Consider the following 52,324-nt stretch of genomic DNA (forward strand, 5'->3'; position numbering starts at 1 on the left):
GAATTCCCCTCAGCAGGTGGCGGGGCGACCAAAGGCAATTTGGTGGGAAAGCAGACCAGTCGACAGACTCGGTCTTGTTCCTCGGTCATGCACTTACCTGGAGATGATGGTGTTGGCGCCGTACTGGTGGTAGTGGGTGGGGCTGCAGAAGAAGAGGAAAGGAGAGAGCCATTCATTGTCTACACCACAGAAAAGGTGACTTAGAATACTGCCGAACCCGAGGTGGAGAACAGCTTCCTTCAAGGCCCGGTGCACACGTTCCCAGGAGGATGAATTTCCTGCTTTCGTTGGGCCGAAGGATTTTGGGAAAGTAGGCGGCCCACCAGCTTTGGGGTCCAGCCATCCTCCGCAGGTGTTTCTTTAGAGAGCGGAGCCCAAAGGAGAACTTACCAGTGCTAATTTTGGCAGAGGTGGAGAAAGGCGTGGTGGTTGTTGTCGTGGTGGTTTCCGTAGTGGTGGTTGTGGGGATGGTGGTGGTTAGAGTGCTGGTGCTCACGGGGGTGGTGGTGGTAGGCGTGGGGGAGGTGGGTTTGGTGGTGGAGACCGGTGTGGTTGTGGTCGAGGGGGTGGAAGTGGGAGGGGTGTGGGAAGTTGTGGGGACGCTAACGGTCGTGGTTGGCGTGGGTGTGCTGGGTGTAGTGGTCACGGTGGATAAGGTGGTGGGGACGCTTGTCGTTGTGGTTGGGGGCAGTGGGGTGGGGCTGGAGGGTGGAGAGGTGGTAGTGGCAGGGATGCGGTGCTTAGTGGTGGGGGTCGTCCTGGGCGTGCTAGTGGTGGATGGCACTGTGGAGACAGTGGTGCTTGAGGTGGTGGTCAGCGAAGTGGTGGGCGATGTTCTCGGTGTGCTGCTGAGGACGGTTGTGACTGGAAAGGAAGAGAATTCCCCTCAGCAGGTGGCGGGGCGACCAAAGGCAATTTGGTGGGAAAGCAGACCAGTCGACAGACTCGGTCTTGTTCCTCGGTCATGCACTTACCTGGAGATGATGGTGTTGGCGCCGTACTGGTGGTAGTGGGTGGGGCTGCAGAAGAAGAGCAAAGGAGAGAGCAATTCATTGGCTACACCACAGAAAAGGTGACTTAGAATACTGCCGAACCCGAGGTGGAGAACAGCTTCCTTCAAGGCCCGGTGCACACGTTCCCAGGAGGATGAATTTCCTGCTTTCTTTGGGCCGAAGGATTTTGGGAAAGTAGGCGGCCCACCAGCTTTGGGGTCCAGCCATCCTCTGCAGGTTTTTCTTTAGAGAGCGGAGCCCAAAGGAGAACTTACCAGTGCTAATTTTGGCAGAGGTGGAGAAAGGCGTGGTGGTTGTTGTCGTGGTGGTTTCCGTAGTGGTGGTTGTGGGGATGGTGGTGGTTAGAGTGCTGGTGCTCACGGGGGTGGTGGTGGTAGGCGTGGGGGAGGTGGGTTTGGTGGTGGAGACCGGTGTGGTTGTGGTCGAGGGGGTGGAAGTGGGAGGGGTGTGGGAAGTTGTGGGGACGCTAACGGTCGTGGTTGGCGTGGGTGTGCTGGGTGTAGTGGTCACGGTGGATAAGGTGGTGGGGACGCTTGTCGTTGTGGTTGGGGACAGTGGGGTGGGGCTGGAGGGTGGAGAGGTGGTAGTGGCAGGGATGCGGTGCTTAGTGGTGGGGGTCGTCCTGGGCGTGCTAGTGGTGGATGGCACTGTGGAGACAGTGGTGCTTGAGGTGGTGGTCAGCGAAGTGGTGGGCGATGTTCTCGGTGTGCTGCTGGGGACGGTTGTGACTGGAAAGGAAGAGAATTCCCCTCAGCAGGTGGCGGGGCGACCAAAGGCAATTTGGTGGGAAAGCAGACCAGTCGACAGACTCGGTCTTGTTCCTCGGTCATGCACTTACCTGGAGATGATGGTGTTGGCGCCGTACTGGTGGTAGTGGGTGGGGCTGCAGAAGAAGAGGAAAGGAGAGAGCCATTCATTGTCTACACCACAGAAAAGGTGACTTAGAATACTGCCGAACCCGAGGTGGAGAACAGCTTCCTTCAAGGCCCGGTGCACACGTTCCCAGGAGGATGAATTTCCTGCTTTCGTTGGGCCGAAGGATTTTGGGAAAGTAGGCGGCCTACCAGCTTTGGGGTCCAGCCATCCTCCGTAGGTTTTTCTTTAGAGAGTGGAGCCCAAAAGAGAACTTACCAGTGCTAATTATGGCAGAGGTGGAGAAAGGCGTGGTGGTTGCTGTCGTGTTGGTTTCCGTAGTGGTGGTTGTGGGAATGGTGGTGGTTAAATTGCTGGTGCTTATGGGGGTTGTGGTGGTAGGCATTGGGGAGGTGGGTTTGGTGGTGGAGACCGGTGTGGTTGTGGTCGAGGGGGTGGAAGTGGGAGGGGTGTGGGAAGTTGTGGGGACGCTAACAGTCGTGATTGGCGTCAGTGTGCTGGGTGTCGTGGTCATGGTGAATAAGGTGGTGGGGACGCTTGTCGTTGTGGTTGGGGGCAGTAGCATGGGGCTGGAGCGTGGAGAGGTGGAAGTGTCAGGGATGCGGTGCTTAGTGGCATGGGTCATCGTGGGCGTGCTAGTGGTGGATGGCACTGTGGAGACAGTGGTGCTTGAGGTGGTAGTCCGCAATGTAGTGGGCGATGTTCTCGGTGTGCTGTTGTGGAGAATTTTGACTGGAAAGAATTCTCCTCGGCAGGTGGGGTCACGAGGCAAAGGATTTCGAGGGAAAGCAGACTAGTTTATAGACTGAGTCAGTACTGCTGGTTGTCTGTTTGGCTACAGAACACGAGGAAATATGAGAGTATTTTCATTTGTACCCTAAAGACATGATTGACTTACTTTCATGTGGGGAAGAATAATGCAAACTCGATTGTTCAGTTTATTTGTCTTTGTTCTAGTATTCTGAAGTCTATGCCTAGTCTTCTTTAGTAGGTAGAGTATATTACCATCTTACCTTACTAAGTAGTTTTTTTTTTCTAGATCCGTTCCTTGGAAGGACTTACCAGTGGTGATTTTGGAGGATATAGGGACAGGCATTATTGTTGTTGTAATCGTCGTTGTTTCTGTCGTGGACATTGTTGTTGTGTTGGTAGGAGGCTGGTATGTCGGCATCGTGATGGAGACTGGTGTGGTTTCGGGGAAGGGGATTGTCGTTGGAGGTGTCATTGTGGTTGTGAGAACACTAACAGTTCTTGTTGGCGTGGGTGTGCTCCATGTAGTGGATATGGTTGAGAGCGTGGTGGGGGCGCTTGTCTTTGTGGTTGGGTGTAGTCGAGTAGGGCTGGATGGTGGAGAACTGGAAGTGGCAGGGGTATGGGATTTGGTGGTGGCGGTTGTCCAAGGTGTTTTGGTGGTGGACGGCTGTGTAGAGACAGTGGTCCTTGAGGTGGTGGTCAGTGAAGTGGTGGGCGATGTTCTCGGTGTGGTGCTTGGGACAATTGTGACTGGAAATGAAAAGTATCACCATCAGTCGGTTGGTGCAGCTGATGAAGGCGATTCGGAGAGAAAGCAGATAATTTGATGAACTCGGTCTTGTAATTTCCTTGATGCACCTACCTGGAGAGGATGCTGTCGGCATTGTACTGCTGGTTGTGGATGTGGCTGCAGAAGAAGAGAGGAAAGGAGAGCCTAATTCAATTGATCCTCCAAGGAAATCAGTGACTTAAAGCTGTGTGGGTGTTCAGGATCTGAACATGAGATTTTACCCCCTTTGCAGAGATTCTCTTGGAATGAGTGCCCCAATGAGAGAATGTCAACATTCTCCCTCCATTGCTTCTCATATTGGTTGTCGGAATGCTCTGGAACTTTCCCCCTCTTTTACTCTCTCAAAACAGATTCATTTTAGAAAGGGAAAGGTCTGGAGGCAAGTTGTTCTCCTTATGCCACTGGGTTCTCCCTGAAATTTGGACTAAACTTCTGGCATTTGCTTTTTTTTAATGCTGCTGAATTTTGACTTTTGGTTTTGCCACCACCCTGGAATTAGTTGTATAGATGAATTGCTGATGGTTTCCAAATTATTCATAACTTTTCCATCCACACTATTGGAATAAGGCTTTATCTTCCTGTCGTTATTGTTGGGCTACATTCGCCTACTGATATTTTTCCTTCACTATATTGATTTGAGTCCTACTCTAGTAGACTATTGACAGAATAAGATTCATGTAAATGTCTACTCATCAACTGAATCAGTACACCTACACTTGTTGGGAGCAGCTATCAGGCAGACCTGTGGCTTGGATTAAGACTTTCCTCTCCCTAACATAATTATCCTGTGGGTAGATTTCTATTCAGGATCATATCTGTCCAGTGGAAAGGAGGGAGGCCATATTTGTTTGTTTTCTCTTTATCATGCAGCCCTTTATGCCCTCTTAAACTCTTCTCTGGAGTTTTCTTCTAAGGTATCTTACTTGAATATATTTGTGAAGGCTTTTGACGGCTGGGATCTAATGGTTGTTGTGGGTTTTTCAGGCTCTTTGGCCATGTTCTGAAGGTTCTTCTTCCTAACGTTTTTCCAGTCTCTGTGACTGGCATTTTCAGAGGACAGCAACCTGTGCTCTGGTGTAGTTGGCTTGGGAGTGCCAAGCACAGGTTGCTGTCCTCTGAAGATGCCGGCCACAGAGACTGGCGAAACGTTAGGAAGAACAACCTTCAGAACACAGCCAAAGAGCCCGAAAAACCCACAACAACCATATCTTAGTTGCATTGTACAAGGATGGGTGTAAATTACCTCCATCCTCTTTCTACAGTTGGATCTTCTAATGAATCAAAAGCCTGCAAGGCAGAGAAGTAGTCTTTCCATTTGTGGGAGGCAAAATGATGACTCAGCCCTGTGTGTTTAAGTGGGTTCCATACAGCTTTAAATACACATTTTAAAAACACTAGTCACCTGTTGGTGTGGCTGTAGGTGTTGCTGTAGGAGTGGGCGTGGGTGGGATATCTGAAAAGACAAAAACGTGAGCATGATGTGGGTTAAAAAAAGTTTTCTAAAACTGAAATGTTTCCAGGCTTTGGAAAAACCTGTATTCTTCATTTTGACTCTGTACATGCCTATGTACAGAGTCAAAATGAAAATGTAAAGCATAGCAAACATTTGTGTCCTGTTTGATCAGGTAGTGCATGAGAGTACCAGATTGTATGTTAAGAAAAAAAAATCATATTTCCTTCTCTTGCAGTGTTATTCCTTGAGGCAAAAGAAATGTGTTAGTGTACAATTGAGTTATGGGATATTCAAATAAAGTCAGGCTACCTAATAATAGAGCAGTTACAAAATAAAAGCAAGCTAATTGGCCAAATGCAGATTGAAGCCAGCTCCTTTTTTTGAATAAGTAAACAACTTTTTCCTCCTAAAGCTGTGTTGCTTCTAGATATTGAGTGAACATTTCGGAAGACCTTCAAGTTCAGATTTGCAGCAATCATAGCCATGTATATAGCTAAGGACTTGCAAATACTGTATTTGTTTTTTGTACACAGAAGTTGCATCCATATTGAAAAAAAATCACCAACTGTGAAGTAGCTCTAATTTGCTAACATTATTGTTATGGGAAGGAATGGTAATATCAAATATATGCTGCAAATCATATATATTTCTCACGTCTATAACAAAAATGGGATGTTGTTTATGAAAGCACAAATTAGAAAAAAAATTCTGTATATAATTCCAGAAGTTCTGGTTTGTTGGGAAATGCTCTGCATAAGTTTTAAGATGACTTTTCATCACACTCAACATGCTTTATAAAAATAACTAAATTCCCATTAACCAGTATTTGCAGCTACATTCTAAATCACACACATCTGAGTAAACAGAGTATTTCTTAAAATCAATGGATGAGCAAAGAGTTACTATCCAGTAGCTGCTTTTAAGTCCCAACCTTGCCTCTAATCTAATCCTCTGGAAATAAAATAAGGCTACATTCCTATACACCACTATGATTGACATATTCCCCTTGGAATTAGATAAAGATGTATATGATTGACCTGTACATGACTTTTCTGAATGTTGGAATTGTTGCAAGAAAGATATTTAAAAGTGGGCTGTCTACTTACAGCAAGGCATGCAGGTTTTCTTCTTATGGTCATAGTATTCGTCACTTGAGCAGTTGTAACAACCTACAAGCAAAGAGAGAAGAAATGTTCATTATACATGGAACAAATATTTTAAGTATAAAATATTTCATGTCCCAGAAAAAAAAATTCTCGTCATCTTTAAAAGGTTTTGGAAGAGCAAAGCTCTGAATTTAAGAATTCAGGGCTATTTTTTTTTGCAAGACATTGTATAAAAGGTGTACAAATAGTTTCAAAAGTATCTTGTCTACTTCCTTCTGGTTTTCTATCAATCTTCTATGGGAAATTCTTCTGATGATTTATGTGTTGCAAATGCAAGGTCTCCCAAAGTATAGTTATTTTCCCCTGTAGATTATCAAGGAATATTTGGGTGTCCACTGGCAGGGGCTCAAGATTAAAACTGAATAGAAAACTAAACTAAGTGCTTAATGTTCTTCAGTTTAGGACAGATCCTGATGCAATAATTGAAAAGCTCTGTTGAATTAGAGCACAACAAAACCAATCAGTTAACTGATTTTTTGTAAGGATTTGATAAAGGAAGACACGGGCACTTAAAACCAATGCTCAGGAGTTGTTTCAAAGTACCTTCAATGGGTTTGGCCAGACTTTCATGTTTTATCAGCCTCAAGGGCTGAAACACAATAAGCAGGATGAAAACCTGGTGCTTCAGAGTTTGTTGGGGGAGACTATGAAGACTATCATCTGCTGAAGGGAGGGCAGGAGTGTGCCAGGTTATAATGCCCAGCCACCTCTTATACTCTAGCTGTTAATGTAGCCACAGAAACTTTTCATTTCTTACCTTTATCTAAGTTTCATCATATAATGATAATGGATGTCAATAAAGCACTAATTTTAAATGATAAAGAATTCTGGCCTGTACAGTCAACTAGAAACTGAGATGCAAAACAAATGTATTTATTCAAAAGGAAAGAAAGACCAGAAGTACTTGAGAAAAGACCCTCTAAACTGTCATGAGCTGGTATCTAGAGTGGCTCATGAATGGTTGTACAACTGAGAATCACTGTGATGGATGTCACCTGCTGTCAGGCAAAGTTAGATTTGAAGACATTGGTGGAAGACCATTGCTAGGTCTTTGGCTAATGCTTTCAATTTATAAAAGAATGTTACCTTCAATATTGACTTTTGCTGATGTCACATTGGCACATTTACAGGGGCGATAATGCCAGGTACAATTTAGCTCATTAACATAGTTAGTATAGGTACCATCCATGTTATTTTTCTTATGGCTGTTGTAGTAGTCACAGAAGACAGCTAGAATAAGGAAGAAGACGGTTGTTATTAAAAGTATCAAATAATACTCAACCCATGGGGAGATGATTGAAAGGTGAAATCACATTGGAAAATATCTGTATGAATTAAGGACAAGCTATCCCTGGTGGGACCTGTCCACCATTCCTGATTTTCTCATTAGGGGGGCCCTTATGAGTTTCTGAGGAATTATATGGTTTCTAGGAACCCTGTTCCAAAGCGTTCCAATGGGGAAAAATCCTCATCGTTCTGTGAAGATCCCCCATAGGGAAGCCAATTTGTGAAGCACCGATCAGCTGTTAAAATGGCTGCCCAGTGAAGTATCGGTCCCAAAAACACCCGTTTTGCAAAGCGCCAATCAGTGGCAAAATCGTCATCTTGTGGAAATCGGTTTGCGAAGCAGGGACCCAAACATCGTCCAGCAAAAATCACCCATTGGAATCACTGTTTTGCGAATCACTATAGCGATTGCAAAACCTCATCGTCATGTGGATTCATCATTTTGCGAGGTCGTCTAGCGAGGTACCACTGTACTTGAAAGATACAAAACCTCTTCTGCTAGGAGTTTTGATAACCAATAAACTCACTCAGTTCTGCATATCAGGGTTTATATAAACATAATGCTGCTAGTAAAAACTCCAATGCTTATCTGTTAAAAGTGCTATCACGAAACGTACGACAGAAATCTGGGGATCTCCAGTCAATGCAGACACCGGCATCTAAGCAAGCCTTTGCATAGACTGCAATAGCATCACACATGCATTCACAATCTCCTCCGCTGTCACATCCACATGAGTCATGGACACAGGCATCATAGTAATGCTTGCTATATACCTAGAGAAGCATCAATCCAGAAAGCAAATATAAGTAAGGTGTTTTTCTTTTACACTCCAGTAACAAGAAGCAAGATATAGCCACTAATCAAACAAAACAATCTTTTTTTGCAATGTAATCTGCTTTGTCAACATATAATGATGGGTGACCTTTCATTCGGTTTAATTTGGAAGTGGGTTTGGAAAACTGAATTATTTCCTCAAAACTGGAAAATAATCTGCTTTTTCCCCCAGTTAAATTCTAAAATTTATCAGTATATATGAAATGCCAGATATTCAAGTGGGACCCAGAAAGGTGGAGAGATGGGAGATGATCTTGTTAAGTATACCAATAATCTCTGCACAAAAATGACTAAACCTAGCCTGTCATACTTTGGACAAGACTTATTGGGAAAGAAAACAAAGACAGGAAAACTTGATGGCAGTAGGAAAGAAAGACCTAAATTGATGTGGATGAACTCAATAAACGAAGCAATGACTTCTACATAGCAAAACCAGAGTAAGTGATAGGACCTTCTAGAATAAACATTTTACATGTGACCATTCCAATTATCGATGGCTATCAATCTAGCATTAAAAGTAAAATCGTCATTTGTTAATGGGACAAATTTATTCACCAGGAGATAAGAGCTTGTCTTCCTGTGTTTGCTAAAGTCAGTGTTATGTTGGTTTTACGCTGGTGTAAAACCACAATTGGATTTGGGCCAACATCAACTACTGAAGCAAATTATCTGCTCAAGGGAGAGCCCTCCTCCATGCTTTACCTTAGTTTGGCAGGCAGCAAATACATTACTTTTGATAATGGAGCACTTCTTCTCTGCCCATGCTTTGCGGTAGGGATTCTTGCTGCATGGATCAGCCAAAAAGAACATGTCCCCACAGAGGGGATTCTCTTTCCAGGAATTCACAAACTCCAGTTCATTGGATGCCACATATTTACTTCGGGTTTCAAAATCATCCCTTATGTTCCCATTGTAATTACCACATAAACCACAGAGCTGATCCTAGATTAAAACAAGATATCAATAAACCATGGAAATTATATTTCTACATTAAAGTGTGTCTTGAGATTGAAGCAGCCAAGATATAGGTAGCTTTAGGTTGCTTGGGTGGTTAACCAGCAGCAGTGGAACAAGGAAGAAGAGCAGGATAAATTGGGAGAGAGACCGCAGCCAGGTGGTTTCAGGCATCATTAAAAAGGCAACAAATTGTTAACTTTTATGATTATAGTATTTTTCTCCAAAAAATATGCACATGCGATTAAAAAAATATTTTGGCATTTTCTGAAGGCAATAGATGATAGATACAGCTATAGAAATAAGCGCTATGCAGTGGGATAAAATCACCACACTCGGAGGGGAGCACCCAACCCTTCCCATGTCTGTTGCTGGTCTCTGCACATATAGTAAGTGACAAGTCTGCAAGGAAACATTTTTACTTGTGTCTTTCCAGGGTTTCTTGCATATAAAGTCTACATGCACACAAGAATGTTTTGTTAGTTTGCACACATGTTTGCGCATACACCCCCCAGAATTGAGAGCTATGGCTATGTCATTCTGCCTCAGGCAACAAAATATATTTTGAAATTTGAGATAATATTCTGCCGCTCAACATGGGAAATTCCTATGAGGGTATGGGTTTGAGTAGAAAAAACACTAGAAAGGGAGGAAAGTCCCTGCCCTACATTCACCCTCCATTATTTGCTCAGCTTGAACAATGCACCACTTTAACAATAAACCCCGTTAAAAGCAGTTGCAGAACTGCGAGTCGCGGTGCCTTGCTTCTAGAAGATGTTTGGTTAAAGCCTATAATACCACAGCATTGTGGCTGCCAATTCAATGTGATTCGTATGCCATTAGAATTGTAATTGTGAGGAAAGGTGAATGAGAATCTCTGAGGAACCTCTTTCGCATTACCTTTGCTTCTCGAAATATCTTGATGAATATGTTCATGTGCCTGTTCCAGATTAGGGTCATTTCATATTTGCCAGGGATTGTGATTTCAATAACCAGGTGGAGGGCATTCTCTTCTATGAAAATCTCGGTCTGAGGATTCCAGCCAGAGAACCTGTGTGTTCTGTCTGCCAAAGTGATGGTCAGGTTCTATGGAGAAAAGGAGATATAAAATAGAACTGCATAACTATTTTTCTTGCAGGTAATAACAAGAAAAGCAAAACACAAAAATGGGGTGAAATCACAACATGACAAACAGCAGTGTTAGGGAAAACAGGAGAAAAAGGTCAGGGCGGTAGGCAACTAGGCCTGATAGTATGAATTTATAGCATGTGCTGAACTGCCTTCCATGATGGAATGGACAGGTCTCTTATATTTGATAGTCTTAAAGCCTGGGTGCTGGGATCCTTCAACCGTGTCATCCGACAGCAGACACAGACCAAGGGCTCTACTGAAAACCTGAACGAGTAGGCAAAGCCATCTGGGGGAGGCAGCGAGAACATGCACCTCGGTTCTTCTAAACTGTTTTCGGCTCTCAAGGCAATACTTGGAATTGGGCTCAGAAACAAACGGGAGCCAATAGCTGGTATGAGAATAGAGCCAGATGGTATTGAAAACAGCACCGGCCAAAACTGTTGGAGCTGACAGGCTAATCACTTTTCAAAGATAACCAAAGTTCAAAGTGGACAATCCAAGCTGGATGTGAATGGATAGGTGGACAGGGATCTTAGCTTTCTATGCAGAAGGCTCCAGATCCACTCCTTGTTATTTCCACTTTTTTTTTTTTAAAAAAGGGATTGCATAGGCAGATTAGAAGAACCTGCTAGAAGATCTTTCTGAAAAACTGTTGCCATTATCAGAGCTGCTGCTTGTGGACTAAATGGACCAAGAATCTTACCTTCAGTAAGGCAACTTCCTATGTTCCTAGTGTGAGACCATGATGAGCTCTGCCCTCTAAAAAAAAACAGCTTATCTGGCCCATAGAGCAAAAGCTGTGAAAAAACTCCAGACAAGACTACCATGTGGTCCTCTAGGAGTAATTCCAGGCCCAAGAGCATTGCAAAGTTGTGAACTTACTTTTTCAAGGGAACCACATACAATCCCATCTAAAGCAAGATGCATACCTAGTTCCTGATGACCTTCTCAAGTATCCAAAAGAACTACTGTCTTTCTATGTGAAGTCCCACCTTGTTTGCTTACTTTCTACTATGGTGTAATGAGGAAATCTCATTGACGTTAATGTAGAACAACAAATAGTCTTACCCCAAGATAGATCTTGATTGACCTGGAACACGTGACTCCAGTATTTCCACAAACGACATTCTCAGTGACTATTTTAAAAGTGTGAGAAGTTCTACCTGTCCCACAGCCATCCTAAGAAAAGACACACATAGGCAGATAATCATTAGAGTTGTCAGAGAAACAAAGTGTATATGAGGGTTTAAAGTATGGAATAGGGCCTCTTAGGTTTCAAAACTAGAAGCTGTTTGGCACATTTTATTAATAAGGCCTGGGCCATGAAGTTCCTGGGGGTTCTTCTTGGTGAAGTTCAGCCATGGTGGCTTTGTGTCCTACTTTAGCAAGGAAAGTCCTCTGTTTCAAGGCAGTTTTGAAAGCCTGTCCGGTTAAAAAAAAAAAAAATGCCATCAGAAGGCATAGTGTGCTCCTTGAGGCTGCCTATCAACAGTTAACACCCAGACAGTAGAGTAAGGCAGAAATGTCTATCACTAGCCATAGACACCTTTAATATAGTGAGACATGCTTTTATTTGTATAACAGTTATATAATTATTATTTCTAAATGTGCCTTCATACACGTCAATGATAGATTTGTACAAATCTATCTCTTTGACTTTTCTGGTGATTCATTCCATCTATTTTTAGCAAAGTGAGAGCAACTATCCTATGACTAGAAAATGTTATCGTGCTTCTCTCTCCTCTTTCCATCCAGCAGAGAAATGTAAGATACTTGGAAACTACGATGAATTGATATAGTATTAACTGCATTCATCAGGTCATTTGGTCAAATTGCCCCTCTAGAAATAATTCTCCAATCTGTGGCGGAAACCTTTTAGCTTAGTGTAGAAAGTTCCATTAAAGCAGGCCCACTGAATTAGTGGAGATTTGATGAGTCATCTCTTGTGTACGCTCCATTGATTTGAATGGGCCTACTCTAGCTGCAACTTAAATAAAATCAGTGGCAACTGGAGTAGACCTATTCTGATCAATGGGACGTACAGAGGAGTTGATTCACAAAATCTTCACTGATTCAGTGGGCCTACTCTGTAGTGACTTGTTATTACACTAAACAACATAATCAATGTCTAGGAGGTCTGATTATTAATGAGATGCGGTTTTTAAGGCATGTTGGCCAATTAGACATGGTGGAAAAGACATGACCTAGAGAGCTATCTCCTGGTGCTTCAGATCAGCCTAATTATATGGTTTGCCTCAGTAAGAAGGATGCTGCCATCTGCCTTTTAAAATGCGACACCACACCAGATCAGTCCAAAGGATGCTTTAATGAAGGAAATCCCTAAGCTTTATTTTCCTCTGACAACTCATATATATTAATTGTCTTTCCCATCATAAGCTTCACTAAGGGAATGGAAGAACTGAGAGTTCAATTCTTAGATGGCATTTTTTTGTGGAAGAAAGAAAAATACTCTAAAAATGAAAATGTATCTTGTGATAATGAGAGTTATGCAAAGATACCTGGATTAAGGAGAGATAAATTCTACAGCCCACTTACATTTTCAGGGATGAAATTATAGTGGAAAGTGCAGGTTATTTATTTGTTCTTCGGGGCAAGATATGGTTGCGCAGGAGTTGTTTTTGAAGTCCAAAAGAGGAATTTAGGTAACAAAAGGTGTAAAAGGTCCTCTGACAGCCTCTTCTAAGGTTATGGTTATAAATCCTTGAAAATGCAATTTTACCCCGAGATACACTTCGAACTACAAACTTTGATTTAAAGTGTTATTTATATTTAATCAAATAAGTTTAACTGTCAGTTCCAGATTTTCAGAGAAACAATCTGTATGCCGCATCACAGAATGCAAAATGCAATAAAAAGTGGTATGATCACCATAACTAGTGTGTATTCACAGGAGCCATCAAACATGTATCTCTGTCCATCAAATGTGCTGATATGGCCTTCTCCGTAGAGGCTGCAGGTTGATGAACATCTGGAATTTTCGATGCATTTCCATTTTCCTCTTTCACAAGTGCTGGTGAGCGAACAAAAACCCTTTTTAAACACATTTCAAATGAACATAAAATTGAATCTCTTTTTCCATAGAACATTACTGCTGTCTTTGTATGACAATAACTTATTTTCCCAAAATGACATTCTCAGTCTTGCTGTGTTTCATTGCACATTTAATACCAAGCAGTACTGTAGTGATGTTGGGCAGATGCACAGACTTTATATGTTTATTAACTGTCCTTTGAATGGCATACTGGCACAATTTAGCTAAGTACACATTTGGATGGAAAGTCTTACCATGTCTTGCAGTCAGCATGGATCTCCTCTCCTTTTGCATATGAGATGCCACCGTATTCACAAGGACACTCCTCAGGTGGCACACATGTGCCATCTAGTTTCTCATAGAGTCCAGAAGCACAAATACAGCCTGATTCACACTGGGTGGGGACCTGGAAAAAGTCAATCAAGTTCCAGCTCAGTCACGTATTAAGAGCTAAACATCCCTAAAAACTGTGTTTTGCATCATTTTGTTAATATTTTACATAAAGCTGTTTAAAAAGAGAGAAAAAAAAACAAAAGAATGTATGTGGCATCAGAATGCATCTGTCTTTTTGAACTGTGGGATACATTTTGGTCAGCCACTTTTAGTCCAGATCCAGCCTTCCATAGGTTATTTTAAGATGAGGCAAGAGACCTGTGGTCCTCTAGATGTTGTTGGACTGCTACTCCAATCACCCCTCATCACTAAGCTTATCATAACTAGGACTTCTGGGACCTTGCAGCTCAACATCTGGTGAGCAACAGAGTTTCCACTCCACTCTAACCTGTATGTAACTACAAGTGGTGATAATCTGTTCCACTGAAATTGCTGTTTAGCAAAATCATTGTCTAGCAAAAAGCATTTCCCCATTGAAATGCATTGAAACCTGTTTAATGCGTTCCAATGGGGAAGAATCGTCATTGTCTAGCGAAGATCGGCTACAGGAAAGCCGCTTTGCGAACCGCCAATCAGCTGTTTAAATCGCTTAGGTCCCTAAAACACCTTTTTGTGAGCATGGGGGAAGCTATCAAAATAGTCGTCTAGCTAAAATCGGTTTGCAAAGCAGGGACCAAACATTGTCCAGCGAAATTCCCCCATAGGAATCACAAAAGTCAATGTCTAGCGAAAAAACTGTCATGCGGGGTAACTGTCTAGTGAGGCACCTCTGTATTTTCAATGTCAGCACAAGCCTTAGGATTATTTGTAGTTAGATAACTTTTATGTCGGGGAAAATATTAGAGAAAAAAAAAAGTAAACTTAAATACTTGTCTACATTCAGTCTCCTAATTGCCATATATTCATCACAGGTCACAAGTTTTGCAAAGTATCTTGGAGCCTCCGTAATGTCTTGCTGAGGCCCTTCCTGGATTTTATTAATATATTGCAAAACGTACATATTTCCCCCAAATATTGCCATAAGATTTTTGTTATTAAAACCCATTGCAATTTTCTTAAAAATCCTGATCACTTTAAAAAGAGATCGACTTAAGTCAGCATTCTTAATTTTTTTTCTTTTGAACTGTTGTTGCTTGATGCCCTGATGTTATGAGGGACAAAGATTATCAGTGGAAATATACCAAAGGTTTTAAGCATTATCCCAGCTGTGTGGACGTGACACATCTGTGGGAAGCTCCTGCATGGATGGGAGAATACTCATAGCACTGTAAATGATTAATAGAACAGTCCAGTGCATATCTAAAAAGAAGTAGCATCCATCCAGTCAGTTGAAAGTGCTACCGTGTAAGTGGGCACAGGACTGCAGCCTAAGCAATCTGGTCCTCTTGTTAGGAACTATTGCATGGGGCTTTCTCAGAGAACTGCCAGTCAACCAGGAGCGCATGGAAAGGATTTCAGCAGTTTTCACTGCTCAGTATCTGGGTCATTGGGGGTACCTTTTCTCATTTCTGGGGGACCTGCCCATAGGGAAACAGTTCCCACAAAGTATTTCAAGGATGTGCATTTGTGTGTATGCTTAGGATCAGGGTGTTATTTGTGTTATACAGGCATTATGAAGAATCTCAAATGTAAATTTGAAGGGAAAGTATAAATGAGAGCTGGGGTAATGAAATTACGGTAAAATATCAGACATATCTAGTCACATGTCTTACTGAGTTTAGTGGGGCTTATTTCTAAAATGAGCTGGAATTTTTAGCATGCATACATTACTGAAACAGCAACGTCTATGTTGGCTCAGGCATGTTGTGAGAATGGCTGATGCTTGGATTCCAAAAGATATACTGTATGGAGAATTAGTGCAGGGAAAGCACCCCAGAGGGAGACCATAGCTGCGATACAAGGATATCTGCAAGTGGGATCTGAAGGCCTTAGGAATGGACCTCATCATTCTGAGTGTTCAGCCTGGAGGCAGGCATTGCATCATGGCCTCTCCCAATTTGAAGAGGCACTTGTTCAGCAGGCCGAGGCAAAGAGGCAGTCCTCAAACCAGCAAAATCAGGGAGCTGGACAGGGGACAGGCTGTATTTGTCTTCAGTGTGGAAGGGATTGTCACTCTCGAATTGGTCTTCTCAGCCACACTAGACGCTGCTCCAAGACCTCTATTCAGAGCATGTTACCATAGTCTCTTGAGACTGAAGGATGCCTACTCTTGCTCCCAGACCCCTTTTTACATCACTGCAACCTGAAAGGCTGAGCCAGAAATCTCTAGTCTGAGGTGCAGATTCTATGAGGATCACTCTCAACCTTAAACCATGCCTTTCATTTACCTAGCTCTCCCTGAATATTTTAGCTGATAGAATGGGATAGAATAGCAATGGAAAGGGAAGAGAGATTTCTTCACCAGTGGGCCAGGGTCAGGTGGGGTGGAACCAAGTGCGACTTTCCCAGCTCTCTATTCATTAGTCTTGACAGCATCACTGTCATAACAGCCTAGACCTCCATTATGAGAAAACTACCTCAGCCAACAGGGTTTTTTTGTGAAATGAAAAGACTATCTATCTATCTATCTATCTATCTATCTATCTATCTATCTATCTATCTATCTATCTATCTATCTATCTATCTATCTATCTATCTATCTATCTATCTATCTATCTATCTATCTATCTATCTATCTATCTATCTATCTATCTATTTCTCTCTCTCTCTCTCTATTTCTCTTTCTCTCGCTATCTATCTATATCTATATCATCATATATCAAAATTATATATATATATAATTATATATACCTCAGCCAACAGGGCTATATATATATAGTCTTTTCATGACACAATATATATATAACTATATATCTATATCTATCTATCTATCTGTTGGCTGAGGTATATATAATTATATATATATATAATTTTGATATATGATGATATATATATATGTCATGAAAAGACTATATACGTATATATATATATATCTACAACAGTTACTTGTCTTTTCATGACACAAAAAAACCTGTTGGCTGAGGTATATATAATTATATATATATAATTTTGTAACCAAAGAGAAAAGTTTTTTTTAAAATGTAATTTAATTTAATTTAATTTTTGCCATCAGTGTTAGAATAACTTCAGTGACCTAGTGCTCAAGCTTGGGGTGGAGGAGGTTGCTGCTTTGCCTCCGGTGGCAATACATTTTGGAGCTGCTCTGCAGGCCATAAAGCTCAAGGAGCTAGCAGGATGTGGTGACTCTAATTCAAGGTCCAAAGCAGCATTCAAGCATGACATGTCCTACCCTTACAAAGGGAAAATAGTGCTAATACGATTTTCTATTCATGACTATTTAGTTTTGTAGCAAGAGAATACTAATTGTCAGAGTTCTATTGGCCTTGTTTACATTCTCTAAATCAGTACTTCCCAACCTTGGGTCTCCAGATGTTCGTGGACTGCAACTCCCAGAAATCCTGGCCAGCATATCTATTGCTAAAAGCTTCTTGAAGTTTTAGTCCAAAAACATCTGAGGACCCAAAGTCGGAAATCATTGCTTAAATGAGTACCCCTCATTAATGAAGCAGAGCCCAGTTCTTGCATGCTTTTGAGATCACAATTGTTGAAAAGGTATTGAACTCACACATTCAATTCCAGTGGCCAGCATCTGACAGGTTGGTGCACAGGCTGCTCCGTACTTGCTTCCTGAGGATGCTGAGCATGAAACATATCTTTTGGGTGGCTTGCAGCTTTCTAGGAAAAAGGAGATAGAAAAGTATGGATTGCTATTTTTTGTGTTATAGGAGCAACAGATACTCAAAATGGAAAATGTAATGAAATTCATACCTGCTGGGTCCACAGGTTTGCCAGTACAACTCAGATTCCCATTAATGCAATAGCTAAAAGAGAGAATGTAACTTAGAATACACCAATGAAATGCTGGAGTTATTTCAACATTGTATGCTGTCTTTAGCTGGAAGGGACCTTTCTGGGTTGGAGTGACTGTCAATCAAACCAAGAGCAACCAATTGTTCCTTCCCTGCCTTTAATTTTAGAGACATGACTCTCTGCTTGCATCTCTTTTCCCTTCTCTTTTAGTCTACTGGCAGTTAGTGCAAGATGTTTGCAGACTGGAAGCAGGCTGTGATCCCATTAAGGTCTGTTACTCTAAGCAGTTGTTTGTTCAGTATGCTGTGTTTTTTAAATTTGTTCAACTGCCAGTAAATGAAACACTTTATTCTTTCTCTTACCAATGTCTCAGAGTGAGCTACTCGGACTGTATGTGCCAGTTAATGGAAGCAAAAAGGGATCGTCTACTCTGGGGAGACTTGAAGCTAATTCTGCTGTTAGTTCCCGCACTTCCGCTGCACAGCTAGAGGTTATTTGACCAGAAACTCAAAACTCTGCCAGAGGAAATGTATAGTATCAACTCTCTCAAAGGCTGAACCCAAATGTTTTCTTGAATTTGTTGTGCAGCTTTCTTCTTTGGGCTGGTATTCAACACCCAAGATTAATCAGACATAGACACAAATCTAGGTAACTTATTTTGTTATTAACAGTTGTTTACTTGTTCCAATTCTTTGAGAAGGAGGAGGATCAAAATTGAATTGGTACGTATATAAATACAGCATCAGGTGAGATAATACAAATGACATAGAAGTGATACAATTTTACTAATGGACCTGCAATAAGTGTCAGATGGAAAGATTAAGGGTGAGAATTGAATGGATTGTGAGGTAAGTAAAGGATTAATTAAAGGAACACTATAGGAAAACTTTACTGTTTCAGTTTTCATTCTTAATTTGTTCCATACATGTATAATTACAGTCATATATTTATTTTACCAGTATAAATATTACTTTATTTATTAAATTAACCTTCCTCCTACACCAGAGTTCAATAATACATACACAGTTTCCCATAAAGTCACTAGCTGGACCCTAATTCATAGGGTCACCATGACTTTGAAGCATCTTGAAGACACATAACAGCAACAGTATCACTCTTCACCTCTAGAGGAGGATGGGGCATATTAAACTTCTTGGGGTAAAATCATTAGTCCTGCTAAAACAGACCCATTGAATCAATCAACTTTATATACGTTTTGACTTAGTAATACCCTTTTGATTCATAGGTTTATTCCAACTGTGGCTAAAAAGTCGGATTTAGATTTTCTTCTTCTTCTTCTTCTTCTTCTGAAACTTAGAAACAGCTTTGATTATACTAGTTTTGCATTTTTGATGGAATATTGACCTTTCACGTCTTCTCATCAGCAAAGTAATATTTCACATAACAGTATGTGTTTGTTTATTTCTTGCTACCTCTACTTCTTATGTTACTAGTTTATTTAAAAGATGCTTCCTTGACCTGTCTCTCCCTCTTATTTGACAATGCTAGCTTCATGCTTTTACTCCTGCAAAGTACATTTAATGCACACATAAAACGACAAGGACAACATTCAAAACAAAAAGGTTCATCAATGTCCTACTGGATCTGGAAGAAACATATATTTAAGGAAACTTTAATACACTCATAAACTTGTGAACCATTTCAATTTGCCATAAGAGATGCCTACCAAGTAATTCCACCAACCACGGTTGACTGATCAGCCAGAATGAACTTCCTGTCATTCAGGTAGCAAGGGCACTGGGATTTGCGGACGCATTGATTTTTGTGGTTCAAGTAGGTTCCTTTTGGACAGTTGCAGCCATCAATAGGGATATCAATGGGGTGGCATTCTAGTTCTCGGTTAGAGAGGGACAGACATGTCCGGTCACAGGACTGAGTGTTGTAGCTGAATGTCTGATTTCCTGTACAAGAAATGGCTGCCAAAAGGAGGAACAGTATAATTAGATTTTGTTGCTCAGAAATCTTCAAGGTGTGCTCAACCAAACCCATTTTCCACCATACCCATTTCTCCATCCTGCAGGGGACCAGAAGAGAAATAGTAGGGAGACTGTAGATATGTGGGAGGTACATGTATAGTGTTCTTACCAAGTTAACTACTGATCATGCATTTGCTGGAAGATGTGCTGGAAGCTATCGGGGGAGTATGAAAATCTCTTACTCCCTTCACCTCTCAGCCAGCCCTTTTCTTTCTCTAATAATTGTGTGATATGGGAGCTAGAAACTCAAAGGAGTTTGCTCTTTCCTAGTCTTGCAAAGTGGAAGCTGTATGTTTCACTGCTGCTGCAGAGGGCAGACTACTTGTGCATTTAGCATGAAGCATATAGAATTGAACATCCACCTAAATTTATGAGGATTGAATTGACTGTAGGAGTCAGGCTCATAAACTATATTACTGGGCTTGATAACATCAGTTATTAGGAACATTTGACTGTGTGTACTGGCCCTGATTAATTGAATTCTAATCATCTAAAAATAGTTCTACCATTTATCATGAGTCATTTTTGAAACAACAATAATGAAGGTCAAGGATCCTGATATGTTTTAGAAGGAACCAAGGATTACTTACTGCAGTTGTCCACTGTACTCCGCCAGTTCCCAATGAACAGTCCCATTGATGCACAGACACGGGCATAAGAACCCAGTGCAGAACAAATATAAGGGAAGGTCTCCTCATAGTTGCAAGCTTGGTATACACATCTCTGGAAACAAACAGGTGGAATGTGTTCTGTTAGTAACAGGTCAGAAATATTGACTGCTAGGGCACATGAGATGTTTATGCTTGCTTGTATATGCTGATTCCGTTTTAAAAAAAATGCATGTGAACTATTTAGAAATTCTGTATTTAATGTTCTATCTATGACAGCTCATGCATATACACAGATCACAATTTGAAGGTTCAGTTGTCAAATGATAAATATGTGTGAAATAGCTTTTTCTTGTTGCATGAACAAAACTCTTCTGAAAACTCTGCATAAAGTGGTAGTTCTCAATCACTATACCAGTCCTTTTTTGACAGAGAAATAGATGTGCATTTGTATTCCAAGTAAACAAAGAATTTATAATATAAAACCAAACTCCTTTTAGAGGTTCTGGTATCATGCCAAGCCAAGGATTTTTAAAATCTCTTTTAATTGAATTTTATTAAAAAATCTTCAACATATAATTTTTTTCACAGCCTAGAAAATGCATTTTGGGATTCAAATATCAGTAATTAGTGGCTATGCATGAATGTGACACACATTAAAATGTTCAAAACTTGAAAGTCATCATGTATCTAGTTTGCAAGATCCAGTTTGTAAGACATATCAATACCAAACCAGTGAAAATTCACACAGCAGGATGGAAATGTCTAGTATTTGTTACCAAGTCAGTACTGTAGAAGCCAGTAATACATACACAGATTGGAAAATTAGGATAGGCACCTGTTACAGAAGAACAGAATTTTTGGAGGGCAGGTTATGTGAGTCATATGACCAGAAATGTGATGGCACAGACTAATATAATTTTGGCAGGATAACTTTTGAAATGTTGATTAGTTACACAGGGAATCCACAACATCTCCCATATTTCCTTTATTGCACTGCCTTGCTACTGAATGGTGCAGCTGAAATTGTATTACCTCTCTAAACAAAGCACCTATTTTTTAATGCCCAGTTATGAATCACACATTTGGTGATCCACATTCCTGTTGTGCAGCCTCCATCATGGCAGGAGAACTTCTTTGCCAAGAGTACATTGAATGCAAACACCCGTCCTCTCCTCTTGCCCCACCCATGAAATACCTTTTGTTTTCTCTGAGACTTAAACATACATAAACAAGAGAAATTTTAAGTCAACTTTATAGGTTGCAGCCAATGTTACAACTCAAGTGAGACCATGCTTCTTGGGAACTGTTCTCCTGTAATGTTCATAATTGCTGACCTGATTCTGAATTCCATTGAGAGATGTCTGTTCATTACTGCTTTCCTTAAACTGGGGAGTATATTCTGGTGGGACTGTCAGATGAAAAATTAAAAAATGAAGCATGACCCAGACCTACTGAAGCTTCCTATAATTCAAGGGTTGATGCTAGCTACATCTGGGCTAGGAGGCTGAGGAAAAAATGTCATTAAGGCTATTTTATGTTAAACAGAAGCCATGGGCCATGTCAGAGCTGCTTTATAGTGAAAGACAACACCATTAGCACCAGCTAAGCCTTCAGTCCAGTCCACCTTAATTGTGTGAGGAACTGGGAAAAGTAACAAGCTCTGTTCGGTTATTTCTTTTCATGAAAATATAATCATTTTCTCTTTCTTTGGGTTCTTCTGTTTACCTCTAATTTATCCCACTTCATCATATCCTATGGCTTTTGAAAAGATGACACTGATGTTTTATTTCACATTAAACAAAGGCAAGAAATTATCACTTTCCAAATATAGAGTGCTACAGAAAAATACAAGGCACCTATGCAATTGCATCTGTTACTCTCTCATATTGAGTGCTTGACAATAAATCCATACCTTGTAAAATGGGACTGGATTCACTATGGAATGGCATTTCTCAAATATTGTACCCTTCTTCACAAGAACATAGCAGTGGGTCTCTGCACACACCTCTAAACCAAACATAGAATCAAATGCATCAGACAACAGGGACGAGGGGAATTAAAACTACAGTGGTATTATTAAAAATGCAGCTAGATTTGTAGCCAATTTTGACCTCCCTCACTGGTGATCAAGGTTATGGGTTTGTCATTTTTTTTCCCTTGGGCTATCCAAGAAAACAAGCCAAGCTCTGTTTACATTTCACTTAAATATAAATCTTTAAAGACAACATTTAAACTGATATACTTTGTACATTTTGGTCCTGCCAAAAAGCAAATTTGCCGACCCTTTTCATGCTACCTGCATCTGAAAGTTTATGTAGTAGATGGCAAAGCTCCAAAATTACAGATTACACAAACTTTTAAAATAGAGTTTCAGGAAAGGGGCACAGGTGATGGCACTTACTGTTTAACTGACTCATAGAACAAGGATCTGTGTCTCTTTCAATAGCAGCGGGACAGTTTCCTGATCTCCACGAATCCACAAAGAGTGTTGCTGTTCCTTCAACAATGTCCATACTGGTCATAAAGTCATCTGTAGTTTCTCCATTGTAGTTACCACACAACCCTGGTGACATGGAAATACATGGGTGAGATGGAAAACAGGGAGCAAATCAAATAATGCTTGCCATGCACCCTAAATGTCCATTTGAGGGGTTCTGGAAAATCCTCTTGAGCTTTTTTCTAGTCAGCTGTGAAGGCCCGGGGGGCTGGGGGTGGAGAGAAATGCCAAAATGTAGGAATGAAAATAATTTTCACAATCTGTTTTAGCCTTTGAGGAAAGTACAGTTCAATTCACAAACAAATCTGTTAGTCTTTAAGATGCCACAATATTTTGCTGATTTTCTTTCTTTATCTTGATTTATATACCACCCCATTAGTGCAAAACACTATGCTTGGATGGTCTACAACCTAAAAAAAAAAAAAAAAACTGAGATGAAAAACTGAATTCTATTTTTTTTATTTACTACCTTTTTTTAAAAGCCTGTGAAATAAATTTTGCTCAACTGCAGAGGCATATAGTGCACTTCAAAGCCTTACTGAGCAAACTAGAAGCATGACATAGCTTATCTTTGTGCTAAAACACAGACCTTTGTCCTGTATGGGGAAGCCTATCACAATTTTCGTATCAATGCAGGGTATGGTAGTCTCATCTCACAAACTATTTCCAGATGAAATTTGGAACAGACTGAAGAAATTTGTATAAAATTAACTTAAGAGATGAACTTAGTAGCAAGGTCCAAATTTTATGAACTGTAGTCATATTATAATGATGATTACTAAAAATCTCCTCCTTAGACTGAGCTCTTCATTCGTAGAATTGCAAGCCCTTGATTTTAAATTAGCAGTACACATGCAATATGAGAATGACTAAGAAGATGCATTTACACTCGGGCCAGAGAGTGTAACAGAGATGACATTTGATGCCCTGCTTCTGGGTGTAAGTCCAAATCATTTAGTGTTTGGCATGGTTGTCCATGGTTTGGCAAAGGAATCCTTGTGTAGTCTGTTTTCACACGTACCTCTCCTTTCTTGGACTGCGACAAATTAATTCAGACTACTAAACTGATTTACAACTGATTTGCATTACTTAGTAATACATGGCATTTATCCAGGCCTAAAGGGATATTTATGGAAAGTCCAAAGAAGTATACAGTAGATCAACTGTTTTTGAACTGGGAGAACCCCATCTGTGGGGAGGGGAAATCCCATTTCACTTCCTCTCAGATAAAACTCATAGCCTTCAGTCACTGAAGTGAAAGATCAAGGGGAACCAGATTCTTTACCTCGGGTGTTGCCTTGGAACTGCAGTCCAGCTTTAACATAAACTTGAAACACTGGAAGAATTTGAATTAGCAGCTCTAATCCAAAGGTGGTGTACATCTGAATGTGAGTGGATGACTGTCGGAAGATGATGATGTCCCCTAAAAGAAATGCAATCATTGAAACAGGTCTGTCTGTTAAAACAGACTATGGTTGGTCTATTTTAAAAAAATATTCTCAGATTTATATTTTCATTTCCTCAGAGTGATCCGTTCTACAATTGAATCAAGATTTTGCTACCATGATAGACAGCTGTCTGCTAATTTATTTAAAGTTGTACACCATTTTCTCACATGCCTTGGTAACATTTAACCCAAATAAAATGCAAGTCGTGTGCACTTTTGGCAATATTGCCCATTTAGTGAGCAATTGTTAAATATTCTTCTTTCTTATCTTACCTGATTTGTATGGTAACTTTTTATGTTCATCCTCATCAATTAAACCTTCATTTTTAGAAATCACAATTTTGTCCTGTATGGAAAGAAAAGAGCACAGAATCCTAAAGAGTGAGCTGGAATGAATGTTTGCTTGAACTTATAATGTAAACTTCCCAAGATTAACTCTGCACAAGAACCGTAATCAGAAGAAAAGTCTAGCCGCCTAGAGTAATCTTAATTGATTAGATAGGCGGGATAGAAATCAAATAAATAAATAAATAAATAAATACTGGAATTTCTAATCTATATGCCATATACTGTACTGTGGTGCCCTGATTTACGACCATCCCTACTTATGACCATTTCGAGTGGTAAAATTTTGCTTCGTCTTGCAGTCGGAGCCTCGACTTGCGATCAGGAAAAGGTAGGGGGGAAAGGTGGGAAATTCAGACTGGTGGAGAAGAGACTGCTTCATTGTAGCTCTTTTGTCCCAACAGGTAGAGAAACGGATGAAGCGGTGGGGGAGAGGGGATGGCGGTGGCATTACCTCACCTAACGGTGGGATCCCGGTCCTCACCCTTGGCACAGGGCCCCCCGATCCGGGCTCCCAGAGGAAGCGTCCTCCTGCGCAGCTGCCTGCTCCTTCTTAGTGGGGCTGTGCTCAGTGCTTGGCCTTGTGGGGGCGGCTCCCCTTGTCTGCTAGCCTTGCCGTCAAAGCGCTGTGAAAGGCTTCGCCAGGCCCGGTGGAGGGAGGCAGTGGCGGTCCGGCACCGGGAAGCTGAGCCTGGCCAGGATGTTTTGGCTGCTCGCCTCCCCACGGGCTCCAACGAAGACAGGGACAGCGTTGGTGGTGATGGTGGTGATGGCGGCGGCAGCCCAGCACTGAGAGGCTCAGCCTGGCCAGGACTCTCCAGCTGCTCGGCCCAGCCTTGTCCTCTGCCATGGCCGGCCCTGCTGCCGCTGCCTCAGCAAAGAAGGCTTCAGACTGGTAAGGTAAGGTGCTGCTTTTTAAAAACTGTTCTGGGTAGCTTTTTCAGGGTGGGTTTGGGCTGGGGGGGTTTATGTTTCTGTGATGTTTTATTGTTTTGTTTTTTGGTGATTTTTTATTTTATTTTATTTTATTTATTATTATTTTTTTGCAGTCCCAGTGTGGGATTTGCTCTGATGTTTATTTTTGGGTTTTGTTTTTTGTTTCTTTGTGTTTTTTGTTTTGGCAGCCCCAGCATGTTCCTATGGGGCTTGCAGTGTTTTATTTTTATTGTATTTTATTGGTATTTTTGTATTAAATGCTGGAACGGATTAATCTCATTCCCATGCATTTCAATGGGAAAGGGTGCTTCGACTTACGCCCATCTTCTGGAACAGATTATGGTTGTAAATTGAGGCACCACTGTATGTCATGATACAGTGGTGCCTCGCTTAAGGAGCGCCCCGTTTAACAACGAATCCACATACCGATGCGGATTTTGCTATCAATTTTGCGATCGCATTACGATGTTGACTATGGGGAAAAATCGCAAAGCGATTTTTCCCCATAGCCCAATTTTCCCCCAGCCCCGCCCCTCAGCTGGAGGAATATGCCTGCGGTGGCCTCGGAAGGTCCCTGCCGGCGGCGGGGACAGGGTAGGGGTGCCCCAAAGGCTTCCAGGCAAAGGTCTGGAAGCCTTCTGGACACCCTCCACCCTGCAGCTGCCGCCGCCACCGCTTGAAGCCACCCCGCGCCGCCTATCCCACCCGTTCTCAGACTTCCAGGTGTCCGAGCATGGCTGGGGTAGGCGGCGCAGGGCGGCTGCCGGCGGCGGGGACAGGGTAGGGGTGTCCCGAAGGCTTCCAGGCAAAGGCCTGGAAGCCTTCGGGACACCCCCCCCACCCTGCAGCTGCCGCCGCCGCTTGAAGCCGCCCCGCGCCGCCTACCCCAGCTGTTCTTGGACTTCCAGGCGTCTGAGCACGGCTGGGGTAGGCGGCGCGGGGTGGGCTGCTGGCGGTGGGGTGGCTGCCGGCAGCGGTGTCCCGAAGGCTTCCAGGCCTTTGACTGGAAGCCTTCGGGACACCCCCCAACCTTGCAGCTCCCGCCGCTTGAGCCCGCCGCCCAGCTGGGGGGAAAGGCTGGCCGGCACTTGGGAAGGAGAGTGGAGGAGGTCCCCGCACTCCTTTACAAGACCCCACCGCTCAGCTGGGGGGAAAGGTCGGCCGACGCTTAGGAAGGAGGGTGGAGGAGGTCCCTGCACTCCTTCCCGAGAGCCCGCTGCCCAGCTGGGGGGAAAGGCCAGCCAGCGCTTGGGAAGGAGAGTGGAGGAGGTCCCCGCACTCCTTCCCAAGAGCCCGCCGCCCAGCTGATTGGCGGTTCCAAAATGGCTGCCCGTTTCGCGCCTCGCTTACCGAGGCGGCGAAAATGGCAGCCCTATGGAGGATCTTCGCTGAACGGTGAGTTTTTGCCCCATAGGAACGAATTAAACAGGGTTTAATTTGTTCCTATGGGGTTTTTTGTTACGTTCAGCGATGTTTCTGTATAGCGACATTAATCCTGTAACGGATTAACGTTGCTATGCGGGGCACCACTGTATATGTCTAGATGGGCGGCATATAAATGCAATAAATAAATAAATAAATAAATAAATAAATAAATAAATAAATAAATAAATAAATAAATAAATAAATAAATAAATAAATTTATTTATTTATCAAAGACCAACGTACAAAAAAGAGCATCTGCCGTAAGCATTGAATATTCTATATTTACGCATAAGAAAACTGAGAATGTTACAATTGTATTGCCTATGGAGTCAAGGACAGTGGCTGGATTCTTGCTGACACCAGTGGAGTATGAAACCCTACCAATGCAGTAACAAAAATACTGCCTTAGGCAAGTGCTGTCCTTGCAGAAGCAGAGATCTCAGCTACAAGTAGCCAGCTTGCACACGGTGGTGCCATATCCCTCTGCAAAAGTCAAATTGCATGAGCTGTCTCTGTTACATGAGTGGTTTGATGGACTGTGACCTTGGTCTCTGGCTTTCAGAAGACATGCATCGAGGTCTCTTTCTCATCTCTCTGTCTGTCCCATGCTCAGAGACTGGCCTCTGAAGATGTTTCATATAAGGCTAAAAGGCAACTAATTTTACAGTGTTTCTAAGCGACACTTACTTTTCCTGAGACATAAATGATAGCTGTCAGTGATGTCTCTGAGCTTGTATAACCCGACTTTTCAAACACAGCCATCAAAGTTCCATTGTGAGGTAACATGGGACTCTAGAAGGGAAACAAAAGCAAAATAATATAAGGTTTCTGAGAGGTGGGGGAGAACCCCACATTTTTTCACACCCTTTTAAAATCACTGAATAATATTTACATGCTGCACCAAACGTCTGGGTTTCATTAGAAAACTCAAATTGCACTCCACACGAAGCTGGAGACTAGCTATACCTTTATGCACAAGTTTGTTGCAATGGTATTTTGCGTGTTTTGCTCTGCACCTAAACATCGTTTGTATAACCTGATAATGCTCATCTTTATTACATAGAATACCTTCATAAGAACGTAGGTGCAAACTCCATGGAAGCGGTATGACCTCGAATCAAAAGTGGTGACAAATGAACCTCCTTCCAGTGAACATCTGCCGGGACATGGTAGTTCTGTACAGCTCCACTGGCCCATGGAACATTTACTAATGAAAAGAAATGTGGACATCAGCTGTTTACCAGCACAGTAGATTCACCATAATCATTTTTATACTTCAAGGCAGTCTTGTTTCCCTCTCACTCTTTACAACATCCCTTTGAAATAAATAAGCTTTACAGATGGAAACGATTAAGTAGATTTCAGCAACAATGGAAATAAATGTCATATTTGGATCTATGTGGATCTCTCTGTTTTTCTCTTATCATGGGTGTTTCATCACATTACCCTTCTATTATACAAGCAAGAATGGTCAGTATTCTATTTAGGGTGTAATGAGAATGACATAAAGCATAACTACATAACCAGTTGTGCAACTGATCGCACACTAGTCTCATAACAAATGTTATAATGAGCACCAGGACTTTGCCCCCGGGTAAGAAAATTTAGAAGGCATTGAAATCTTAAACTGAATCTTCTGATGAATATTAGGAAAATAAACAGTGACACCTCCTGGACCCATTTACTTTTCTTTTGCGGGGTAGGGAAGCACATACTTTCTCTTTTTGTGGAAAGGCACCACATCCTCCTCTTCCTCCTTTTTCTAGGGTGGGGGACGGCTGGTACCCATGTGTGGGCCACAGTGTTAATTGACCTGGGTGCCAACATTGCTAGTTACATCTCTGCTGAATACACAAAGTGGAGCCTGCCAGAGGAACAGGGTTGCTTTCAAGACCACCTTTTCACAATTGCACAATGCAGCATGATACTGGCCAATATTTCTTGAAATGGCCAGAAAACCTGTCCAAAGGGATGCCATAGTCTTCTCAGGCTAATAGCCCCAATTAGTCCCCAACCTGAAGTTGCTGTTGCTACTTCAGAAACCATGTACCCAGCTTATTTTTCCATTCTTGGTTGTCTCCAACTTTCTGGAGCACTTGCCAGCTCCCACCAAGTGACCAGCGTCTTGGCTAGAGTGAGACTTTCCATACTATCATGCTGGGATTTCACATATGAAGTTTCAAAACACAGTGACTACTTCTGGGTAGTCTGGATCCTACTAGTTAGGCAACTATGAATAGAAAGGATCCTTTGCTTCATGGATGAAACTGAGCCTGTGAAGAACATCATGGAGTTTTAAGTGGTATTCACTTAGCAGACATGCTTGCCACTTGGAGCAAATTCAGATCTCCATCAGAATAGTGCTAAGTTTCTTAACTATCTTTAAAATCACTTGCATCTCATCCTTCCTCAGTTGGAGCATCCCAGGACTCACCAGGTTCTACAAGCTGCTTTCATGACATCACCAGGAGCGTATCTCTCCCCATTCAGTGTGCATGGGCATTGTTCTATAGGAACACATGTGCGGTTTCTTGAAATATCATCCAATACCGTACCTGTCGAGATGAACAAGCATGGGAAAGCAAATAAAAGGCTGGTATAATTAAACCTGAATACACAGAACATGAAGCTTGGGTGTTTTCAACACATACTTTTTTTTCTGGAGAAAATATAAGGGAAAGGTATTTCATATAGGCATGCTTGATGTTACGGACCAATATCGTGCATGTGTTTGAATCAATAGAAAGAGATATGATCATTTTTTAAATGTCATGATTATCCATTAGGCACATATGGTCATTTTGACTAAGATAAAAAAAGAATAAATGATAAGCCAAATATGTGAGCTGTACATTGCTTACTTGGCACATATCAGAAAATAAAAACACAATAAAACCAAAGCCTTGTGACAAATTAAAAGTTTAAAACGAATAGATTTATTGCTGTTTGAGATTTTCTGAATTAAAATCCATCAGACACAGGGAATATAACAGTTACTCTATGAGTCTTAGATGGGGCTTGTAATCTATTAAAGTACTGAAGTTAATCAGTTAGTCTAAAAGATGCCATAAGTCAGACTTTGGGTTTTCTTTTATTTTTCTACACATGCTAAAACAAACTAACTTGGCTACTTCTTTGAAAATTACTTGTTTATCATGGCTAAACCCCATCTCCTAAGAGCCTTGTTCAATTTTAGAACCACAAATTATCATTTGATTTATGGAACTGAAGTGGCATCCTATTTTTTTTATTCGTGAAAGGAGTCAAATCATCCCTCGTTACATTGCAAATCACACAATTCTGATGCAAAATAATGCCAAAAGGAACTAAATACAAGTAATAAATGATTTGTAACTAGTTATTTCCAAGCTTTGCATCAAACACACCCTTGGTCCATTTCAGTGGTTTGCTTAAAAAGTGTTTGCTAACAGGAATGTATTTCAAACAGTTGGCAGAACAATTTATTCCTGGCAATGAGACTGTATGCCTGCTGTGTGTATTTACCTTCTGGGCAGAAGCAGCCATATGTACAGTAGCTGGAGCAAGTGTATTCTGGATTGGAACATGTTCTGAGGCAGGGAGAACCACACTCTTTGTACATTTGGTTTGCTTGACACTTCCCCAGGGCTGAAAAACACAGCAGTAGAAAGAGGTGTGCATTATTGTTATGGGGGGGGGGAAGGAAACACTGGGCTTGAAGTACAATATGGAAGAGCCGTTGTTCATGTAGAAGCTTCACATGCCTGTCAAAGCTCTTGTTCTTTCACAGAGCTGTGGGACTTGGCTTCTTAGGATTAGATCACAATGAACTGAACACATTTCAAATCTGATTAAATCACAGTCATGTTTAGTAATATCAAGAAGACCTGGGATTGATCCGTTTTTCTGCATTCTGTTGACTACTAAAATATGGGACCAACCCTAGAGGGCTTGGCTTGGGCAGCACACTGAAGGGGGCGCCAAGCTGAGCTTGATGTTTTGGTGCCTCTTGTGCAGACCATTTGTAGACCATATGTTCAAAAGCAGCAGCCATTTCTATCCTCCAGGTTTTAAAAATACTTTAGGTTTATGTTTCTTTTCCTATTTTAATTGTAAAATATGTCTCTTTTTCAATATCTGATCTGATACTACTCATCTAGATTTTAAAACTCAGTAGAACATTGCTTTACCTTGAGATTACATTACTATGAATTCTATAAAGACTATGAGGAAAAAAAATAAATACATAGCCCCTCCTAAATAATCCAGTCCCCTTCATGGATTGCTGCCTTGTCATGGTGAAGGGGCTTGAAGAATTCAGAGAAGCTATGGTTATTATGCCATGCAGGGACACCCAAGATGGACAGGTCATAGTGGAGAGTTCTGACTAAACGCGATCCACCTGGAGCAGGAACTGACACTCCTGTATCTTTGCCAATAGAACTCCATGGACAGAAATAAAAGGTGGACAGTGTCATTGAACATGAATTTGACCTAACTCAGGGAGGCAGTGGGAGGGCCTGGCGTCCTCTGGTCCATGGAGTCATGAAGAGTCGGACACGACTTAATGACTAAACAACAACAAAATAATCCAGTATCTCTTGGAATCATCAGTTTTGCAACATATAAGGATTTTTCAGCAGTTAGCTTGATATATCTATAAAATGACTATACTACTACTAATAAAAGTTCTCAGTATTGATGTGCAACAAAAGCCTAGTTTCCACTGAAATATATAAAAAGTCTCTCTGTTGTCTCTGTTCAAATCTAAAAAGACAAGAAGCCCAATTTGAAAATTGCCTGCAGTGGAAAGGATGAGAAACAGGAAATAGCTGAGGAAATGGTATTTGAAGAAAGATATGAAAAGCTGAGGCAACAACATAAAACCATGAAGAAAATGCATATAATGTTTTGTTGACTGAGAAAAGCATAGTCTTGGACGGGTAAGATGAAACAGCAGAACATGAAAACTGAAAAAGGGCCAACAACACAGAGCAACAGAAGTTCAGACAAAAAAAGATGGGATCTAGGATAAAATGAGGGATACCAAAGAAGATTAGAATGGAGAAAGTTAGTATGTACATTTCTCAAAGCAATCAACCAATTAGTCAACCAGTTTAAGAAATTATGAAAGTTGGGAAAGCAACACATTACAGAAGTATTAAAAACAGGGGAGTTAATTGTTCGTTTTCCCTTCATGAAAGCTCCCCCTTTCATGAAGATTAAATTAACATAGCCATGCTCATGTATTAACAAGTACAAATTAAGCTAATTTAACCCACTTGTGATATCTCTGTGATCAGCACGCCCTTTTATAAGCCAGTTTTCAAAGTAGCTGCCACGATACCATAAGGTACTTTTGATTTTGTGTTTAGAAGACTGTAAGCCTGTGAATTGTGTTAGGTATGTGGCAATGTTGTCACCAAATTTGGAAAGGGGAAACAGGTCAGAACCGGATCCTGCAATCTATGCCATCCTGCCACTGAGATACTTTCTGTAAAATGCCCTATAATAAACTAGATGCCTGCTAATGACATCTCCTGGTTTACAGCCTACACATGGATCTATCCAGTTTTATGGATGCAGAGAGATGGCCACTGTGATGCAAAGCAAAACAAGCTGCTTATATACAGCCCCATAGTGCTTCAAGCCCTCTCTGGGTGGTTTACAAGTAATTATGCAGGTTGCACATTGCCCCCCCCCCAGCAAGCTGAGTACTCATTTTACTGACTTTAGAAGGATAGAAGGCTGAGTCAACCTTGAGCCGGCTACCTTGGGATTGAACCCCAGGCTGTGAGCACGGTTTTGGCTGCAGTACAGCGGTTTTAACCACTGTGCCAAGAGGCTCCGTGCTTGCTGCCTCAACAGCTTGACGGGAAAATGTCCACATCTTCTTGCATGTTCTGATCATCTTAGTGAGAAGGCAACTATGCTCACATGGTTTTGTTTCTGTTGCCTTTCTTTCCCAGTGTGTGTGTGTGTGTGTCTGTAAGAGAGCAACACTGTGCCCATATTGCTGTTGCAGCTGTCTGCTTCAGTCATAGACAGATTGACCTTTGTGCCTCTGCTGCCTGCCTGCCTGCCTGATGGTCCATACTGTCCCCACACTGGTGCTGTCATCCTGATGAAGACAGACTGGCCATTGTGACCTGGTCACTGCTGGGTGCCTCATAAACAGAAACTGTCTACTGTGACCTCATGGTCTTGCCCAGTGGAAAGAAATAGGCCAATGTGATGTCCTCAGGCTGCCTGATGAGGAGAGACTGACCATTTTGCTCTGATGGCACTAGTCCTGTATCCAGATATTGCTGCCGTTTGCAACCTGGCCCAGACACGAGTTTTTAAAACTTTCCACGGCCCACTTCCATTCCTGACTGGAAAGATAGGTAGGTGGGACTCTCCTGGTGACCTCTGATGAGTGATTGGATCAAACAGGAAGATTCTTCCTGCCATGCTGGACCTTCCAAATAGTGGACTGAGGGGAACAACAAGGGGTGTGAGAAAGAACTTACTTAGTGCAAAGAACTCTTGCACCACTAAGAAAGGGAGAAACATGACACAGTGGCTGGAAAGGAAGCCAAGGCAGTCAACACTTTAATTTGGATCATTCCTGTAACTTCACTAGTCCTGTTCAGATGTTTGAGCAAATGTGTGATGGCTTCATCTAGAGAAGGGACCGTTGTGCCCCCAGCAGGTTTGGATACTTTTAAAACTCCTTCAGTGGTTCATAGTGAACACACAAATATCTAAAATGGAACAGATTCCTGTAAGAAGATTAGGGTGGCAATATGTGAGCCCCTTTGCTATTCCCATTAAGCTCACATACATTTGGCCAGAATGCCTAAATAAGGTTTATAGATAACTTATATGTAAGCTGCATTAAAGAGCTGCAGGTAACATCTTTTCATATGATGCAATGCCTGAGCAAGTCCCTTCTATAATGGGAGTGGAAAATAGTATAGTTGTCTGGGGGATTTTGGAAATGGTAATTAAAAATGCACAAAGCTACATACCTGTGGCAGAAAAGAGGATGATCAAGTACCTGCATCCTTGCTAGGTTTGCACAAGAAAGAATTTCAGAAAATGGAACCTCCTTAAATCTCTTATTCTAATGGCACAGTTATTGAAGGCACAGAAATCCTGCTCTATTGTTCACCTTTCTGCTTTATTAGGCAGTAACAGCATTATGGAGCTTCAATGTTTCTGGATATTTCTGTTTGTGTGCAAAATATACTTCTGACACTGGGACTATTCTGTGGAGAAAAATGTAATTCCTGAGATTATAAAAACTGCCCATCTTTGATTTATATTGACAACGAAGATAGGGCACCATTTGGTTCTGACTATACATGGTTCATGACTGGAGCAGGCTGACCCCTTCCACTGTGGAAGCCGCCTCTGGTAGCTATGAATGTTAACACAAGTGGGGGCAGATGGGAAGAGAAGACATATAGCAAGAAGGTGGAGAATGGAGAACAGCAATGGAGAATACCTATAGATTGAACACAGCTGGCTGGATAGCTCAGAGTTTTAGGCTGCAGAGTCTGAGGTTGGGAGTTCAATTGTGAGTAGAGTCAGCCTGTGGGGCCTTGGGCAAGCTGCACAGTCCCAGGGCGCTCCCAGAAGAAAGGAAGGCTAAACCACTTCTGAGTATTCTCTATCTGGAAAACCCTGAAAAAGGATGCCAAATGTCTAAATTGGTTTGATTATAATTATAGATTGAATGACAGCAGCAGCAGGTTGGAGCAGGAAAACTATTGATAGGGAGGCACAGTTGCCTTATGTTATCAATGGTATCCCCTTTTCAATACACATCAGTGAATTATTTATATCATTATCATCATAGAACTGCTGAGCTGGAAGGGATCCTATGGATCATTGAGTCCAGCCAGAGACCTAAGCCACTGAGCATTTTACCATAATCCATTTCAGAATACTGAAGCTGGGCTTCATGGTTGCATAGCTGATGCTCAACAGGTATAGTCATGCAACTTACAGCAGAAATCATCACTCCTCCAATCGGACACCTCCTGGTGGGACATAGTGCACTGCCTGGAGTATTCTGAAAGGGTAGCACAAGTACAGTTCCTCTGTCCTGGATCACTGCAGGCTTGCATGTCAAGCTGGCAACGGATGACAAACCCTTTCCTCGAGATATTGCAAGATGGAGACACAAGGTTTAGAAGCTGGGAGCAGACTTTGGCCTGGGGTGGGGAGAAAAACAACACAAGGCTGTTTCAATAAACACAATGTATTTGGAGACCATATGGAATTCTACCACCAACTGAACGGTGGTGACCATGTTTCATTGCCACAGGAACTCCTTACAGGCCTGCATAATGTAAAATACTCAGCAGTAATACTGTAATACCCAACCCATGCATCTTAATATAATTGTTCACTTAGCCTCTGTTCTCACTTCATCAGCATATTGGCCAAGGGTTGCCAACTAACACACCACAAAAATCAGGCCGCAGTGCCTCTATCACTAATGCTACTGTGCACAGCAGAATGAAAGCAAGAGAGGGAGGGGAGGGGATGATGGCATAAGTTTCCAGCTGTCGTCATACTGGCTGAGGTGGTAGAATTATTTTAGAAAAAAGTGCAAGGTAAGCAGGCAAAGTTATATAGTATGTGAGACATGTTACAGATTAAAAGATTGAAGGGCTAAATCTTTTCACATCTCCTTTCCTAGTTAAAAGTAATTTTTCAGAATGACAACACAATAGCTGGAAAATTATGCCTTTGGTGTAATCATCTCTCCTCCACTACATCTTCATTTCCAGCCTTTATTTAAATTACTGGCACTAACAGAAGCAATTCTTGCACAGAGCATAGAAAAGTTACCATTTATGACTATAGCACCCAAAATTCCCAACATACTTAACATGCTAGCACTAGATTGTCACATTGGCCAATCTGATTGCAAACTCTTTGTGTGTCCAGAAAATTCACTTGCTTTCATCATCTAGTACAAAGGTTCCCAACCGTGTACCCGAACTACAGTTCCCAGAAATCCTGACCAACACAGTAGTGAAGGCTTCTTCGATTGTAGTCCAAGAATATCTGGGGACCCAAGGCTGGGAACCACTGATCTAGCATAAACATTCCATCCTATTGAGGCTGGGGCACCACTGATATCAGGATGGGGGGTTATGCCTTTCCCCACCCCCAAAATTTGAAAGCTGAAATCATCTATTTTTCAGAATCCAATGAATAGAAAATCAGCTTTAAAGATTTGTGAAATACAAGCTCATATTTTCCTTCCCTCCCAAGTGTGTTCAGGTGTCCTGAGTTTGTTGACATCTGTATTTTCAGATATACATCTTCCCCCCTCAACCATTCTTTCTGTCCAAAGGCCATCAAAGCTGAGTATTTCCAGAAGGATGATACAGTACTTACAAATTTCTTGCGAGGGACATGAGTAACTGCCATATCCTCAAACGGGCAGATCTCTGAAGGATCATCAATTTTTTGTAAAGCAGCATAATTTTGTGGGTCTAGAAGTTTACCTGTTAAATTAAAGTATACATCAAATTGAGTTTGTTAGTTAAGAATTAATGTATAGAGGGATCTAAGCATTACAAAAGACTGGAGTCAGCGTCATTTATTGGACAGAGTGTCAGACTAGGACAAGGAGACCTAGGTTCAAATTTCTCTAGTTCACAGAAACTCACTGGGGTTGGCAATGGTGAACATAAGAAGAGCCCTGCTGGATCAGGCCAAGGGCCCATCTAGTCCACCTTTCTGTATCTCACGGTGGTTCCACCACATGCCTCTGGGAGCACAGGAGAAAACTAGATACCTGTCTCCTGATACCCCTCCCCTGCATCTGGCATTTGGAGGTCCCTTCCTTTTAAGTCTGGAGATTATACATCCCCTTTGTGGCTTGTAACCTCCAATGGACTTTTCCTCCAGAAATCTGTCCAATCCCCTTTTCATGGCATTTAGGCCAGATGCCATCACCACATCCTGTGGCAAGGAGTTCCACAGACTAACAAGACATTGGATAAAGAAATATTTTTATTTTGTCTATTCTTATTCTCTCCACACTCCATTGGAGGGCATGTCCCCTGGTTCTGGTATTGGTTGAGAGGGAAAAGAACCTCACTCTGTCCACTTTATCCATCCCCTGAATAATTTTAGACATCTCAATGATGTCCCCCCTCAGGCACCTTTTCTCTAGACTAAAGAGCCCCAAACGCTGTAGCCTTTCCTCATGAGGGAGGTGCCCTAGCCCAATCCCACTCTTTGAACATCTCACATATTTTTAATTTTTTTTTAGCAACACCATGGTTAAAATCCATTAGTAAGTCATACCTGAAGGAGGCCAATTTCATAAGTGATTTACTCAGTCAACTCCTCCATAAGTTCAGTTGATTCAGCGGGCCTACTCTAGTTGCAATTTACTTCTGGATTTCAGTCTTAACTTGGAAGGGACATGGTACATAATAATAGAGACAGTTACAGATGGGTTTGTGGGATCAGTTGGGTGCCTGACTAATTTTTCCCCCCATACAGAAAATCTGTATGCATGAAGACACACATAGGTCTTATGGGTGTCATCTGCATCTGGATAAGTGTAGTGCGAGAAGCAGAAATTGTCAATGGTTTCAAATTTTCTATTATATCACAACAGAAAACTTTTCATATTTACTGTTATATCACAGCATATTGTGGAATATAATGTAGCATCTTCTGGCTCTATGTGAGCACTGTCCAAATGTAATCGAAGTCAAACCTTGGAAAAGTTACTTTCTTGGATTATGGCTGCCTGAGACATCTAACATGCCAAGGGCTTCTGACAGTTGCAGGCCAAGCAGTAATTTTTTCAAGCTCTGTCTAAAATTGTAGGATGATCATCACACAGTCTAACTGATTTTAAGAGCCAAAATAGAAGGTTAGCAAATGAGATAGATTTTAAAATGACTTAATGTAGAGTTTTTTCCAGCTGTTGTGAAACCTAAATTTTGCTAGTAGTTACAGTGCTATTTATTTGTAGAGAGAGAAAGTTTCACCTTCAGCCAGAAACTCATTCAGTTCTTGGCCATCAAAGTTTCCACACAATCCACAAGTTCTTCCCATGTATTTTTCCTCAATCAGAACCTAAAAAGGAAAAAAAAATGCTAAGAAAATAAAATACATAGTAATATCCTGATACAATTTATTTTCATATTTTTCTGCAAGCACAACGTGATTATGCACAGTGTTATGCCATGCTCACCAGTGGAATGCATGCTTGGTTTAATGCCGGCAACAACTAGCATAGCAGCATGCTCATCAAAATGTCTCTGAACAATGCAATCCAGGTCAGAGTGACCCATGTTGAATTACTTATAGTGGATCTAGCCTCAATTTGATAATTTTTTTGTTTTTGTTTTAAGGAGTTTTGTTGTGGCACCTTAAAGACCTAACAGATTTATGCCACAATAAATCTGCTGATCCTTAAGGTGCCACTGCTAGACTCCTTTTTTGTTCTGCTTAAACAAGCCGACACAGGTTCCCCTCTCTGGAATTGGTCATTGGAAGGAAATAAATGTTCTCTTCCAATCAGCCTTTCTTTGGGTGAAAACAAATGGCAGATCTAATCAGGAACGGAGTTTGTCATCTGCATACTTCAGCTATACAGTTAGCCAAACATCACAATATCTAATTATCCTACATTTTGTTATAACTGCAAGAAGAGAGAATCATCTCATGGTATGGAGAGGAACTATACACCAATGATTACCTCCATTTGTGTGAGAAACATGTTTCTTTTGTTACTCGTTAGAAGTTGCCAGTTTTTACAACATCTGAAACTGAAAGGAGATGGAAGTGATATCCTTATATTGTCCATCCCTATATTTGGGACATGTTCCATACTAGACTGTTATATGCAACCTTTTCTAACATATTAGTTTTCTACTTTCATCTCCTTATACTTACTATGAAGTGGTAGTAGGAATAGACAACCTGTGATTGTTACTTCTGCTGGTTTATTTATGGGATCGTCTGCCTTTCCAAAGGAAGGTCATGCTAGCTACTAAGGTCCACAAACTTGCTTCTCAGCCTCTGGGTGGTGGTGCATTCCCGAGGGGGTTGAACATCAGTGCCTTTTTCTACATTTCTTTTGATTCTTTCCATCTTTCACCAGGTTGGCAGAATACCAAATCTCTCATGTATAAAGAACTAGGGTTTTTTTTTTATAGTACTAGTAGAGTACTATGTTATTTGTCATGGTACAATCTTTTAAGCAAAGCAGAGAACACATGGAAAGCAACATGCTTGTAGAATTTTTATTGGTATTTCAAAAACGTGATTGAGAGAGGGGAAAAAAAACAACCCAGGATTTTTCTTACCATGAGGTAATCATCATTGTTCCAGAAAACAGCCAGATCAATCTCCATCAGTTTGGCCACTAGGCGGATGTTGTGTCCAAAAGGTGTGATCTGAATTCCATTTCTGGTGTACGGTAACCTGATTATACTATCGCAGCCATGGGAAGAGAGGAAAAAATATATATGGCATATGAATCCTTAATTCTTTCACCTTTGCAAGCAAGGGCGAACAATTGCCGTACCATGATCCTATCCTAATGAGGAATATCCTGGGGATTTTGATAGAGTCCTTGCATTTTGACAAAATTATCTGGGTTTTGTCCACCTTGACTTAGTTTTGCACAAGGCAACAATTGTGTAAGTTGACATATGTTACATTGAATGCCTCTCACTTTTAAGGATCTTCCTTAACAAATAGCCAGTACTTTTGTCTTTACTGGGCGAGTTCTGCTTCTCAAAGAAAAAGGGAGTAGAGATATTTTTATAGAAATTGTAAAAATATGGGAAAGAGGGGGAAGAAGAGCTTCTTTGGATGCAGCTGCACTGACCCTGTTGTTGTGGGCTGGTGTAATCTAAATAGGGTTACTTGAGTGGGGTGAGGGAGTGATATACCATTTGGTGCAATCATCATGTCCAAATAGCATTACCAACCTCAAGCAACCCTATTTCTCGTATAGTGAAGTGGCTAAACAAGCCACTTCAGGACACTGGTGAATTAAACACTTCTCCTACTCCTATGAGGAAGGTCAGAGGAAATTAAATTATTATTATTATTCATCTCTGCTAGACCATCGCTGGTGTACTGAACTGCTTAGATCAATTTTCTTTAAATCTTTGCTTTGTGCTTAGTGCCTAACTAGAAATTGTCCACAGCTAAGGGATCAGCATTTCACACAAAGGCAAACATTTTTAAAAATGTAATCTAAGTGAGCCAGCACATCAACAATTATCTAGAAGAGGCCAAAAATACTATTTCACCTCCTCAGCACCTCCGCAGTGGACCAGGGGAAGAGCTCATTTTTTTCAGTATCCTTAATACCAGAAATGACACTAGAAGGAGCATTGGGAATGGCTTTTTTTTTTGAAGCTAAAATGCACCATCCAAATTAGAACACACCAACTCACACCCAAAAAGTAGGAGATCCTAATAGTTGCTCAGAAAGATGTGGGTAGGGGTATTCTGGGGTAAATTGGTCCACTCTAGTGATTATCTCATGTGATTCTCTTCCCCCCCCCCCCAAAAGCAAACCAATCTGCTTCTGCAGTGCACCAAACAATGGGACAAATACCTGTCTGACCAAGCTCATACTCAATACACTTTGTCTGTCTGTCTGTCTGTCTGTCTGTCTGTCTGTCTCTCTCTCTCTCTCTCTCTCTCTCTCTCACACACACACACACACACACACACAAAGCCACACAGAGAGACACTCATATAGACATACACAGTTAAAGGCAGCTGCTGTAGAGCTTGTCAAGATGTTTCATCATGTCAAGACAGTCAACACTAAGAATAAGGGATTTAGTGAAGCATCCCTTCCTTCCATTCCAATTTCATCTTCAGAATCAAAAGGTTGCTTTTGTTTCATGGCATTTGCTCCATGTATTAGAGGGGCTTAGTCAGCACACCATGTTCAAATTTGCAGCTCTCTCACACTCTGAGGAATCATCTTGCATATCTTACCAATGGAACCAGTTCATATATATGGATTGTCTATGGGCTCCTTCAAAGAAGCATCAGATAGATTCACTCCTACATAATGCATTATATAGTCAAGTTTGCGGCTCTCGCTCTCTGAGGAATTGCCTCCTGGGGCTTACTGATGGAACCAGATCTATGGATTTGAGACATTTCTTCCAATGGCTTAATGCATTATATAAAGGTAAATTCCCTCAGATTCACCCTGATCTCATTGTAGTTTCTCATATATAGTTGCAAGAACAGAATATGAATTCAAATGCATATCTGGGCAAGTATTTTACACCTAGTCCCAGGTAAGAATAGACCCATTGAATCAATTGCTGAATGGTAAGTCTTCTTAGAATATCTCCAGGTTTCCTAGGGATATCCTTCATCCTGGGACAGCCTTTGGAAGCTGTGTGTCTGTGTGTGGCATGAGAAAGATTTTCATTGGCCTGGACTGACCAAGGCATAGCAGTTGTCTTTGTTGTGAATATAGCTCCACCAACAGGATTTCAGCCAGTGTGATACTAGCTTCTATACCAGCAACAAGTTCCTAGTGCTTTAGGAGTAGCCCCATGTCGAGCATATCGGCACAGCTGATCCCTGAGGCTACGAACACATTGAGGATGTTTACAAGATTGTCTTCAAAAAAGATTTAATCTGCACCTTCAATAAAATTGATGAAAAGTGCTTTTCCACTCGATACTTACCCAACATCTTTGACTGATATGACACCATTTTCAATGATGATAACACTGGGGCCCAGCTCGATGATAATTCTTGTAATTTTTTTGTTCTGACCACGACGGAACTGGATGTTAAAGTCCGGGGTAATTTCATCGCACACAGTGGCAAGGATGTAATTGCAAGTCCCGGAGAAATCATACAAGTAGTTGTCAAAGGTTGAGAAATGACCACTGCCCCAGGTGGAGCAAGAACCTTTGCCCACAGCTTTAAAAGAAAAAAGTAAAAGATTCTGTTGGACTCTGGAGATTCTTCTGCCCACTCTAACTTGCATACACTTCAGTTTGTGACTGCTCTTTGACAGATTTATTTCTCATCTTAAATTGGGATGGACTATATTTGGCTTCCACTAGCACTAGCCACCATTGTCAAAGGCAACAGATTACAGAAATCTCATTACCACAATATTCGGTAGATTGCACGTTGTCCATGCTGTCTATACTTCAAAGCAGTAGAGAAGCATATCCATCTGCATCAACCAGAATTTTTCCTGTTTATACCCATAGAGGTGCGTCCTTTGAATCCACTCCTAAGCGGTTTTTAAAACTTCTGAACAATTTGACACACTCGGTTTCTTTTGAAATGAAAGAAACTCATTGAAAGAAAAGAAACAAGGAGGCAAATCATTTACACCAACAGTTCTTAACCTTGGGTAGCCGAAGTGTTCTTGGATTGCAACTCCCAGAAACCCCAGTCAGGACAGCTGGTGGTGAAGGCTTCTGGGAGTTGCAGTCCAAAACTCCTGAGTAACCCAAGGTTAAGAACCAGTGATCTAGACCAGTGGTTCTTAACCTTGAGTTACTCAGGTGTTTTTGGACTGCAACTCCCAGAAGCCTTCACCACCAGCTGTGCTGGCTGGGGTTTCTGGGAGTTGCAGTTCAAAAACACCTGAGTAACCCAAGGTTACTTCTTCATGGATTGCTGCCTTGTCGTGGCGAAGGGGCTTGAGTAACTCAGAGAAGCTATGGGCTATGCCGTGCAGGGACACCCAAGATGGACAGGACATAGTGGAGAGTTCCGACTAAACGCAATCCACCTGGAGTAGGAAATGGCAAGCCACTCCAGTATCTTTGCCAAGAACACCCCATGATCAGAAACAAAAGGCTAAAAGATATGACGCTGGAAGATGGGCCCCTCAGGTCGGAAGGCGTCCAACATGCTACTGAGGAAGAGCGGAGGACAAGTACAAGTAGCTCCAGAGCTAATGAAGTGGTTGGGCCAAAGCCGAAAGGACGCTCAGCTGTGGACGTGCCTGGAAGTGAAAGGAAAATCCAATGCTGCAAAGAAAAATACTGCATAGGAACCTGGAATGTAAGATCTATGAACATTGGGAAGCTGGAGGTGGTCAAACAGGAGATGGCAAGAATAAACATCGACATCCTGGGCATCAGTGAACTAAAATGGACAGGAATGGGCGAATTCAGCTCAGATGATTATCATATCTACTATTGTGGACAAGAATCCCGTAGAAGGAATGGAGTAGCCCTCATAGTCAACAAAAGAGTGGGAAAAGCTGTAATGGGATACAATCTCAAAAATGATAGAATGATGTCAATACGAATCCAAGGCAGACCATTCAACATCACAATAATCCAAGTTTATGCACCAACCAGCATTGCTGAGGAGACTGAAATTGAACAATTCTATGAAGATTTACAACACCTTCTAGAACTGACACCAAAGAAAGATGTTCTTCTCATTCTAGGGGACTGTAATGCTAAAGTAGGGAGCCAAGAGATAAAAGGAACAACAGGGAAGTTTGGCCTTGGAGTTCAGAACGAAGCAGGACAAAGGCTAATAGAGTTTTGTCAAGAGAATAAACTGGTCATCACAAACACTCTTTTCTAACAACACAAGAGGCGACTCTATACATGGAAATCACCAGATGGGCAATATCGAAATCAGATTGATTATATTCTCTGCAGCCAAAGATGGAGAAGCTCTATACAGTCAGCAAAAACAAGACCTGGAGCTGACTGCGGTTCTGATCATCAGCTTCTCATAGCAAAATTCAAGCTTAGACTGAAGAGATTAGGAAAAACCACTGGGCCACTCAGGTATAATCTAAACCAAATCCCTTATGAATACACAGTGGAAGTAAAGAACAGATATAAGGAACTAGATTTGGTGGACAGAGTGCCTGAAGAACTTTGGATAGAGGCTCGTAACATTGTCCAGGAGGCAGCAACGAAAACCATCCCAAAGAAAAGGAAATGCAAGAAAGCAAAGTGGCTGTCCAACGAGGCCTTAGAAATAGCAGAGAGGAGAAGGGAAGCAAAATGCAAGGGAGATAGGGAAAGTTACAGAAACTTGAATTCAGACTTCCAAAGAATAGCAAGGAGAGACAAGAGGGCCTTCTTAAATGAACAATGCAAAGAAATAGAGGAAGATAACAGAAAAGGAAAGACCAGAGATCTGTTCAGGAAAATTGGACATATTAGAGGAACATTTTGCGCAAAGATGAACATGATAAAAGACAAAAATGGAAGGGACCTAACAGAAGCAGAAGACGTCAAGAAGAGGTGGCAAGAATACACAGAGGAATTATATCAGAAAGATGTGGATATCCCGGACAACCCAGACAATGTAGTTGCTGACCTTGAGCCAGACATCCTGGAGAGCGAAGTCAAGTGGGCCTTAGAAAGCCTGGCTAACAACAAGGCCAGTGGAGGTGATGGCATTCCAGTTGAACTATTTAAAATCTTGAAAGATGATGCTGTTAAGGTGCTACATTCAATATGCCAGCAAGTTTGGAAAACTCAACAGTGGCCAGAGGATTGGAAAAGATCAGTGTACATTCCAATCCCAAAGAAAGGCAGTGCCAAAGAATGCTCCAACTACCGTACAATTGCACTCATTTCGCACGCTAGCAAGGTTATGCTCAAAATCCTACAAGGTAGGCTTCAGCAGTATGTGGACCGAGAACTCCCAGAAGTACAAGCTGGATTCCGAAGAGGCAGAGGAACTCGAGACCAAATTGCTAACTTGCGCTGGATTATGGAGAAAGCCAGAAAGTTCCAGAAAAATATCTACTTCTGCTTCATTGACTATGCGAAAGCCTTTGACTGTGTGGACCACAGCAAACTATGGCAAGTTCTTAAAGAAATGGGAGTGCCTGACCACTTTATCTGTCTCCTGAGAAACCTATATGTGGGACAGGAAGCAACAGTTAGAACTGGTCATGGAACAACTGAGTGGTTCAAAATTGGGAAAGGAGTACGGCAAGGCTGTATATTGTCCCCCAGCTTATTTAACTTATATGCAGAATACATCATGCGGAAGGCTGGACTGGAAGAAACCCAAGCCGGAATTAAGATTGCCGGAAGAAATATCAACAACCTCCGATATGCAGATGATACCACTCTGATGGCAGAAAGTGAGGAGGAATTAAAGAACCTTGTAATGAGAGTGAAAGAGGAGAGTGCAAAAAACGGTCTGAAACTCAACATCAAAAAAACTAAGATCATGGCCACTGGTCCCATCACCTCCTGGGAAATAGAAGGGGAAGATATGGAGGCAGTGTCAAATTTTATCTTCCTGGGCTCCATGATCACTGCAGATGGAGACAGCAGCCCTGAAATTAAAAGGCGCCTTCTTCTTGGGAGGAAAGCGATGACAAATCTGGACAGCATCTTGAAAAGCAGAGACATCACCTTGCCAACAAAAGTCCGAATAGTCAAAGCTATGGTTTTTCCTGTTGTGATGTATGGAAGTGAGAGCTGGACCATAAAGAAAGCAGACCGCCGAAGAATTGATGCCTTTGAATTGTGGTGCTGGAGGAGGCTCTTGAGAATCCCCTGGACTGCAAGGAGAACAAACCTATCAGTTCTAAAGGAAATCAACCCTGAGTGCTCACTGGAAGGACAGATCCTGAAGCTGAGGCTCCAGTACTTTGGCCATCTAATGAGAAGAAAAGACTCCCTGGAAAAGACCCTGATATTGGGAAAGTGTGATGGCAAGAGGAGAAGGGGACGACCGAGGATGAGATGGCTGGACAGTGTCTGCGAAGCAACCAACATGAACCTGACACAACTCCGGGAGGCAGTAGAAGACAGGAGGGCCTGGCGTGCTCTGGTCCATGGGGTCACGAAGAGTCGGACACGACTAAACGACTAAACACACACACACACAACCCAAGGTTAAGAACCACTGATTTACGTGTATTATTGTGCTTAAATTTGCTTCTTTTAATCCTGTAAGCCAACTTGTATCCTTTAGGAGAAAGGCTGCATATACATATTTCAAACAAACAAACAAACAAACAAACAAACAAACAAACAAACAAACAAACAAACAAACAAACAAATAAAATATATGAATGAATGAGCAAGTCATAGAGTGTGTTATATACATAAGTTCATTACTGGTGCTTTACATGCCATGAGGAAACAAACATAGGAGACCTACTTCCTGTCCCAATGGGATTATAATCTAAATGTTATCTGCTGGGAGAGGATAGTACAGGTAAGGATTGAAGATGGCAAAAAATAACAAACTATGAGCACAAATGTTTGCATCCTTTAGTCAATGGTGATGAAGGAGGGATTCAGTTAAATATGTCATGGAACAAGTGTTTGTTTGTTTGTTTGTTTGTTTGTTTATTTATTTGATTTTTATCCCACCCTTCTAGACATATGTCTACTCAGGGTGGCTCACAATCAAATTATTCATAAAAACAATTAAAACAACGATTTACATTGACAATATTAGTATTAATCAGGATGGAAAATATGGAACAAAAGATTAAATAGAAAGTAAAAGTCACATAGTTTAAAAGAGTTGAAAGAAGGGGGATTTGAAAGAAGATGAAGCATCAAAGAGGTTTTAATGGATGATATTCATGACTTCAGGGATGTAGAGCCAATCCAAGGCAAGCCAAAGTTCAGCAGCATTTCTCAATGCAGAATTTGAACTGTGGAGTGCACATTTTATGTATGGCGTAGATTTCACTCTACAAATAGCTGCCCTTTGATGTACTGTGAACCTGCTATCATGATATTTGCTTAAAAAACCAAAGCAGCACAGAAATACCTGTATGATGAAGACTGGCTTCATTAAGACTTCTCATCTCATCAGTGTAAGTTTCTGGAAAACAGAAAAGATGTCTAGGTCAGGTTTCATTATGTACACATGATGGTACCATATTTTATAATCCTGCAATCACATGGTAACAACTGTACTTCCATGATGCAAATGTGACGCCATACCAGCATACTAAATGACATCTACTGATTTTTCTTTGTCTTAGGTGGTGATAAAACTGGTCTGAGTAGCAAAAACATGGAAGAGAAAACGACATATTTTCCTCTTTGCTACCATTGTTTGATTGAGGAAGGATGTCTTCTGAAATTAAGTAAATACTCACCCAAATCAAGCCATTCAGCACTTCTTCTGTCTAGTGGGAGGCAAATATGTATTTTAGAGATTTTTAAGACAGTGTCTGACATATATACAGTTATAATTTTAAAATACCTGAATTGAAATTTTTACTTGAGTTTTTTCTAAGAAACAGTACGTAACGGGTAATGTTAAAACACAGAGGTACTACAGGAAGGGAAAAATACAAAATGAATGTTATTTTTTAAAGGAAGCATGTCTTCTTTTAATATCTATCTGTACATATACACACATGCACACACATGCAGCATTAAACCGCCACTAGCTTCACCCACTGAATTGCCTTTTCTGGCTTTAAACATGGTGGCAAATCCTTTTTGTATGAATCCTTTGCTTTCTTAAATATTTTGGCTTTAAAGGTATGAACCATGTGGCCTGAAACATAAATGTTAAACAATAATGGTTCCATATAGATACTGTGCTTTCTTTATTGCCAGTTTCAAATGAAAATATTTGTCTATAGGTGCCACTTCAAAATCCTTGCCTGTGTTGATTGTGGGTGTGCCTATATTGCAATATGCTCCTCCAATTACTCTGGGTTTAGCATGATGCAAATTGATTCAAAATTTCCTGACTACGGAGAAATTTTGAGGAATTGTTTCCCTTTGAAAAGCTATCAAGAGCTTGTTTACTTTAATTGCTCTACATTGTGCTGTTTTTTGACTTGGTTTGGTTGTGTGAACGGCCTGTGTTTGTCTACAAGGGCATTCCCTGTGCAGATGGCTTGCTTCTATGTTGTGTTGTGTTTGAGGTGGTGCTGCATTTCCCCATTGGGAAATCATGCCAGGTGTCCAAACTGTTCAATTCTAGTGCTGCATCAAAAAGACACTGGAGTCCTTCTGTCTGCAACATTGATGAAGCGCTATGTCACTTAGAATAAGAAATAAAAAATAACTCAGAAAAGTCAATTATGGGCTAGTGTAGAATACAGACTAAATAAGGGTAAACCCATGGGTAGATTAAAGTGCCAACCTGGGTTTATTTATGGCATTTTAAAAAGTGGTGTGGTCGCCTGCGCAGGGTAGTATGATGACAGATCCAGCAGGAAATACTAACAACAAGGTTGCCGTATCTTTTCCTTTTGTCAATTACTGTTGTGTGATTTCTCCCATTGCAACATTAGCAGCCACACAGGAATGGGCCACAGAAGAACAATAACCACTCCACTTCTGCCAAGTAAGAAGTAGTCCCAACTCCATATTAAATAAGTAGACACATACCTCTTTCTGGTGCTGCCTTATGCCTTTTCAAAATCCACTGTGCTGAAGAAACATCCCTTTGAAAACCTGTAATGGAGGGGAGGATGGAGATTTAAATAAGAAGTAAGAAATCACTTGAAATGGGCACCTTTTCACATGTATTGTTGAAAGTATTGCTTAAAATGAAATAATTACTTAGGATTTTTCCCCTACAGCTGCCTGTCTCATTATTGTCTGCATTTAAACTATGCTAGTTCTTGACAGCTTACTCCAGGAGCTGTTGTTAGAAAATGAAAGAGGTTACATCTAGATTAAGCATGTGTAATTAGGCTGGCAGAAGCAGACCTCACTCTCACTTTCCCTTAGCATCTTCTCTGTGCTCCAATGAATGCCACACAGAACCAGAGGCTATGCTGAGTGGGGAGAAATGTGGTGTAAACAGAGAAGAACAATACCCTGAAGATGGGGTGCAGAAGTGGAAGCAGCAGGCGCAGTCAACATTTCTTGTCTTGTGCAACATGGGTCTTTTAAACTTACCCATAAGCATTTGCACATCCCTGCCTGGTATCAAAAGTGGCTCTTTCGGTCAATGGGAAAGAGTAGTATGAGTATTGCTTGTCCATTTCCTTCTGGATTCCTCCTACAACAGTGGTTTTGGCATTGATAGATTTGATAGGCATCACTGTGGGGCTGCATTTGATATTACCTAATGTATTCCTGTATGCAAGTATAGGGCCAGGAGGGGAATATTTCCTGGCAGCTCAGCCCAGTGAATATAAAAATACTCTATTGTGCAATACTTCAGAAATCTCACATTTATTGTTTCTGCTTCCTAGTTTTGCTTTTTATTGCTGTGATTGTTCACTCTTAAGAGACATTGGCAGTAGACTGAGTTCCCTGAGGAGTGGTTTGAGGGATAGCCATGCTGTTGTCATTTGGAGTGATGTAGTCATCAATGTGGAAATGGATTATTATAACTTGACATGGGATGGACTCCGAAGCAGTCACACTTTCAGAAAGCAATGATATCTGTAAGTTGTTATAAATGTGGAGACATCTGAGACTTTCCCATATTTGAGTCTTTCAGATAACCTAGTGTCACCTTCTATTCTGTAACTGCACAATGGGAGGAAAAGGGATTTTTCTTAATCCCTTCCAATGATCGTTGATTTATCTCAGTAACACTTCTAAACAAATAAGATTTTATGATTGTTACATTAGTAAATTCTATAGTTAAATGTCCCTCAAATTCTTTTTAAAGGTGCAGATATAAGCAGAAGAAAACAATCTAGAAAAGGAGTTATAAGATTATGGGATGTGCTGTCTTGATTAGCTGTCATTAACTTCTTGCTATGGTTTTACTCAGACAGGAGCTGATAAACCAAAGTAACTATTCTTTAATAGCTCAGATTGTATTCTTTAAGTATAAGAAACTTCTTTCCTGTACATTCACAATGTGACACTGTGCAGAGCTAATGGGAGGGTATGAGAAACAATTTGTAGGAAGTTAGACTCTCATGTGTGGGGCAAAATCAGGTGGCTGAGACATTAGGAAGAGCTGGTGACTGGAAAGCGGATATCCCTAACTAATGAGAGAGTCTGAGTGTCAGAACAGAAATTTCTTTCTTCTCCAAGAATATGCAAATATTTATTTATTTATTTATTTATTTATTTATTCATTCATTCATTCATTCATTCATTCATTCATTCATTCATTCATTCATTCATTCATTCAATTTTTACCCTGCCCCTCTAGACAACGTCTAAGCTAGCACTGTTTGGTGATGGTGCTTCAAAGTTTAGGCACAAAAAAAGGTAATCTGATTTCACACACACAAAAGCTCCCTTAACTAATTCTCTGCAATATTAATGTACTTGCACTCTAATTACAAATACCACTAATATCTGTTTATGACCTGAGTTTTAGTTTGGATTAGAACAAAGTAGGGGAAGCTCTGGCGCACAGGTCTAATCTAATCCACAGGGGCCCCAATCCAGCCTGCATAGCATCCGGGGGTGCCTGTCCCCACCTCCAAACCCACATGGTTTGAATTCTGCCCCTGTTTTATTCATCCTCCTGGGAACAGTGCAAGGAAAAGGAGAGTCCTGGACAAAATGAATTAATTTTAGTCACTAGGTACAACCTGAGTGAAGAGGACTACATTCTTTGGGAGTCTGGTATAAAAACTAGCAGTGTGGCTACTTCCTTAATGTACAATGCATTGCTTCTAATGTGTCTGTATAAGATAGACATGCCTATGATATGGTAACGCTCCAGGGCTCTCTTGTCCAAACCAACAAATTCTGTACTACAGTTCCTTTGTCATCTTCCCTGGTCTTCACTAATATTTATTTCCAAACTCTGGACTGAGGAACCTCCTTTTAAAAAAGCCCCCAACCACATGGAGAACTCTGGCTTTGTTCAAGTAGAACCCCCTGCTTTCAGATGTTGATACTCAATGCAGCACCACCAGGGACCGAAGCAGTAAAGTCAGCTTGTACACTCTCCTGCCTCTTCCATGAATTTCCATGTCTTGTTCAGGTTTACTGTCTGAGCAGAGCTTGTAGCTATCTCCAGGGCTGGTGCAGAACTTAGAGAAGTTACTTTTTAATATTAGAAGTCCCAGAGTTCTGGGGTGTTGTCATTCAAAATAGTAACCTTGCCAGGTTCTTTTAGTTCAGTGTTGTATCGGGAGTGACATCAGATTTGTTGATATTCCAAACCCAGAGGTGGTGTTGTTGTTGTTCTATGCGAAGTCTGTGTACTTGTTGTGTCTTTGCAGATCCTAGGACTCTGTAGGAAACTGCCATTTTGATTGTGCGGATGGATGTTCCCTTAAGAAGTTATCAGTACTAATAGAGCTGAAACCTGCTAGGAAGTTGATCCATCAGGAAGAGCGAGGAAAGTGTTAATATACAGTGGATCTCTGTGAAGCCACTGAAAAGACCAGTGGGCCAAAATCCAATCAGAGACATCGGGGAAGGGAAGAAGCTACATCAGTGGATATGAGAAGAGGTACATTTCCTCCTCGATCAGTCCTTGAGCAACCGCATCAGAACACTCTCTGTCTTTGCTCCCTCACCCAAGCGTTGCAAGCCATTCTGTTCTGGAGGGTTTCCAGAAGCACTGGGAGCACATGGAGGTTGCATGAGGTAGGGAGTTACTCCATTGGTGATAGATTTACTCCATTGGTGCATATACTGAATTAGGTCCTGGCTATGTTTGTTTGTTTGTTTGTTTGTTTGTTTGTTTGTTTGTTTGTTTGTTTGTTTGTTTGTTTGTTTGTTTATTTATTTATTTATTTATTTATTTATTTATTTATTTATTTATTTATTTATTTATTTATTTATTTAATCCGATTTTTACCCTGCCGCTCTAGACAACGTCTACTTGATGTTTAAAGCTGGCTCGATAGCTCAGTGGTTTAAGTACCTGGCTGTGGAGCCAAAGGATGGGAGTTCGATTCCCTGCTGCGCCTTCTGTGAGTGAAGCCAGCCTGTGTAGCCTTGGGCAAGCTGCACAGTTCCAGGATGCCCTCAGAAGAAGGGAGTTGTAAACCTGAGTATTCTCTACCCAGAAAACCCTAAAAAGGGTTGCCATAAGTCAGAATTGACTTGATGTCACATTATTATTACAGACATTTTATTCATTACACTTCTGCATATACATTTGCCTTCAGTCTTCAATGTCATTTTTTAAATGCAACTATCAGTACCACTCATGGCAAAACATAACATCACATTTAATGTCGTAATTCTGGAACCAGATACACAGACACAGATCTTTTCACATAATAAAGTGTAATCTTAGATATACATTTGGTATGCAGAAAGAGTAATACATATTCTAAAAACGTACCTGGTAAGTTGTCTGACAAACGAAAATGGTTCTGATCTGAGAAATAAGAAAAAGCCATTTAGAAAACACAAATTCTGAAACCAGGCTACTTAGGATACCTGACTAGAACCATTTTTTATCGTGGATCACAATATGTCAACAGCTCTTGCAAACATAGAACTTCCCTGTTCAGAGGCATATATCAGCGACTCTGCAGTGTAATAGCCAAGCCATCAGCTTTATGCCCTATTTATTGCTCTGCTTTTTCTAGAGGCAGCTGCCTGTTTGATATATTGAAATATGAGATCTCTGAACTCTTCCAGCAATTTTTTACAACT

The 52,324-nt window shown here is 41.3% G+C and overlaps 1 protein-coding gene across 1 annotated transcript; it reads right to left on the reverse strand.

The window, feature by feature from the left end:
- Positions 1–3,260: 3,260 nt before the first annotated feature.
- Positions 3,261–46,943, reverse strand: MUC6 (mucin 6, oligomeric mucus/gel-forming). The gene is made up of 29 exons (XM_078383676.1): positions 46,918–46,943; positions 46,584–46,637; positions 41,519–41,759; positions 39,149–39,275; positions 37,826–37,913; positions 36,210–36,319; positions 34,804–35,011; positions 30,333–30,455; positions 29,263–29,383; positions 27,897–28,035; positions 27,516–27,620; positions 24,396–24,468; positions 23,961–24,098; positions 22,580–22,741; positions 22,091–22,185; positions 20,158–20,290; positions 19,258–19,507; positions 17,529–17,581; positions 17,326–17,435; positions 13,562–13,713; positions 13,145–13,286; positions 11,324–11,434; positions 10,025–10,210; positions 7,953–9,112; positions 7,135–7,278; positions 5,989–6,051; positions 4,832–4,882; positions 3,502–3,546; positions 3,261–3,389 (listed from the first exon to the last, which is right to left on the reverse strand). Exons 2-24 carry the CDS (start codon positions 46,618–46,620, stop codon positions 8,819–8,821), a joined length of 3,198 nt encoding a protein of 1,065 aa, XP_078239802.1. The 5' UTR covers positions 46,621–46,637; positions 46,918–46,943; the 3' UTR covers positions 3,261–3,389; positions 3,502–3,546; positions 4,832–4,882; positions 5,989–6,051; positions 7,135–7,278; positions 7,953–8,818.
- Between the last annotated feature and the right edge of the window lie 5,381 nt (positions 46,944–52,324).

This window comes from Pogona vitticeps, chromosome 1, assembly GCF_051106095.1.
Source record: "Pogona vitticeps strain Pit_001003342236 chromosome 1, PviZW2.1, whole genome shotgun sequence".
Lineage (NCBI taxonomy): Eukaryota > Metazoa > Chordata > Lepidosauria > Squamata > Agamidae > Pogona > Pogona vitticeps.

What these genes read in the sequence shown, in the direction of transcription:
- MUC6 (XM_078383676.1), bottom strand. Translation starts at nt 46,620, where the DNA reads ATGAGAAGTCTTAATGAAGCCAGTCTTCATCATACAG. An exon ending in AAAGTTACCATACAAATCAG is followed by an intron (nt 24,099 to 24,395) that starts GTAAGATAAGAA and finishes CATTTCTTTTAG; the next exon opens with GGGACATCATCATCTTCCGA. An exon ending in CAATCAAGATCTATCTTGGG is followed by an intron (nt 10,211 to 11,323) that starts GTAAGACTATTT and finishes TTTTCTCCATAG; the next exon opens with AACCTGACCATCACTTTGGC.